Source organism: Piliocolobus tephrosceles, chromosome 3 (genome assembly GCF_002776525.5).
Source record: "Piliocolobus tephrosceles isolate RC106 chromosome 3, ASM277652v3, whole genome shotgun sequence".
NCBI lineage: Eukaryota > Metazoa > Chordata > Mammalia > Primates > Cercopithecidae > Piliocolobus > Piliocolobus tephrosceles.
This window is the reverse complement of record NC_045436.1, coordinates 48337208-48400312: the sequence shown is the minus strand read 5'-3', so window position 1 is coordinate 48400312 and position 63105 is coordinate 48337208. Positions and strand designations below refer to the sequence as shown.

Here is a 63105-nt window from a genome sequence, read left to right as displayed (position 1 = left end):
AACTTGATCCTGCCATTATGATATTAACTGGTTATTTTGCTCGTTAGTTGATGCAGTTTCTTCCTAGCCTCGATGGTCTTTACATTTTGGCATGTTTTTGCAATGGCTGGTACCTGTTGTTCCTTTCCATGTTTAGGGCTTCCTTCAGGGTCTCTTGTAGGGCAGGCCTGGTGGTGACAAAATCTCTAAGCATTTGCTTATCTGTAAAGAATTTTATTTCTCCTTCACTGATGAAACTTAGTTTGGCTGGACATGAAATTCTGGGTTTAAAATTCTTTTCTTTAAGAACGTTGAATATTGGCCCCCACTCTCTTCTGGCTTATAGAGTTTCTGCCGAGAGATCTGCTGTCAGTCTGATGGGCTTCCCTTTGTGGGTAACCCGACCTTTCTCTCTGGCTGCCCTTAAGATTTTTTCCTTCATTTCAGCTTCGGTGAATCTAGCAATTATGTGTCTTGGAGTTGCTCTTCTGGAGGAGTATCTTTGTGGAGGAGTATCTCTGTATTTCCTGAATTTGAATGTTGGCCTGCCCTGCTAGGTTGGGGAAGTTCTCCTGGATGATATCCTGTAGAGTGTTTTCCAATTTGGTTCCATTTTCCCCCTCACTTTCAGGCACCCCAATCAGACGTAGATTTGGTCTTTTTACATAATCCCATACTTCTTGCAGGCTTTGTTCATTTCTTTTTCTTCTTTTTTCTTTTGGTTTCGCTTCTCGCTTCATTTCATTCATTTGATCCTCCATCGCTGATCCTCTTTCTTCCAGTTGATCGAGTCGGTTACTGAAGCTTGTGCATTTGTCACGTATTTCTCGTGTCATGGTTTTCATCTCTGTCACTTCGTTTTTGACCTTCTCTCCATTAATTAGTCTAGCTGTCAATTCTTCCACTCTTTTTTCAAGATTTTTAGTTTCTTTGTGCTGGGTACGTAATTCCTCCTTTAGCTCTGAGAGGTTTGATGGACTGAAACCTTCTTCTCTCATCTCATCAAAATCATTCTCTGACCAGCTTTGATCCGTTGCTGGCGATGGGCTGTGCTCCTTTGCAGGAGGAGATGCCCTCTTATTTTTTGAATTTCCAGCTTTTCTGCCCTGCTTTTTCCCCATCTTTGTGGTTTTATCTGTCTCTGGTCTTTGATGATGGTGACATACTGATGGTGTTTTGGTATAGGTGACCTTCCTGTTTGATAGTTTTCCTTCTGACAGTCAGGACCCTCAGCTGTAGGTCTGTTGGAGATTGCTTGAGGTCCACTCCAGACCCTGTTTGCCTGGGTATCAGCAGCAGAGGTTGCAGAAGACAGAATATTGCTGAACAGCGAGTGCACCTGTCTGATTCTTGCTTTGGAAGCTTTCTCTCAGGGGTGTACTCCACCCTGTGAGGTGTGGGGTGTCAGACTGCCCCTAGTGGGGGATGTCTCCCAGTTAGGCTACTCAGGGGTCAGTGACCCACTTGAGCAGGCAGACTGCCCCTTCTCAGATCTCAACCTCCGTGTTGGGAGATCCACTGCTCTCTTCAAAGCTGTCAGAGTCGTTCGCGTTTGCACAGGCTTCTGCTCCTTTAGCTGAGCCCTGTCCCCAGAGGCGCAGTCTACAGAGACAGGCAGGTTTCCTTGAGCTGCTGTGAGCTCCACCCAGTTCGAGCTTCCCAGCGGCTTTATTTACCTACTTAAGCCTCAGCGATGGCGGGCGCCCCTCCCCCAGCCTCGCTGCTGCCTTGCGGTTAGATTGCCGCAGACTGCTGTGTTAGCAAGGAGGCAGGCTCCGTGGGCGTGGGACCCTCCTGGCCAGGTGTGGGATATATTCTCCGGTGTGCCGGTGTTATAGTGCAGTATTGGGGTGGGAGTTACCCGATTTTCCAGGTGTTGTGTGTCTCAGTTCCCCTGGCTAGGAAAAGGGACTCCCTTCCCCCTCGCGCTTCCTAGGTGAGGCGATGCCTCGCCCTGCTTCAGCTCTCGCTGGTCAGGCTGCAGCAGCTGACCCACACGGATTGTCCGGCACTCTCGAGTGAGATGACCCCAGTACCTCAGTTGAAAATGCAGAAATCACTGGTCTTCTGTGTCGCTCGCGCTGGGAGATGGAGACTGGAGCTGTTCCTATTTGGCCATCTTGCTCCGCCCCCGAAAGATTTATTTTCAATTTTGTTTTATGATATGTATTTTGACCATATGACCACTGAGTTAGGTCTCTTCTTGGAGATTATTTTATATATATATAAAATATATATACTTTTTACATATACATAAAATAATCAGACTGGGTAATTTGCATATAATATATAAAAATATATATATTTAAAAATATGTATATAAAATATATAAATATGCCATATATATATATGGCATATTTATGCAGGCAAAAATACACAATTATAACAAAAACTGTGGACTCTGATCATTCTGTGTTACGGGGGATTGGTCACCATTTCCTTCTCCTTCAGCTTTTAGATAGACAAGGATTACTTCAACTTAATGTACCAGATACCCCAAAGGCACCAGGTCTGGGGAACTTATTCTCACCCTTCCTATAATTTTCAGGGTCTTTCTCTTGTGTCTTTGCTTATTAGCTTAGGACAACCTTCAAGGAAGTTGTTTTGTTTCATCTTCATTTTTGCCAACAGTGCTGTTTGGATTCTGAGGAGGATAGAGAAAAGGCCCCCCAAGAAGGAAAGGCATAGGTTTGGGCACAAAAACAACAGCAGCAACAGCAGCAACAACAACTAATCATCTCATGTCTTCTTGGCTTTTGGTAAGTAGACTAACAGAAATATGCCCTCCCAAGCACAGTGAAGAAAAAAAATGTTCTTCTCTAGACCTTTCCAGAGGGATAACGTTTCTGTTAAGAATTTTGGAAGAATGGGTAGGACACAGCAGAAGGGCAGGTGAGAGCAGAGAGAAAAGACATCCAAGTCAAGGCAGCACTGTGTAAAATGCAGCCATTCAGGAACTGAGAGCAGTTCATTGTGGATAAAGCCTGCGGTGTCGGGCCAGGAAATTTCCTGGTTTGTTAAGGAATTTGGATTTCACAATGTAAATTACGGAGTCCATTTGAAATAGATAATTGATATGAATAGGCTGCAGTTTTGAAGAATCAGTCTTGGAGTTAGAGGATAGATACGGGCAGATGTGATCAGAAGCAGGGATGAGAGCCAACAATATTCCAAGTGAGAAAAGCAGGAGAGTTGAGCTTAAGCAGGAGCAGTGAGAACACAACAAAAATTGTCACAATCTACTGGAAGTGAGAATTGAGAGATAAGGAGGAGTTCTTCTTATTGTACCAAGAAAAAATTTTGCAAAAAGTAGTTATGATAATCCACTCACCTTGCTTAAAATGCCTTCATTGCCTTCATGTTCTTCTTAGACAAAAAGATAAAATCCCTTATCTATTTACTTTTGCATCTCTAGTATTTATTATACAATAGACACTAAAGAAGTACAAATATTCTGCATCCCATCTCCTCCCTCTCCTATGAGTATGTGCCATTTAAATTGATCTATTTTGCCCCCTGAGGGTGGAGAAGAATTTTGAAGAAGAAAAACTGAGGTTACTGTCAGGGGCAGAGCTGGAAGCAGCATTTGGTACTCACAGTGCCAACTTTGATGTACATCATCCAAATAAGATAGCTAAGATAAAATTCTCAATAAGCTATGCATTTTGATACAAATATAAAAACTATTGTTATGCTTTTTTGCACATTTTATACTTGCTAAGTTGGTTCTCAGTCTTTGGTCAAATGTTAATAAGTATTTTGAGGGTCAGATATACAAATCTTATCTCAGCATAACTGCAATCTAAGACTGTTTGTTATTTGAAAGGACCTTTTTCATATAAGTAAAACCCAGGAGTATTTCTGAGTGTAAAATTTTGTCAAGATCACCTGATATATTTCTATAAATGCATGCCTTGCAGTCTTTTTCTGAGCATAGTTAATCCATTTGGGATAAACAGTCTTAAAATAAAATGATCTTACATCAAACAAATATTGACATGCTTTTTAAGGTCATTTGAGACAAGGCTAGAATATTAACAGAATATTGATGCATGTGTTTTCACCAATAACTAGAGTTAAAATTCACTGCATTCATTTTATTATATAAATCTCAAGTATTAAGAAATCATATTAACTCATTTTGAGTTTTCATAGTCATTGTTATACCCTAAGCATCTAGTACAGGTACATAAGCTGTTCACACACAATGCTTGTAAGATGTTTTTCATATCCCATTTTAAAAAATAAACTTGAGGACCTAAGATGATAAAACAGAAGATTCTTTCAGGCTATTATTAATCTCTGCATGTTTCATTCTTTCTTTTCTATACTATGCTTCACAGGTAATAAAGGAAACAAAAAGAATGAGAATTGGGTTTGGAAAGGCAAAATTAGAGAGGAAAAATAGTTTTTATTATTGAGATAGATGATGGATTTACAGAGGCAGGACAAAAGATCCAGTCATTCTTCTAATGAATATTTTTGTTCCACATCAAAGCACAAATATGTTCCAGTGTTTGTGCATGAGTGGGTATTCATTATGATGAGAAATATTTCTTCTTGGGTGCCAAATAGCAGGGAATACACTTTATCCCAATTAAAGCTAAACCCATATTTTGTTTATTTAAAGAGAGCTGGCAATACCTTCAATACCTTCATATGCCACAGAATAACTTCTTAGTTTCTAGCTTCTCAGGGGCAATCCCAAATTTTCTGTCTATCTCGGAGGAGGCATGTCGCTAAAATTAATTTTAAGAAACTACTAATTTCACAGTTTTGGTCAGTACGTGTGTGTGTGTGTGTGTGTACCTGTGTTAGAAGAAAGGTTGTTCAATTTAAAAGAGTTAATATGTATGATTGCTTGATAAGGGGTGAAGTGGATCTAGCATCTTCATTTTATGAAATGAAATAAAGATGATTCCTCTATAAGGTGATCCACTCTTTTTCCAAATTCACTAATGATCACTCTCACAGTGCTTGCTTCTTAAAGTCACCTTGGGGTCTGCTTTGTTGTCGTTGCTCTCCGTGCACTGGCAGTTCCTTCCATCTTTTCTGTCTTTCTTTTATTTAAAAGAGTGTTCCCTGCCGGGCGTGGTGGGTCACACCTATAATCCCAGCACTTTGGGAGGCCGAGGCAGGTAGATCACTTGAGGTCAGGAGTTTGGACCAGTCTGACCAACATGGTGAAACCTCATCTCAACTAAAAATACAAAAATTAGCCAGGTATGATGGCAGGTGCCTGCAATCTCAGCTACTTGGAAGGCTGAGGCAGGAGAATTGCTGTAACCTGGGAGGCAGAGGTTACAATGAGCCAAGATCGCACCATTGCACTCTAGTCCGGGCGACAACAGTGAGACTCAATCTCGGGAAAAAAAAACAGAAAAAAAAGAGTGTTCCCAAACCAAAACACCAAGTTCAAAAAGATTGCCATAGTCAAGGACAGTTCATAAAGGTTTCAAATGAAGACGTCAGATGAAGAAAATGTAACAAATAAATTAGATACAAGTGGATTCAAAATTTTATAGATAAGAGGTAGTCAGAATGCCCCCGGAGTTGTGTGATTGCCCTAATCCTGGAAACCTGTGACTGTGTTATATGACCTGGCAAAGGGACTCTGAAGGTTATATTAGGTAGGGTTCTCTAGAGGGACAGAACCAATAGGATATAGGTATAAATGAAAGTGAGTTTATTTGGGAGAAATGGCTCACATGATTGCAAGGCAAAATCTTCTAATAGACTGTAAGCGGGGAAGAGAGAAGCCAGTAAGTGGTTCAGTTGGAGGCTGAAAGCCTCAAAACCAGGGAAGCCGGTAGTGCAGCCTTTAGTCTGTGATTGAAGGCCTGAGAACCCCCGAGAAGCTGCTGGTGCAAGTCCCAAAGGCAGAAGAACCTGGAGTCTGATGTCCAAGGGCAGGAGGAGTGGAAGCAACTGTCCAGCATGGTAAGAAGAAGGCAGCCAGCCAGTCTCACTTTCTTCTGTCTGCTTTGTTCTAGCCATGCTGGCAGCCTGTGGGATGGTGCTTACCCACAAGGAGGGTGGGTCTTCCTCTCCGCATCCATGACTCAAATGTCCTTCTCTGGCAACACCCTCACAGACACACCCGGAAACAATACTTTACCAGTTATCCAGGCATCCTTCAATCCAGTCAAGTTGACACCTAATATTAACCATCATACAGATTAATTAGAGATAAATTAAAATAGAGAGGTTATCCTGGATTATTTATGTGGGCCCAATCTAATTGCATGAGCCCTTAAAAGCAGAGTACTCTCTCTGGCTGGAATTAGAGAGAAGCAGCAGAAGGAAAAAAATCAGAGGGATGAGAAATGTAGGAGGGATGAGAAATGTGGGAGGGACTTGACCCCATCAGTCTGTTGCTGGAGGGGTTTAAATGGAAAGCAGGAGAAGAAATGTGGGCAGCCTCTGAGAGCAAAGATCAGCCCCTGGATGACGGTCAGCACAGAAACAGGAGCCTCAGCGCTCAACCACAAGGTAGTGAATTGAACAATCCACCTAAATGAACTTTGGAGAGGATTCTTCTCCACAGCATCCAATCAGGAACGCAGCCCTCCAGACATCTTAATGTGGGTTTTGTGGAATCCAAAGAAGGAAAGCCTACCCAGACTTCCAACCTACAGAAGCTGTGAGATAAAAAAATTTGGGGTTGTTTCAAGCCATTAAATTTGTGGTAATTTGTTTTGGCAGCATAGAAAAGTAACATATAGAGATATGGATTCTAATCAGCTAGTTTTTTTTTTTTTTTTGAGACGGAGTCTCGCTCTGTCGCCCAGACTGGAGTGTAGTGGCAGGATCTCAGCTCACTGCAAGCTCCGCCTCCCGGGTTTACGCCATTCTCCTGCCTCAGCCTCCTGAGTAGCTGGGACTACAGGTGCCCGCCAGCCACCTCGCCTGGCTAGGTTTTTTTTTGTATTTTTTAGTAGAGACGGGGTTTCACTGGATTAGCCAGGATGGTCTGGATCTCCTGACCTCGTGATCTGCCCGTCTCGGCCTCCCAAAGTGCTGGGATCACAGGCTAGAGCCACCGCGCCCGGCCCTAATCAGCTAGTTTTAACACTAAAGGTTAAAATCTACTTAGGATAGCCTTTTCTCAACTTTTACTTTCTTTTTTTTTTTTTTTTATTTTTATTATACTTTAAGTTCTAGGGTACATGTGCATAAGGTGCAGGTTTGTTACATATGTATACATGTGCCATGTTGGTGTGCTGCACCCATCAACTCGTCAGCACCCATTAATTCATCATTTATAGCAGGTATAACTCCCCAATGCAATCCCTCCCCCCTCCCCCCTCCCCATGATAGGCCCCATTGTGTGATGTTCCCCTTCCCGAGTCCAAGTGAGCTCATTGTTCAGTTCCCACCTATGAGTCGGAAGGGTTTAGTCAAGACAAAAGAAACCATTGCAGGTATTTCAAGCAGGAAGGATTTAACACAACATACTAGGCACTTTATAAACAGAAAACAAAAACAAGGGTTGAGGAAACAGGAAAACTGCCTAACAAAATATGGAAGTTGAAAGACTCACAGGGAATCACTACGGATGATCTCAGTTATCTGTGGCATCACAATGAGTGATCATCAGGAGAATGTCTGGAAGCCACTGGTAAAATTTCATTTCTGTGGTATTCCTGCCTTGCCCTGCAGGAAGAATAATAATGACTTCTTCCTCTGTTCTGCTTTCCAAATCTCATGTGACTGCCTCTCACTGGTGGAAGCTAACACAGATCCCAGCCTTCCAGCCCCTGTACTACAGAGAAGAGCACAGAAGGAGAAATATGGCCCCGAGTGGCTAGCATGTTCCTGTATCTCATTGTTTCCATTGCGTGGAAACCCATAGGCAGAAAATTAACTAAGGAAAAAAAAAGGCAAGACAAGAAAAGGAACACCAGCCACCAAATCACTTAGCAATTTCAGATTCAGACATTTACAAAGTGAAATTGCAAAAGAGTTTCAGTTTTTCTTTGCAAGCTCCGTTTTACCCGGATGAGTGTCATTACTCTAGGTGTCAGGATATTTGTTCTGTGTTTATACAGAATCATGGAATGCTAGCAGCTATGCCTTAATTCTTTCCTTTTCAATTTTGTTCTTTGTACAAAGGAATGGAAAGTCTATTGAGGTTACTGAATACTTCAAGTCAAGATAGTTAGTAACTAAACAGGGTTAAGGTCTTTTGAAGTCTTTCTCATTTCCCAACTTACTGTCAAGTTTTACAAAGAGTCCGATACTACTTGCAGACTAATAAGTCAGCCTGCTACTGTTTTGTGGATACTGGCAGAAGACACAAGACTCTTGGGTCAGAGACAAAGGACTTCAGTACTCATGGGACAACAGTGGCCAGAGCAGATACTATACACACTGTAGGTATGCATCACAGACAAGGAACAGTAAATTTGAATAATTAACTGTTTTTTCAGCAAGTGGAAGCAAGCTTGCTCTTTGTCTGGGGAGATACCTTACCTCAATCCTCAAAGTTGTTCACTGCAAATATAAATCTCAGCAGTGGCCCAGCTAAAGGGCCTTGCATTCTTGGCATATCAGCAAGAATATGCAACTGAAGGACAAAGGCAAACTGTGTCTCCCGACACCCACCAAGAAAGGGAAGACTAGAGGATATGCAGGAATTCACAGTCATAATTAAAAGTATTTCATATTTACTACAGGCAAAATAGTATGTTTAATATATATGTACATGCTATTCTATTTCTGAAATTTGTCTACAAGTCTGCATGTTGTTATAGTTCACTTTTCACTACCATATAGCATTGCATTAGGTGAATATGTAACAGTTTATTAATCCATTCTTCTGCCGACAGGTGAGCTGATTTGCAGTCTTTTTCCATTATGCTACTATAAATATTTTTGCATATACTTCCTGCTACCTATGTTTAGAAGTTTCCCTAGAGTATTTGATTAGGTGTGAAATTACTTGATTATCGATGCTAAAAATAACTATGTATTTATTCACAATTTGTGTTTTCTTGCCTGTGAATTCTCCATTCATATCCTTCCCCCATTTTTTGATTGGGTTGCTTGTCTTTTTAAATGTATTAAGAGTTCATAATTTCATCATGGATTCATAGTTAAAACCAAATCTCTTAGTAATAGAAAGTAACATTTTTAATTCCCCATCCGCCGAAATTGTGGGGGATATCTATAAAAAAACTCTAATTTCTTGAGGCCAGGAGTTTGAGGCCAGCCTGGGCAATATAGCAAGAATCCATCCCCAAGAGACAAAAAAGAGCCCTATAATTTCTAATATTATTTTAACGGCAATATAATAAAATCATTTTCTTTAAAGGGACCAAACAAGGACGCTCTGTATCATGGTTTCTATTAACTATTGTATTGGAAGTCTTACCCACACCAATAAGGCAAAAAATTGAAATAAGATATAAGGAGATAGAAAGTAGAAAGAAAATGGTCATTAGTCACAGATGATGTAATTGTCTAATTATAAAAGCCAAAATTATTTGTGGAAAAATTATTAGAAATGGAAAGATGAATCACATTTGTAGTTTTTTTGTTTTGTTTTGTTTTTCTATGAGGCCACTTCTGTGTGTATTTGATGATCTTTTATTTTGATCTCTCATGCTTGGCTGGTTTTAATCTGTGGACAATCTGGAGGCCTAAGTTGACAATTCTTTCCTCCAGTGAGTATTTATATTTGCTTCTCACTGCAGTCAGGGAACACCACAGATCTGGGACCACTTTAGTTACCTTCAGGGTTTCAGGTTAGAACCTGAATCACTGATTAAGCTCCTTGAAGTGGTTGCTGGCAGGGGCTTAATTTTTTTTTGCAATGCTGACATTGATTTCGCCTTCAGACAACACATTCCTTACATGTCAGCTTACATTTAACATGCTGGTTGCAGTTGCAGCTTTTTTTTTTTTTTTTTTTCCCAGGGAGAGGGAGTGGTGATAAGAGATTTTTCTTACTTCCTATTAGCTCAGCAACATGTTAAAAATTATGTTTTATACAGAATCTAATTGCTTTATATTGGAAGGGATTTTTTAAAAACATTGTTTTTCATTTGGCCCTATTGTTTTTCTTCAAGTCACCCTTACAGTTTGAAATTTCTTGTCTTGCGGAGTATCAAAAATCAAGGTGTGGCCAGCACTCTGGTTTCCCACTGTATGTCCATTTTTCCATTTCTTCCTAATAACAGAACCCCAATTTTATTCTGGGTTGCAGTGTCCATCTAAAATAAATCTCCATTTGCCAGTCTTTCTGGCAGCTAAGCATGCTCATGTAACTCAATTCTGGTCAATTATCTGAGGCCAGAGTCATTTGGTTGAAGATTCGGGAAAACTTCCTGGCAGAGGTTGACTTTGTTTTTGTGTGTCCTTTTGTCCTTTCTTCCCTTCCTCAATTTTCTTACTTAAAAGGTTAGTTAACTGTGATTATGATTGAGAGCATGGCAAAAGAATCCCAAAGACTTCAGTAGTAAAGTTCTTGCCTCACTATCCTTGTCTTGGACTTCTTGTACATGAAAGAAAAACCACCTTGTTGAATCCATCATTAATTAGATTTTCAGTTACATATAGTTGGATGCATTTTCTGCCTATTTGGTATCTGATTTTGATGTAATGTTTAATTAGTGTCTAAATATCTTCAAGTAGGTTTTAGAAAAAAATCACAGTAGCAAATCACATTTATTTTATATGTTTGGTAATTTAAAGTGTTTCACTTTATTGTGGCTAAATACAGAAGCAGATGGTATTAGATGCACCTATGCTTGCTATTTCAAAAAAACTTTATTGAAGCTATAATTTGATCTCATTCCAAGAGAAATGAAAATATAATTTAAGTCAATAATTATTATCTGACAGTATTTTTCGTGATGAACACATCTTACACTCCCAGTTAGAAAATGATCTGATTCAATTTATAATAATGCCCTATTATTTCTTCCAAGTACAACCATCAGTTTACTTTAATTCATATCATACTGAGTCTGTTTGAAAAGCTCTAAGGGTTATTTATACATTGTTTTTCCACTTGTTGCTAAGAAGGAAAGTAATAGAATTGACTATCCCTTAACTATTTCATTTATTTTAACTTACTTTGATTTGTTTTGGAGGTCTGGTAACTATTGTCATCCAGATGGCCATACTGGATAAAACTCACTTTCTATATTCAAAATTAACAGTAAATGACTTTTCAGGTTTGGAAGATAGGGCAGTTTGACTTTGCTGTATAATCTTTACTGTCAATATTTTAATCAACTGGAAAAACCTCATTCCATCTCAAGTTCTATCCTCAGGCAGAGTTGTAATAATCATTCCTAAAGTGAAAGAAAGAATTTAATAGAAGAATATAATTTAATTAAAAGAAATAAATAGAAGAGGAAACTAGAAAAAAGTGGATGCTTTCCCCAATTTGAGTTGAGGCTTCACGGGATAACCTTGAACTACTCAATCTGATTTAAATGTCTCACTTAAGTGCTTCCAGAGTTCCAGGTGCTACCAAGACAATATCTCACTGAATAATCTGGAAGACCCACTGGAGACCACTGGATGACTATAGGCTCAAGGAGCAGGCAGGCAGGACTAAAAGGTAAATAGGAGGCTAAACCATGAGCAGGGGGCTGTGGATCTCCAAGAGTCGGGCAGCAACAAAAGTAACTTAGCACTTAATGTTTCTCATGTGCCAGGCACATTGCTGAGTGTTTTATATGTATTTCATACTTAATCCTCTCAGTAAACCTAGGAAGAAGGGACTTAGTAACTGCAGACCGAAGACATCAAATTTTATGGATATTCTTGAGCCTCTTCAGCTTCCTCTTATCTGTTCTTATTCCACTGCAGAATACAGCAGTGAAGACCTTCAAATCAAACAAACTAAACATATGCTTGAAGGTGGGCTCGTGGGTAGGAATTTTCTTGCGGTGTTTTTTAATCTTTGCTTTTTCCCACCCTACTTAGATACAAAGGCAACACAGAAAACTATTCCTACCAGCTTCTTCTGTGTGGCAGCATTTTTTTCTAACCTTGTTTCTGCACTGAAGCTATTGTCCACTGTTCGTCCCAGCTTTATGCAAGAGTCTCCAACCCAGCTTCCTATCTTCTTGGCCACAGGACCTGTGTCTCCAGTTGTACTGGTCCATTCTAACACTGCTATAAAGAACTACTTGAAACTAGGTAATTTATAAAGAAAAGAGGTTGAATTGATTCACAGTTCCACAGGCTGTACAGGAGGTCTCAGGAAACACATAATCATGGCAGAGGGATGAAAGGGAAGCAGGCACAATCTTCACATGGTGGAGTGGGGGAGAGAGAGAGTGAAGGGGGGAAGTGCTACACACTTTTTTCTTTTTTTTTTTTTTTTTTGAGATGGAGTCTCACTCTGTCGCCCAGGTTGGAGTGTGGTGGGATGATCTCGGCTCATTGCAACCTCCACCTCCTGGGTTCAAGCGATTCTCCTGCATCAGCCTCCCAACTAGCTGGGATTACAGGCTTGCACCACCTTGCCCAGCTAATTTTTTGTATTTTTAGTAGAGATGGGGTTTTATCATGATGGCCAAGCTGGTCTTGAGCTCCTGACCTCAAGTGATCCGCCCACCTCGGCCTCCCAAAGTGCTAGGATTACAGGCGTGAGCCACTGCACCTGGCCAGCTACACACTTTAAAACAATCAGATCTCATGAGAACTCACTCACTATCATGAGAACAGCAAGGGGGAAATCCGCCCCCATGATCCAATCACTTCTCTCCTCCAACATTGGGAATTATAATTCAACGTGAGATTTGGGTGAGGACACAGAGCCAAGCCATATTACCAGTGTACAAATTTCTCAGTAGAATCCAAGTTCTAGTTCACTGGGGAGTTTCAGATGGTACCAGCCAAATGCCAGCTCCAGAGTTTGCTTACTGTGTGGATTCCTACTTTCTCAGTCTTTCTGGTCTCCTTGAACTTTTATCACTTTCCTGCCAGTTTAGTCATGCACTGGAAAATGTCTTTGATCTGTTTGCTTTTGTTTTGTTTTATCCAGTGTTATGTGTGCTCTATTGTTACAGAATTTCTCCAGATATCTTACCAGAAATAGAGAACTGGACTTTACTGAGGAAATGTACTTGACAGATAATTTGGAGGTCATATTATAGTGATTAGATTGATAGGTTAGAGAGATGAAAGTGTCTGGATTGACTCCCAGATTTCTGGCTTCAACAGATGAATTAGTGCCCTTTGTTCATTGAGCTAAGACACCAAGAAAGAGGCATCAGTTTTGGGGGAATGATGATGAATTCAGTTTTGAAAACCCAGTTTGATAACAGATAAAACTAATTTTCAGCTTTCTATTTGTAAAGTGAAGAAATATGTAATTTACAATAGAGTTTTTATTGATATTAAATGTAATAATGAATGTGAAAACCTTAGTAATATATAAAGGGCTATGCAGGTACTGGAAACTTAGAAATCCTTCTCCTTCCCTCAAAGCTAATTGGTAAAAAGAGGTATTCAGAGTCTTCCTTATGACACATAGGTCCAGTGGATAATAGGGTATGAGAACTAGGATAAAAAGGAAAACTAAGTTGCTAGACAGTTATGAGCAATATAAGGTTTTCCCAAAATATACAAACTATTTGTTAAAAGATCATTTATCAGTCTAAACATGTGATGCTTTAAAAGTACTGAGGTGAAATCTATTATGCAGTTATTTTATGAACCACAATTATTATTTGTGGAATGCTTAAAAGATGGACAACATAGGTGTCTGGATTTAGGAAGTACTTTTATGAGCTAGAAGTTTTTAAAAAATTTTATTGTGGCAAGAATGCTTAACAGAAGGGCTACCCTCTAAATAGATTTTTAAGTGCACAGCACAGTATTGTTATCTCTAGACACAGTGCTGTAGGTCTCTAGAACTTACTTATCTTGCGTAACTGAATTTTGTTTTGCCGATTAGCACTTCTCCATTTCCCCCCTACTCCCGGGCCCTGGCAACCACCATTCCACTCTCTGCTCCTATGAGTTTGACTATTTTAGATACCCACATATGAGTGGAATCTTGTAGTATTTGTCCTGTATCTGGCTTATTTCCCTTAGCATAATGTTCTTAAGTGTTCTTCAAGTTGTTGTATATGACAGGAATTCTTTATTTGATTTAATAAAAGGAAGAAATTCCTCCTTTTTAGAGGCTGATAAATATTGCATTATATATACATACACGTAAGTGTATACACACACACACACACACACCAGATAACATTAGAAAAGGAATTTTTATTTGCAGAAATAAATGAACTTTAATTCCTGAAAGAAAGCCAAACTGAGACACATTTAAATGGGCAAGTTAAAGAGCTCTATGTTCCAGAGCTCTCCAAAATGTCCTGGAACGTTTATGTGCTGCCAATAGGTCACAAGTGTGGCTGGACCCGAGTCAGGACCCAGAAATGAAAAAAATCCTCTTGCTTCTAAAAATAGTATATGAGAAGTGCCGGTTAAGTAAAGAATACTTTTCAGAAAGATAAATGAATAAAGATTTTACCTTTCCACAAAAAGAAAAAAATCAAAAGGGGAAGAAAATTACAGAGTCACCTTCGGTAATAAACAGACCTGTCCTGTTTTTCCCTGTGTGACCTGTAAGTATTATTTTCTACTTATGTCACAGCAAGTAAGTGTTTTGGAAGAACTGCTATAGATGGCTTATTTTAAGGCTTTCATCCATACTTTCCTGCCTCTATTTTAATATTTCTTTTAAAACCTTGTAGCAAAATGCAACATGCATAAATTACATAAATTATAACACAGATTGATGAAGGGTCAAAGATTGAATACAGTCATCATAAGTAGGATATTTTCATTACCTTTACTCTAGAAACCCTGCTTGTGAGCCTTTGAAGTCACTACCTTCACCCAAAGGTAACCTCTATCCTAACTTCTAATCTGATTAATTTTGACTACATTTAAACTTTATTTAATTAAATCATGGTGTTCTTTTTTTCTTTGTGAGATTTGTTTGCTTAACATTATTTTAGTGACATTCATCCATAGTTATGTGAGATTGTAGTTTGTAGATTCTTGTTAATATATAATGTTAATATTTTATTATATGAATATATCACAATTCATTCATTCATTCTCCTGTTAAGGGATAATTGGGTTGTTTATAGTTTTGGAGATGTTGCAAATAATGCTACCATAAACACTATTTTACATATATTTTATTTTATTTTATTTCATTTCATTTGAGATGGAGTTTTGCTCTTGTTGCCTAGGCTGGAGCACAATGGCAGGATCTCGGCTCACTGCAAACTCAGCCTCCCTGGTGGTTCAAGTAATTGTCCTTCCTCAGTCTCTTAAGTAGCTGGGATTACAGGCACCTGCCACCACACCCGGCTAATTTTTGTATTTTCGGTAGAGATGGGTTTCACCATGTTGGCCGGGCTAGTCTTGAACTCCTGACCTCAGGTGATCTGCCTGCCTCGACCTCCCAAAATGCTGGGATTACAGGCGTGAGCCACCATGCCTGGCCTATTTTACATATGTTGTAGTAAATACAGGTATGCATTTTGAATATATATCCTTTAACACATGTGGCTAAATAATTTTCAAAGTGGTAGTCCATTTACATCCCCCAAAACTGGATGAGAGTTCCAGTTACTCCACATTTTTACCAATAAACACTTGGTCACTGGTATTGCCAGTCTTTTAATCTTAGTCATTCTGGTGACTGTTGAGGATTATTTATATATATGTTTTAAAATTAGTATTGTTCTGAAAACTAAAAGTATGGCTAACAGTCCACATCATCAATCTTTTCTTCCCTCTCCAGAGGTAACCATAATCTGAAGTTAGTAACATTTCCGGGCATCTTTTGGTAGTTTTACAAGGTGTGTATATATATATATCCATAAATAATGTATACAACTGATTTTTGCTTTACAATTTTACATATGTGGCATTCCAATTTGATTTTTCACCATATATCTCCCGCAAATTTAGGAATTAGTCCATATTGATACTTATAAAGTCTACAAATTCAGTGCTTAATTCAGTACTGGGCCTATTCATCTGCTTTTTCTGAAAAGTATTCAGAATCGTATTGTTCTGGAAACTAAAAGTACGGCTAACACTCCACATCATCAATCTTTTCTTCCCTCTCCAGAGGTAACCATAATCTGAAGTTAGTAACATTTCCGGGCATCTTTTGGTAGTTTTACAAGCTGTGTATATATATATCCATAAATAATGTATACAACTGATTTTTGCTTTACAATTTTACATATGTGGCATTCCAATTTGATTTTTCACCACATATCTCCCCCAAATTTAGGAATTAGTCCATATTGATACTTATAAAGTCTATGAATTTTAATTGCTATATAGATAGCATGCAATTTGTCCCTTTTCCTAATAAAAGGTTGCTTAAAATATTGTGCAGTGGTATCATTGTATACTTGTATGCAAATTTCTTATGGTAGAGACCCAGAAGGATGATGCTTGAATCTTCAATTTTTCACATATTTACGTTTACTTAACATTGCCATGTGCTTCTCCTAAACAGGTTTAACATTTATACTCCCAGTAGAATTGCTTAAAATTTGTTTCTCCACCTTTCACCAATACTTTGATCTGCCAGGCTTTTACATTTTGGACAGTATTATGGGTGTCATTTATTCTGTATATAACTCTTTGGTCAGTTACATGGGTGTCAAAATTCATTCCTCTCATTTTCATTTACCTTTTTACTTTATAATGTCTTCAGTCATCCTGAAGTTTTTAAATGTTATTAAATTCATTGTTCATTAAATTTTTTGGGGTTTTTTGTGTCTTAAGAAATCATTCTACTTTAATATCATAAAGGCATTCTCCCATGTTTTCTTATAACAGTTTTATTTTTGCTTTGTATATTTAGGTCTTTCTACCTGGAACTTATTAAATACGTGCTGTTAATAGGGATCTAATTTTATCTTCCTCCATATGGATCGCCAATAGTTTTTGCCTCATTTATTGAATAATACCCATCTTCTTACTGATGCTAATGCAACCCGTACCATTTGCCAAATATCCAAATGTATGTGAGTTTGTATCTAGGCTTTCTATTCAGTTACATTTGTCTATTTGCTGACACCTGAAACTAAGCAATATTGTTTTAATTACTAGAGCTTTATAATAAATAAAAGTATACTTCTGCTTGTATAACTAAAATGGTCTGGGCTTTTCAATTCTTTAATTATTCCTATGAATTTTAGAGAGTAATTAACCAAATTCCATTAAAAAATCTGTATGAGGATTTGATTTGAATTGCCTTGCATTTATAGAATATTTCAGTTCCTTATAATTTTCATATCCCAAATTGCTTATTATAATTTTGTTGTTTTATATAGACAATGTTTTAGATTGACCCTATATATTAAATAAATTGATTATTATTACTTTTTTATCCCCTCCTGCCTTTTAAATTCCATTTTCATCTTGTGAAGACCGCCCTTTGAAATTCTTTCACTGAGTATCTGTGAATAGTAAAAGTTCTCTGTCTTTGTCAGAATATTTATTTTGCCATCACTCTTGGTAGTGAATACTGGCAGGCGCTACCCAGATCCGTCTTCCTCAATGAAATACTTATTTCCTGAGCTGCTGAGAGTACAGTAAGCCAACACAATCCAACTCTTGGCCCTCTTCAGGAGTCCTTTAACCCAAGGTCGCACTCTTCTCCTTTGGCAGCACTCATCCAATGACTAAATGTCATAGGTGTATAAAGGCCCAGCCCATTTCCCCTAACTCAAGACAACTCTGAAGGGATATCCCAGATTCAAAGATGAGGCCTTTACTGAGACTTCACTGCAGGTCAACTCTTCCCTCTGCTCAATCGTGCTTCCGTTTCTTCTGCAGATGTTGTTCCCCAAAGCATTCCCTAACATACTCATTATACTCTTCTCTGACTCAGAGTATGCTTCCTGGGGAAGCCAACCTAAAACAGTTGGTGTCAGGAGTGGTCCAAGATAGTAGGCTAAGATGGGAGTTATGATTTGAATCACAGGCCATGTGACTATCAATGAGGACCCCCTCGGGGTAGGTGTAGGACAGACAGACCTTGGCACAAGGTAACAGTGCAGTAGTTAAAACTTTCATCAGTAATGAACTGGGGTGGTATTCTAATGTAAGGTTTTATGAGAGTGGGTAAAATGTATCAGGCATTTGAGAACTATGACGGAAATAGTAATCTTAATGACAGTGGCATTGACTATTATTGCTAAGTAAAATTGATTCTTTGAAAATAGCAAAAAGCTGAGAGTGGTTAGCTGGCTATTAAAATCTAAGAGTAAATTCCAGAAGGCCTCTTTGGTAGCAAGTAAAGGGGCTTTTATCTCCTCCAGTGGGAGGGCACAAAAAGCAGAGGAATAGGCCCAGTACTAAATCATAAGTGCAGCAGAGCTCTAAAAGAGATTATGAAACCCAGCTTGGTCAGCTATTCAAAGGTCAAGGTGCTTGATCGGAAGGAGATTCTGATGCAGGGAGAGGATCATCAGGTTTCAGTTAAAAGCAGGCAGAGCACACATTAGAGGCAGAGAATGTGGGATGATTTGTTCACAAAGGAATGGAATCCAGAGGGCATAACAGAAATAAGAGACAGGGGAGGCTAGTGCTGAAGGTCATCAGGCAACTGAAGGCACAGCTTAGCGCAGTAACCAAGAAAAGGTGGGATGTGACACACGGCAGTTGAAAGGTTTCCAACAGAAGTAAGCATGAATTTGCTGTTTGAGTCAATTGATCCAGTACCAAATCTGTGAGTTCATTTCCCTCTTCCTTTTAGATTTCTCCTTTTTCTAAAAAAGTAAAACTGAGGGGGCCTTCCCCGGCTTTCCCTCCTTCTGCTTCCCTATTTTCCCTCGCATTCCCTGCCTTTTCCTATGATCCTCTGCTTAGGAATGGGGCATTGGCCCCCGCACGTGTGGGCGGGGAAGGGGCGGAGCGAACAGAAGTGGGCGGGCCCCTTCCTGTGACGTCAGCCGTAAGGACGCTGCTGTCGTAAAAGGACGTCCGGTCCGTCTCCTAGTGTCCGGAACCGGCTGTCAGCCTGCCTGGCTGTTAGTACCTTCTTTCCCGGAGTCCTGGTCCACGAGTTGGATTTACTGCTGTCGCGGGCGGGCCTCACGCCATTCCCTGTCCTTCGGCCCCCTGACTGTGTCCGGCCTCCCGGTGAAAGTGAGGTAGGTTTGCCCGGAGCGCGCACGAGGTAGGGTGTCCCTCGGGCGGGTGACAGTTGCGGGTCCCCAAGCCGCCTGGCGTCTCCGCCGCTTCTCCCCTGGATGCCCCTCCGCCCCACTGGGTTCTCCAGCTCCAGGCTGGACTCTTAAAGCCGCAGTGCCACGTGCCTATTTCCTCACTTGGTGACAGGCGCAGTGCCCTCAAGAAGTTGGAGTGTTACCGGAAAAGGGCTTGAACCCTTATAAGTCTGAGAAGAAGATTCACTCTTTTGATCGTCCAGAACAAACTGGAGGGGGAAAAAAAAAAGAGATTTAACTTTATCAGAGGATTCAAAGGATATCTCTGAGGACGCAGAAAGTTCATCCGCATGATCACCTCGTGATTATTTTCTGAGGTTCTTTGGCCAGGGCAGCACGCCCTCTAGATTTTGTCATTTTACATACTGGAATGGTGACTTAGTGGTCTGGGCGTTACGTTACCGAAGTAACCACCTATTAAATCTGGCTGTTTTTCAGTTGCTACCATACTGCTTACCACCTGTGTTTTTTTTTTTTTTTTTTTTTAATTGAGCATTTCAGTTCAGAAAACTTCAGTTTAGAAAAATCTTGTATTTCAACTAAATGATGAAAATTAAAGATACTCTTAAACATAAATTTGAACCCCGTTAAAATTACATGCTCACTGCATGTAGAGGGAAGAGCATTTGTTAAAGAGTCAAAGCAACTAATACCTTAAATGTCTTCGGAATGTTTTGACTTTGTAGTTAATAGTGTTATTTGTTGACAGATGTTTTGTTTACGTATTACATAGGAAAAATTAGACTTGTTTTACTTAAGATGTTGGCAGCGTCAGGTCATCTGAATATATAGCTCAAAAAGGTGATATAAACTGGGTAAATGATGCTCTTTTTAATTTTTTTTTTTTTTTTTTTTGCTGATGAGATACATGATTCATTTGTTTTAATGAGGTGCAGAATACTTTATTATTGGAGAAACTTTTTTCTTAGTGGGAAAAGAAAACCAGTTTGTCTTTTAGGGTAAATTTTTTTGACGTTTACATTTTTAGAATCGTAAGTGCTAATAAATGCCTTATTTCAAGGGTCACCCGCTTCATTTGGAATAATACGTGCTTAACATTTCATAAGGCTTAGACTGTGCTTAGTTATCAAAAGGATAGAGTTTAACATTTAACAAGAATAAGAATACTTTGTTATACTATTTCTTAGTTTATTAAAATAGTAAATGCAGTCAGTCAATTACATCTTTTCTGTTCTCTTGTGTCAAAATAGGGGAAAATGCCTAAAAAAAAGACTGGTGCAAGGAAGAAGGCTGAGAACCGCCGAGAACGTGAAAAACAACTAAGAGCATCAAGAAGCACTATAGATTTGGCCAAACATCCATGTAATGCTTCAATGGTATCAGCTTTTTTTCATATCAGTTGATAGTTGAAAAAACCATATACTATTTTATCTGAAGTACACCTGAATAAAGTTTTAGTGAAGACAGTGTTTTTGCATATATTTTGTTACTGAATTTAGTATCTCTGGCTCGTCCGTTGATTTCAGTGAGTAGCAGTGATTCTTACTGGATTTTATATTATTTATAAAACCTAGCATATTACGTCACATACTGTTGGTGATAAAGGTAGATATTGGACAAGAATAGATAATAGAAACTTTCATTTTCCAGTTTCTTTAATGCCTTAATTTGTCTTATTAGTTGAGTTTTCATCATATTTTCTTAGCAATTCTTTCCTTTCTCTTTTCTGAACTTCCTACTTAACGTCTGTTGGCTTCCTGTTCTATTACCTTATCTGCCTGTGCTAAGTGGGTTAGTCCTGATAATTTCTGGGCTGCTTTGAATGGTTGCTGCTTTTGAAATATGCTTTTTGAAATGCGTGAAAAAGCAAACAATTATATCATCATTTCCTCTTTGCTTTCATTGACTGTAGAGTTATTCCAGTTCTCCCTATTTCTACTCCTTTCTTTGTTTTTCTTTTCCCACTGTTTCTTTTTTTTCCCTCTTCCTTTTGTTTTGTCAAGCATATATGAATTGTTTAATGTAGCTTAATTTAGCGAACGTTTATTGTGCATCTACTCTGTGCCAGGTGTTATTTCAGACACTGTGGATGGTGATACATAGATGAATTACGTGGTCCCTATTTCCAGAAGTTTATAGCTCATTTATGTTGTATATTATGATTTGTTTGTTTATAAATGACAGAAATCTAACTTAAATTAACCTTAGGGAAAAATAGTTTATTGAATAGATAATGGAATAACTCATATTGCTGGGAAGGGGAAGGATATACCTGGTTCTCAGGGACAATCGGAACCTGGAACAACTTGTAGTTCTATCTTTTGCTTTTGTTTCTTCTTCCTTATTCCATTTTTTCATGTTGTTTTACTCCATTTGTTTGGTTTCATAGTTGCAGGTAGCTTGCATGTCTCACATCACATATTGTTCCTCAGAGAAGGAAAGAACTCTGAAAGGCTGGACTTGACTGTCCCAGTGCCTGTCCCAGGACTAACATTTATTGGGGTTGGTTGGGAGAGGCCAGATTACATAGCACAGATGTGACAGTGAGGCTCTCTTCTGTATGTAAGAGTCCTTTCCAGAGAAGAGTGTTGTTAGGCAGACAAAACAATAAATGACTGGCATGCCTAAATATATATAATGACAGCTAGATTTTGGAAGTGCTTCAATAAAGGTACAATGTACTTATTAGGACTCAGAGGTGATAAAGTTGACTATGTGTGGAAGGGGTACAGTTCACAGAGGAGGTGGGATTTTCACCAGAACTTTCAACAGGTAGTAGGCACTTTTCAGGGAAAAATATTAGAGTAAGTAAAGACATGGAGAAGACAGAATATAAGACATATTAGGGGAATGGCTGACCATTAGTGACTTGAGTCTAAAAAGAGTAGGCCAACAAGGTTTGGAAAGTGGTTAAGGGCCAGATTGTGGAGAGCTTTTAAAACCATGTTTAGGACTCTGGATTTTCTGTGAACTTTATTATTTTGTATTCTCTCCTGTTTCTTATGTTTATTCTGTGGTATTTTATTCCTTACAAACAACTGAAAAATAAACTACCAATGTATTTAGCCTCCTTCGTGATAATGCCACTTCTTCCTCTGGAATCTACCCAGACTCTGTCTCTCTTGCATACCTTTGTTATTTAAGCATGGGTAGATGCTTGTATACGTGGGTGGAGTTGGAGCTTTAGTGCAGTGTCACTTAAATTTTAACCTGAAAAGCAGGTTATTCTTTGTAATACAAGTAAATTTACAGTTTTCAGTCTCCAGAAAAATTAATGTGATATTTTTATGTTACAGGAATGTGACAAGTGTCAGAGGTAAATTTTATTTCTTTTTCTATCTACCTTTAATAAAATTGTTCCTCTGACCTTTTATTTGACATTGATCATATTTTAAAATTTTATTTTACATGACAAGGCGGCAGAAGAATAGAGCATTTTGCTACTTTTGTAATTCTGTACAGAAGTTACCAATTTGTGCACAGTGTGGTAAGTAAGTAATAACTAAGGACCTATGCTTTTTATCAACTGGTAGTTCATCAATTTGAACTTGGGTGGGTTTGTTGCTATTGGTTACAGTGCTTACAATTGGTTATAATGTTATGCCTTACCATTAACAAAATAACAAAATGTGTTATGTTGCCTACCAAAAAACTATCAAGTCTTGATTTTGTCTCTTTGATGTAATGCTGGAAAATAATTAAGGTACAATTTAGATATAGGTTACCAATAAGTTTTTTTAAACAATAAAAGATCAGATTTTAGACATAACATTTGGTGATCCTGAACTTTTAGTTGTACTACCTTAGTCTTGTCAGTATCTATTTGTTTACTTATCTACATTTTGATTCCTGCTGATATTACCTGCAGTGTGTTAGACCATTGGGAATAATTTTATTCCACATTTACCTGGTACTTATTTTGTGATCAGTAGTTTTTGAGTTTGATGCTTACCATATGATTCATGAGTTTACTCACATGTATTCCGAAGTTATTGAAATCAAGTTCCTAAGTCATGTGCCCAATTCTTAAGTATAGGTGGAGACTTGTACCCTGAAATGATTATTCAAAATAAAACTCAATGTTAGCAAGATGGGTATTTCCCAAATAGTCTTCCACAGACTACCTGAAATATTAATGGATATTTCTTGAAAAGTGTATATGGATATAAATATTGCATGCATCCTCCTCTCATTCTCATCTGGGAGATTTCTATTATATATTTATATGTTAGAAGTTCTGAAGACTTGTAATAAAGAAACCGTTAATTTTATTACTCTAGATTTACATCCCTCCCCAACTTTTGATGAACAAGTATCACTTTTATTTATGAGATGATAATTTCAGGTAGAACAATTTGGGATATGCCTCATTTAAATGTGTTTATATATAATAATATTCCAGAAAGTTAGTAATGTTTAGGGCTATATCCCTGAATATTTCTAGTGTAGTTCTAGATTTCAAAGAAGATACCTTTTCAATTCTACAATTAATGAAAAAGAGAAAACTGGCCTATATGGAACACTCATGGTAGTTTTTATAGCCTTGTTTCACAAAACGTAATGAATGTAGAGTGAGAAAATAGATTTTGTGGAAGATTAAGAGGTAAGTTCTTGCTAGGACTTACCCATATTTTCAGTGTCTTTGGGCTTAAATTTTGTAGTGCTGTTAGATGGATGCATTTCTCATTTCCTGACTCTTAGTGCTGGACCTGGAACAGTTGGGTAGCTGCTGCCTCTCATTTCCGGTTACCCTTCCCATTTCCTATTGTCTAACTTTGTTCCTTAGGAAATCAAGATAGTGGAAAATGGTTTCTTTTGTGTTCCATTTTGTGGAGTCTCAGATGGATGATTAATGTCATCATTAATTCTCACGTAATATCTGATAAGCAAATTTCCTGATAGTGTTTCGGGTTGGTAATTTAATTTGCTTCTAGATCAGAGGTTTAGTGGTTGTGTGGTGATTTGATTTGTAGCTGTATCACTGTATCGTTTATTGTGCTTATTTGGGCACTATTTCAAAATTTTGCTGGGAAAATGTTTAACTGGGGGCTTTCTTGTAAATTTTTATGTTTGGATAAAATTACATTAACTCGATAAGTTACATAATCATTTGGTTTGGTTTGAGGTGTTCTGTGGAAAGAAATGATAACTTCAAACCACAATTTTTATTGTGAATTATAAAATGTAAAATTTATTATAAAAAGCATTCCTTTAAAAATATTTTGAATAATCTGAAGATTCATATGTTTTTAAACTGTTAAAGTGATCATTAGATTACAAAGCATAACCTGTGATTTCTAATTTAGTAAAAACAAATTAGCACATATATTGTTGCATAGTTCATTTTACAGATTTATTAGTAAATTTGAAATCTGAAAAGTCTGATTCGAGTAATGAAGTCTCAGTTACATCCATTTTCTCTTTTTAGTTATGTAAGCAGTAAATACTGATTCAGTTTCATTAGTTTTTAAATTATTTCCTCAGGAACTTGGGCTGGATAAAAGAGGAGTTCGTGAGTACTTGTATGTATTCCTTTGCAAGACTAACAGGGCAAATGTTTTTCTTCATTAGGGAAAACAAAGTGCATGATGAAGTCTTCAGACTGTGTCATAAAGCATGCTGGTGTATACAGTACTGGCCTTGCAATGGTGGTAAGCTTCTTATTATCTCTTAGACTAGTACGTTTTCAAGGATAAGAAAAAGTCATTCTGATCAATGGTTATTTTTTTCTAAGTATCACTGCTTTGTCCCTTGTTTCAATCAATTTGTAGTTATCTGGATTATCAGTGGCATGCTTTTGGTATGATTTTCCCTTAGTACCCACTTGTTTCTAGCTGCTTCTTTCTTTCTTATTAGAAAACATACAAGGCATGGAAACTTTTCATGCTGATCTAAACAGAATTTCATTTATCAGTGGTACCTTTCTAATATCTCTTAACCAGACTTCACAAAACAGTATTTAGTGTACTGAAAGCCCTGCTTAACCACTGTTTAAGCCTTTGCTTAAATAAGCAACCTAGTTCTAAAGGAACTTAGGATAATAGTGTTCTTTAAAACTTTACATTTCAAAAAAGTGTATATATTTAACATAACTCTTCATTACATACAGGATTTTTTTTAAAGTAAATTCAGCTTTTTGAATAATAAAAACAATTAGATTATGTGATGTATTTTGCTCTTTTTACTAACACATATTTTCCTTTTAAATATGAGGTAACCAGTTTTACTGTATTGTTGTATAATTTTATGTTCAAATAAAATTTTGTTCAAATTGTAGTCCATGAAGAAAATGATACTATATTTATGTCAAATGGAATATTTATGGTAAATTTCCAAGAGCATGTAAACTTCTATTATGAGGCAGACCTATGATATATTTCATATGTGCATATATTATAGAAGCAAGGAGTGAGAATTATCTTGTGAATTGCTATTTATTTTAAATATAGGATTTTCAATGTTATCTTTATTCAAAAACCCTTTCAGTCTTCCTTGGTAACTTAAGTTCAGTCAAATTTGTTTTTTAAAATCACCGTGTGTTTTGAATGTGAGTAATTTCTTCTTAAAGAAAACATTTAAGTAGAGTCATACATGATTAGTTGTAAATTCTAGAAAAGTGATTTTCTGGATATCTTATCTTCGCCTCCTCAGATTCCCCCTGAGAACAGCAGGAGAATAAGATCTGGGTGTTTATTGCTTCATCTCACTCCCTACCAGGTTATCCTGGTTTGGTTTTGTCTTTTCTCTAAGGAACACAGTTCCTCTCTATATGGTCAGGTAGTCCTCTCCTGTTTGTCCTGTCCTAAGTCCTTCCCTATCCTCTGTAAATTATCTCTTTTTAAACTCTTCTGGATTACCTAGTTTGAGAGTACCATCTCTTTTTTGCAAGAACTCTGGCTGATCCAAGAGAGATAGTTGATGATTTGCTAGCTATACTGATAACCCATTTTTGCAAGTCAAAAAATATTCTTCCTATTTGTTGTTTACTACATGTGTTTCAGAGTCTTGAATAATAGAATACTGAATTGAGATTCTGAAATCCTGGTTTTAAGTCTCACCTCACCTGTGATCCAACTCTGGGACTTGGATTTATTCTTGGGCCCCATGCTTTTCCTTTATAAAGGAAAGATTGTCTGATCCTACTCTCTTAAGATTCTAGCTTTTAATATTCAGTAGGTGTCAATGTTTTATTGAAACACATATTGTTATTGTCTTTTCTTGATATAGAATTGGAGAATCTTACCCTGTATTTTAGTTCCATGTATTTTACTTTAAAGTTTTTCCACAAAGAAGTGTAATTATTATTAAAACATAAGTTTCCATAAGAGAAAAAAAAGCTGGCGGAAGTTTCATATTTCTCAGTAATTCTAGAAAAGCTATGCAATTATTTTATAAGTTATATAGATAAGAAGGTGTTTTAAAAATCAGAAATGGTAGTATTTAAAAATTCAATTTAGTTACAGGAATTATTATAGACAAGAAAGCTTAAACTGTTGTCTCCTCCAAAGTCCATTTGAATTAAATTCATTTTGAGGAAAACACTTCCAACTCTGACTTAATTAAATAATATTAGGGTAAGTGTACAGTTTACCTTTTTTTCTTTTGATACATAACTGAGTTTTGTATATTGTGGGTAGCTGTTAATAAGTTTTTCAGAGAACCCTTTTTAATTTTGGCTTAGAGTGAGTAGTAAAATTTTTAAATGAAGCTACCTACTATCATTGAGGGTTGATAAATCGCTAAATGTATACAGTTTTTATGGTTGCCATGGTTAAGCAATGGTTGCGGGTGTTCAGGTGATAATGATTATGTATTCTTGTTCCTTGGTTACAGGGTGCAATATGTGACTTCTGTGAAGCTTGGGTTTGCCATGGTAGGAAATGTCTCAGTACACATGCCTGTGCCTGCCCTCTTACCGATGCTGAGTGTGTTGAATGTGAACGAGGCGTATGGGACCATGGTGAGTCATTGGACACAAGTAATGAGCTTTGTTATAGGTAAAGGTTGACTTGGAAACAGTTTGCATGCCGTTTTTGAGATTTTTTTCAGGATACTGTCAATCCTAACTACTGGTACTGTTTAGATTATCAGCGTAGTTAGAGAAGGGATCTATACTATCAGTTATTGTCAATGCTAATATTGTTTACCCAAACGTGGAGGGGAGTTGGGGTGGAGCAGGTAGTCTCTTTTAGCATTGTGAGTGTTATATGAGTAGCTAGTGGATAGTAAGAGCCCCCTTTTTTCAGTTTCAGTTTAGTTTCAAGGACTTCCAACAGTTTTCATTTTAGCTTTTATCAGAATAAAAATGGCTGAACAATTTTGGTGTACCTCCAAAGTAACTTGCCATCTCTTCTAAGCAGTTTTGTAGATAGGAGTTTTTCTTAATTAAAGTTTATCTTATTTACATTTGTGTTTTTTTTTTTAATCCAATAGGAGGCAGAATATTCAGTTGTTCTTTTTGCCATAACTTTCTCTGTGAAGATGATCAATTTGAGCATCAAGCCAGCTGCCAGGTTTTAGAGGCAGAAACATTTAAATGTAAGTTTTTAAATATTAGATGTTCTTTATACCCAAGATTCTGAATAGTGTAAGTATTAATCTTAATGAAAAAGGAATCAAGTTTTTTTATACTGCTTCTTACAAACTGTAATTTAACTCAATCTTTATTTTCTGTTTCTAGAAAACACTCAGAACAGTCAGAATATAGTTGTAAATTTTTCAGCAGGGATGCCAGTGGTATATTGATTGGGCCAGTTCTTCATTTTGTAGGCTTGGTTTGATTAGGCATTGCAGGACTTACACCTTTCCTGGTTCAGACTACCACATGTCACTTTTACCTTCAAATTATTGTAAAAACCAAACCTCAACCTTCTTCCTTCCCATTTCCAAATGCCCAGGAAGAGATACCACCCTGTTTGTTTCTGCTAGTTGGTTCCAGTGATTCTTAGACAGGACTGTGTATCAAAAATGCCTGTGGAGGTTTTAAAAATAATGTGGATGCCCAGGTCTCATCCCTGGAGATTCTATCTTTTAAGTCTGTGGTGGGTGCCAGGCACCTGTATTTAACCTGTACACAAAATTCTCATGTATTTTCCAGTTGAGAGCCAGCATTACTGACTGGGATAATAGTATCAACTTTACAGATAGTTTCTTTCTTGGAAGGTTCGTTGAAATGAGACTCCATATAAAACAATAGTATGTAGTACTTGGCATTTAAAAAGCCCTTTTTAAATAGTAGTTACTTTCTAAGAAAAAGACTGAAATTCCCCAGGTATTCTCTTCCTTTAATTTGGTTCTTGCCGGGCGCGGTGGCTCAAGCCTGTAATCCCAGCACTTTGGGAGGCCGAGACGGGCGGATCACGAGGTCAGGAGTTCGAGACCATCCTGGCTAACACGGTGAAACCCCGTCTCTACTAAAAAATACAAAAAAGCTAGCCGGGCGAGGTGGCTGGCGCCTGTAGTCCCAGCTACTCGGGAGGCTGAGGCAGGAGAATGGCGTAAACCCGGGAGGGGGAGCTTGCAGTGTGCGGAGATCCGGCCACTGCACTCCAGCAGGAGGGACAGAGCGAGACGCCGTCTCAAAAAAAAAAACAAAAAAAAATTTGGTTCTTGTTCTGGTATGAAATCCTAATTCTTATACTTATTTATAAATTTAAAGTAGATAAGTCATCTCTGTGATATACATACAACATATATACTACACACACACAATATATGTGTATGCATGTGTATATAATTCTTGCAATATTTATATATAAAATTCTCAAAGATTAAGAGAGCATCTTGAAGTATATATCATTTTTGAGCCTTTTTTAGCCTTTTGCAGGATGTGTAATAATAAATTTAATTACTTTATTTGCAGCATAGGAGCTTTGTGTGTTTTATAACATTCGAACCCAAAAGACAGGCAGCTGTCTATAAGGCCGTATTTCCATTGCAAGCTTTTAGTGATTTGATAAAAGATGAAGGAAAATTCTAAGAACCAAATAACGGGATTTTAAGATTAATCTCTTTCCCACAGGTGTTTCATGCAATCGGCTTGGTCAGCACTCATGTCTCCGTTGTAAGGTATACCTATGCATTTTTTCTTTTTAGATTTTGTTTTTAATCTCTATACCCCTCCACCAGTCCTTGGATTATATGTAGCTATAATTAATTTATAAAAGACCTTAAAATTATATAGTTTAATTCTTTTATTTTTGAGATTATGGAATTGAAGTTGAGAAGGCTTACATGACTTTCCAGTGGTCATCTAGTCACCTTGTAGTAGAGTTGCGACTAGTGCACATTTCTCTGGAATCCTGGCTCTGTGTTTTTAATGGAGAACATTCTGACCGAGGTGATGAAAGTCTATTTTAATTAATGTCAAAATGTACCTGCTTAGAAGAGTTTGGGTAAAGATTTCCAAATTTTTCTGTGTCCTTAGGCCTAGTCTCTAGCATTTGTTCATCAAAGATTACTAAACAGATGTAGCCAATGCCCTTCCTCTCAGAAGCATTTCTCTAGTTCTTATATTTCTAACCCTATGTCTTATTTATCTGTTCTAGTTTTACCAAATGGCATTCAGGCGTTGTCTATGTTGTTTTCTTTGTCTGGAATACTTTTCCATCTTTGCTTACCCTATTGCCCTTCCATTCTTCATGTCGCGATTAAGACTTCATGTCTCTAAGATACCTTTCCCAAACCCCATGTCTGCTTTAGTGCTCTTCCCTCTGCACTTCCCCTTCAGTGCTTAGTGTCTTGTAATTGCTCTTTCACTGTCTCCATCCCCAGTTAGACCATACACTGTGTGAGAGTAAATAGCTATTCACCATTATTTGATTTCATCAGGGGCCTTATGGATACTGAAATATTTTTGAACGGCTAAATGTACTTACATGTCACACTCAATATAGTTAGTCTGCCTTTTGTTAGATCATCGTTTAGAAGAGCCCTGACAAAAATCATTTCTGTTAAAAAAATGAAATGAAAAGTGTGACTGATCCCAACAAAATTCTTAATCTCACTGTCTTAACAAAGCTATATCTTTAAAGCAATGAATACTGTCTTTTTTGTATATGTTTACATTTTTATTTATTTACTTATTTTGCTTCTCCTATGTAGGCTTGTTTCTGTGATGATCATACAAGGAGCAAAGTGTTTAAGCAAGAAAAAGGAAAACAGCCTCCTTGTCCTAAATGTGGGCATGAAACTCAGGAGACTAAGGACCTTAGCATGTCAAGTAAGGCCCTTAAGATACTAAGGAAGTGATTTTTGCTTTCATACTTAGACAAAGTTTATCTTTTTCTTTTGGTCTGTTTTTCTTATTGCCCCTTCTTATTTGAAAAGATGAATGTGTTCTTTTAAGCAAGTGAAATTTTACAGCTTAGGAAAATATGTCGGTAAAGTTTTTCAGTTTTACTTAAATATACCAATATTCATTTTGATATTTGGTATTTGCCTTAGTTAATGACAGCAAATACTGAAATTTAAGATAAAGAGTGATTTTTAAATTTTTGTTGAAGCTTCCTTGTTAAATAGTTGAGTAGCTATAATTCCTTAATATTAAAGTGGTGGTAATCTTAAGTCAAATTTAAGGAAGTCAAATTTACTTAGAAGTCAAATTTACTCTGAAGCTTTCTTAGGCATGTGGTATTTGAGCACCTATGTTTATTTATGTAATAGCACTGCTATAGGAAATTATTTTATGGTTTTTATGTAACTTTTTTTGTGAAGTAATAACACTACTATAAGCATGCTTATAGTAATGTAGCTCCCAATTTTGTTAAAGAGAAATTTGACTCTTAACCAGACATATCAGAATGGAAGCATAATTCTAAGTGACTGCCTTGTTTAATCATAGATGTAGTTGCACAGTGAGGTGAGACTGATGATTTTGCTGATCTTCCGCACTAAACTTTGTGTCACTACTAAGGCAGAAGAAATGACAGGCTTTGTTTTTCAGGGCATCTACATTGTAAAATAGCTGTTTTAAGAAAAATGTACTGATATGAAATCAACTGTATTCTGTATTCTGTGATTTATGTGATTTGAAAATAAACTGTCAGTGACCAAACAGAAGGTGTTTTAGTTTTAAACATGCCTCATTACCTTTGGAGTGGTCTGTTGGTCTAATTTGTTTTCTAGATTTAATGAAATGACACTGTAATTTTTATTTTTTATTTTTTATTTTTTTGAGACAGAGTCTCGCCCTGTCGCCCAGGCTGGAGTGCAGTGGCGTGATCTCGGCTCACTACAAGCTCCGCCTCCCGGGTTTACGCCATTCTCCTGCCTCAGCCTCCCGAGTAGCTGGGACTACAGGCGCCCGCCATCTCGCCCGGCTAGTTTTTTGTATTTTTAGTAGAGACGAGGTTTCACCATGTAGACCAGGATGGTCTCGATCTCCTGACCTCGTGATCCACCCATCTCGGCCTCCCAAAGTGCTGGGATTACAGGCTTGAGCCACCGCGCCGGCCTGTGGCTGGTGTGTATATAGACTTTTTATGGTGTGTATATAGACTCAGGTGAAAAAATTAGGAAAATATGACCTATTTTTTCATTTGGGATTAAAGCAGCCAATGAAATTCATGAAATTTTATAGAGGAAGATGAGAATGTAGAGAACTGGAACTAACCAAATGCCTTGTACATGTCTGTCTTCTATAGCACGCTCCCTGAAATTTGGCAGGCAGACTGGAGCTGAAGAGGGAGATGGAGCTTCTGGGTATGATGCCTACTGGAAGAACCTTTCATCTGATAAGTATGGTGATACCAGCTACCACGATGAGGAGGAGGATGAGTATGAAGCAGAGGATGATGAAGAGGAAGAAGAGGAAGGCAGAAAGGATTCAGACACTGAGTCATCAGATTTGTTTACTAATTTGAATTTAGGAAGGACCTATGCTAGTGGCTATGCTCACTATGAGGAACAAGAGAACTAGGGGAGCTGCTTGTCCTCTAGTGGCCGTGTGTGAGAGGAGCAGGAGTGGGTGAATGTGCTTGATGAATTGTGGGTGGATGTTCAAAAGTACCTTAGCCACTTAGCCTTGTGCAGAAGGCTAGTTACACTTAATGGGCCAAGCGATAGGATGTAGCGTTTTTATAGAACTGATAATCAGGCTTACGGCATAAGAAAAATGAATTTCAAATGTAAGATGTTTATTGATCGAACCAATTGAAGTTTCATGGATTGGATTGTTACTGATTTAAGTAAAGTAGTATGTTTTGCCAATTAGATACATATATACAGGATAAAGGAATAGGATGGTAATATATTTGTTTGAAATTAAATTACTGTTTTTATTAAAAAATACTGCTTCATTCATTTGTCTGATTTTGTAAAATGTAATGAGTAAAATGAATTACTGTATTTTTCCTTTTATGTCCACAGAATGAAAGTCATATGTTGTTACATTCTAAATTTTCATTAAATATTCAGGTCACCTTGAGTTGTCATGATACGTGTGTTTTAGTATTTGACCTATTCTCTTTCTTCACAATGTATATCCTCAGTGGTACCTATTATTAATGCCTTAAATGTAGTGATAAGGTGACTAGTTAGCCATTTTTCAGAGATGCAGTATCAGAAATAGTATTATTACAGAAGCTTTACCCAGGACATTTTATTTCTCTTTGAATAAACCTGTTATTTCACTTAAGTACTTTTGATATTATATTTAATTTTTTGTTCTGTATTTTCAGTTTGTTTTGGAAAGCATTGCAATGTTTTTACAAACTGCTTCAGGTTTTACACATACGGAAATAGGTAGTAGAGACTGTGTGGTATACACTTACGATAAGCAGCCCAGACCCCATCACTGATGATAGGTGGAGGACAGTCCTGTCACAAGTCCCAGTTGTTACAACTTACACTGGCAGTTAATAGGGATTGGGTAGTTGGAAAGACAATATCTGATTGCCTGACATTTTAGATGTATGGAGAAAATTGTAGCTATGAGGATAATGGTTGGATGGCCATTGTCAAGCCATTTTTGTTCTATAGGGGCATACTTAACAGCCAAGGACAATAACAGGTGATGGAAAGCCAGGTGTCAAAGTTAGAGGGCTTCTGGTGGCATATGAAAAAGTGTTTCATCTTTTGCAGTAGGACAGCTTGAAAAAACTGAGGACCAAGCCCAAGACTTAATAGTTTCAAAGGATAAACTTCAAAGACAGTTGCCAGCCAAGGTAAGTCTATTATGCCAACATTGGCAAACTGCTTGGGAAAACCTGTGACCCTGACAAATTAGATGAAGACATCTGAATCGATGGTGCTGGAGATTTTTACTCCCCAGACTCCTGAATTTCTGAGCTTTCAGTCATAGCACACCCCTCCATGTTAAGGGCAAGCACTCCCCGCTTCATTCTCAGGCTGGATGACAATGCAGAGACTTCTTTCCTCAGGAAACATGCTCCCTTCAAGACTTGTCCTGTCTCCAGGCCATTATAGTTAGTATCTCCAGGCCTAAAATTAGGGTTAAGTGATGATAAAGTTAAGCAAAACTCAGTTGAAGTGCTGAAAATGAAGTGAGGGGAAACAGACTATACCCCAAAGGAACTGCAAGAATTAGGAAGAGTTGGAGGGATATGCTTGAGGTTGGAATCCGTGCTTAAGAGGATCAAAACATAAAATTAGGGAGGAGTTTGATGGCAGCCCCTACACTGGATCTTTGGATTGCTAAGAGTTACCTTAAATTAGAGGGTTTTAATACCCTGGCTAGGATCCTGTGAGATGGTGTGAACTCATTACCAGGATGGCTTCTTGAAGTTTGGAAAAAGTAATGGTCCTTTCTGAGCAAAGTCGAAACACTAGGATTACTGTGACATGGTGGAAGAATGGATTTAAAAGGTTAAGGGAATTGGGGATGTTGGAATGGATTGGAAGATGAGATGATTGTGTTCCATGGGAAGGCTCAGTGGACACACCATTGAATAGGGCCGTAGAAACCTGCACTGATGATGGGGTATAAGCATCTCTAAAAATATGTGGTAGCTCTCAGTGGGCCATATCAGATAGTAGGAAAAGAAAACAGCTTGCTGATGGCAATGTATGACAAGATTCTGAAAAATAGTGGCTAAAGTAGCAGTGCCCAACTGCCAAAAGTCAGGGGGTTACAGTTAATGAGAAAGTTTGAGAGTGGTAGTCAAGGGGTCCTAACTTGCAAAGAGTTATGGAGAAGGCTAATGTAACATAGCACTTTAGGGACAAAACAAATGGGTAGCCAACACGAATACTACTCAGTTTGTCCCACTAGATAAAATTAAGGATAGATTACATGGAAGCTAAGGGTAGTCACCCCAATAAAAAGCTAGCATCCCTTGCTCAATTTCTGGGCCTGAGTCACTTCAGACCTGGAGCCCAGACTGAAGAGGTGGCTGGGTCCCAGGAGGAAAGACATGACACCATGGCATCTGTACAAGGTAATGATTCCCTTTGGTGTTTCCTCAAAGGGACCCAGAGCCATTTGCTCTGGTAATTCTAAGCTTAGGAAAGGGGAAATATAAGGGATTTCAAGGATTGTTGAACACAGAATCTGAATTGACATTGATACTCAGATAGTGTCCCTGTTGCTGCTTTGTAGGGGATGAGGGAGGAGTTGGGTTATACAAGGAGTCCTGGGCAAGTTTAAGCTTACAGTGGTTTCACAGCATGTGTGGAGGGCCACGTGAAGCCTCTGACACTGCCTACCCTTGTGTCTTCTTACTTCAACCAGATAGTAATATACAATAGTGTCACTTGCAGGATGCAGCACCACCCTTAGGGATCTAAAAGATGCAGAGATGATCATCTCATCACATCTGTCAATTCACCATTTTGGCCCCTGCAGAAATTTTATGGATCCTAGAAGATGGCGATAGACAAGCTCAACAAAGTAATATCCTTGATTGCAACTGCTATGCTAGATGTGGTATCTTTGTTAGAGCAGATGCATGTGGCCCAAGTATATGGAATATCATCTTGGTTCGTGCAAATGCATTCTTCTCTCTCAATAAGAGAAGGGAATCAGAAACAATTCGCATTCACACAGAATGGGCAACAGTATATATTTATAGTTTTGTAAACTACACCACTTTATCCTAAAGAACATAGATCTGCTACATAATGACTATGCTGAGGCTGGATGAACAAGTGGCTAGACCATTGAGAACTTGGTAGGAGATGTGTTCCAGAGGGAGGAGATAAAGCTTATGAACTTTCAGTGGATAAACCTTATAAACTTTTTGCCATACTCACAAATTTTTCAGGGTTCCAGTGATGAGGGGCAGTTTGATGCATCTGATCTAAAGTATAAAGCAAATGACAACATGTATTCTCTTACTCTGAGGGAGGAAGCACAATGCCTGGTGAGCCATCCTGAGTTCTGGAGGCAGCATATGTCACACCTGAGGATAGTGTCCTGGCCAGTGTAACAGTTGATGCAAAAGGCTGCCTGTTTTAAGTGGAGCCCCCAGCAGGTACGAGTTCTGCAGCTGGTCTAGGTTGCAGTGGAAGTAGCCCTGCTTTCTGGGCCATAGAGTGATGCTACTGTATTGGAGATATTAATGATGGGATAAGTTGTGCTGTAGCAAGCCACAGCAGGAGAGTCACCGTGCTCATCTCTGGGTTATAGAGGAAGCTTATGCCATCTGCGTTTAGAGACTCATATACTCCCAGAAGCAGACAGAATGGTTTCCAACTTACCAAGGCCTATCTAGTTACCACCACTGCCAAATGTCACCTGTCAGCAGCAGGGGCAACAGTTGCACCCTTGATGGGGTATCATCACTTGGGGAGACAAATCAGAGCAGCCACCCCAGAAAGGCTAGTGGTTCATTATCAGTGGAATAGATCCACGTTCTTGGAACAGGCTTACCTTTCCTTCCTTCAGGGCCTCATCCAGCATTGGTACCTGGGGGCTTATGGAATATTTGATTCACTGGCATGAAATCCTACATAATATATGTCAGGCCATGGAATCATCTTTAAAGCAAAGAAGGCTTCAGTAATAGGCCTGTGACCATGGGATTCACTGTATCATATAGTGCACCACCCGGAAACTTCCTGCCTGATGATGTGGTGCAGTGGTGTGCTGAAAACACACTGAAGCAGCAATTCAGAGGCAATACTCTAACAATTTCATACCATCCTTCAAGTTCCAGATATGCATTGACCCACAGGTATTCCTATTCCAATGTGTTTCCAATAGATAAGGTGCATGTGTGGTAGGTTGAATAGTGTCACTTTAAGGTCATGTTCTTCTGGAATGTCAGAATGTGACCTTATTTGGAAGTAGAGTCTCTGCAGATGTAACTCGCTAAGATATTAGCTAGTTAGGCTAACATCTTAGGGGTTGGGCTTATATCCAAAGGTTAGGTGGGCTCATATCCAAAGATGATGAGAGGACACACAGATGCACAAGAAAGAAAGCCATGAGAAGATGGAGTCAGAGATTGGCATGATTCATCTACAAGCCAAGGAATGCTAAGCATTGCCTGCAACCACCAGAAGTGAGAAGAGAAGCATGGAACAGATTATTCCTCAGACCCTCTAAAAGTAATAAACCCTGCCAACACCTTGATATTGAACTTCTGGCCTCCTGAATGGTGAGAGAATACATTTTCTGTTGTTTTAAGTCATCCAGTTTGTGATAATTTGTTATAGCAACCCTAGGAAGCTAATATGCCATGGGAATTAGGGGTGGAAGCAGGAGTTGCCACCACTCCCAGGGATTCACTGGGGAACATTATGCTTCCCATCTCAACACTCCTGGGTTCTGAATGACTAGAATTCTATGTCCTCAAGGGGATACCTTTCTTCATGGCACCCAGTAAGTACCACCATTGGATAATAAGCTGTGCCTGACACCTTGGTATTTGTGACTTTTTATGTCTAGGGACTGTCACTGTCTTGGCAGAGATAAGTGCCTTTCTTCATCAGAAGGAGGTAGGGCTGCTCTTACCTGACGAGGATAGGGAGGATTATAAGTGGAATCCAGCAACTCACTTGAGTTTTCTAGGTGCTCCTTTGCCCACTTGTGACTATACATGAACATATATGGACATAGCCAACAGCCACAGGCTATGAAGGGCATAGTGACTAGACTCTTCGGAATGAGGGTTTGGGTCATGCCACCAGATAATTACCAAGACTAATAGAGGTGGTAGTTGTCAGGTAACTTTAGGACCTGCCCCAGCTTCAGAAAGCTGCCTTGGCTGAAATCAGATCCTTCCCAAAGCAGACCATGCATGTGGTGACTAAGTGACTGGTCTGGCTAATTTAGCCCAACACGGCCCATCATGACAAATAACTATGAAGTTACTATCCCTATACAGAATCTAATAGTTGACACTTATATGGGGATAAATATGCTTCTTTCTCTGCGTTTTGGTCATGGTTTGGCAAACTCCTTGCTAGAATACTGTAATGATGTATGTAAGGTTGACCTTTATAAGTCACCTACCAGCTTCTGCTCATGCAAAATGTACGAGTCCATTTCCGAAAGTGAATAGACCATATAGCATGCTCACCTGTGCTTTAGAGAATGGCTGGTTACTTATTTGCCTAATGGGAATAAGTCAAAGAATGAAGCTTAATATATTAATCCCTAATAATATTTTGTGGAACCAGACATAGTACAATGCTAAATCAGGCATATGGAAGCATTTTAAATAAGAAATACAATGTAGATAGAGGCAAGAGCTTTCTTTTTCTTTTCTTTTCTTTTTTTTTTTTTTTTGAGATGGAGTCGCAGTCTGTCACCCAAGCTGGAGTGTAGTGGCCTGAACTCCGCTCACTGAAACCTCTGCCTCCGGGGGTCAAGTGATTCTCCTGCCTCAGCCTCCCAAGTAGCTGGGATTACAGGCGTGCACCATCGTGCCTGGCTAACTTTTATATTTTTAGTCGAGACAAGGTTTTGCCATTTTGGCCAGGCTGGTCTGGAACTCCTGACCTGAGGTGATTTGCCTGCTTTGACCCCCCAAAGTGCTGTGATTACAGGCGTGAGCCACCACACCTGGCCTGGGCATTTTTGACAAAGAGCTTTGGTGGGAAAGCAAAATAATATGCTAACTGCAATTTGCTGATTTGTATAACTCAATTTTGCCACTAAACAGCAGCACTTTTACATTAAATCCAGGTAAAAATTCAGTTAGCATTTGCTACATGCCCATCGTCAAAATACTAGAATACTAGGACAGATGAAAGATTTAAAGGTAAATACAGTATTATGTAAGCTGTTAAAGCTTAAATTTTATTAGAGAAAATAAGACACAATACAAGGTTAATAGTAGCTAACATTTGCTATGTGTTCTCTGTATGGCCCAAGCTGCTTTACCTGCATAGGCGCTTTGAATTCTCACAGCAGAGGTAGGGTACAGTATTTAGCTCCCTGAGCAAGCCAGGCTAGTCTCCTCACCCTGCTCTGTCTAGAGCTGTTCTAGTAGCAAACTGCCTGTGCTGCTAATGTGATTGTGGAACCAGAGCACTGTTGCTGCTGCTTCTGTCACTACAAACTAAAGGATCTGCTGCAGCAGTGGAGACCACTGCCTCTTGTCACTTGTGGGTATAACTGATGGCATCTCTGGTCACATGTCCGGGGACCTTTTTATTGCCACCGAGGTATGACATGCAGTCGGATTTGCTTTCAGTCCACTTTTGTGTAATGGAGAAGTGCAGGCATAGTAAAGCCTCATAGGAGTGACCTCTAACAAATGGGAAACAGAAATTAGTGGATAAACTTATTCCCTCTTCTCCGCTTTCATAGTAACTTCAAATGTTCTCGCTGAAGACATCCTGTGAAATCAAGAAATCGGCTTGTCACAGACTCTGGCCATACAGAGCTCTACCCTGTGAGGTTTCTCTCCCCTCTTCACCACTTGGTTTCTCCTTCACTCACTCCTGCTTCTGTGGGACTGCACATTTCATATTTTCTGAGGAAACTGGGCTAACGCAGGTAGAAGTTACCAATACCAGGCTGACTGAATGTGTGCTTAAGAAAAGTACAAAGGAAATGTAGAATGCGAAAAGGTAGGAATAAAAACTGGAGTCACTGTGGAAGGATTTAAGGATATTCTAGGCTGGACACCGATGGCTCATGCCTGTAATCCCGGCACTTTGGGAAGCCGAGGCAGTGCATCACCCGAGGTCAGGAATTCGAGACCCACCTGGCCAGCGTGGCAAAACCCCATCTCTACTAAAAATATAAAAATTAGCCAGGCATGGTGGTGGGTTCTTGTAATCCCAGCTACTCTGGAGGCTGAGGCAGGAGAATCACTTGAATCCAGGAGTCGGAGGTTTCGGTGAGCCAAGATCGCCTCACTGCACTGCAATCTGGGTGACAGAAAGACAAGAAAAAACAAAAAAAGAAAAAAAAAGAAAAAGGATATTCTACATGGGGAGGGACTTCCTAAACAAAGAAAACATTTTTCAAATAAACAAACCTAGAATGTGTTCTTTAAATCAATAAATAATCGTGAAGGTGATTTATATTTTTTGATGAAATTTGTGTTATTCAACATTTTCTTTAGAAGGTATTTGACTTTTTTAGGCGTATGGTAATTTCAGTTCAAAATTGATTTTACTTTGTTAGCTCAGCATCACTGGCTCCAAATGATTCCTAGCTTTCCTACTTAAATGTAGGAATGTTTGAAAAATCAGTATTTATTACATTTGAAGATACCTGTGTATAATTCTAAAAGAATATTTTTCAAAAGTACTCGCAGTACCTTTAGAATAAATTAATCATTTTCCTAACTGATTTCAAAGGAGCAGCAGATATTTTCAATACAAAATTACTGAAATGTTTGCATATATTTTACTGATTCATTTTCAATTTTGGGATCAAATACAGCTTCAAGTTCTGGGTTTATCATTTCTTAAATATTGAGATCTTTTCCTAAGCTTCCTCATCTATAAGGAGAGGGTAATATCTCAGAAGGCTATTTTGACGATTAAATTAGATAAATGCATCTGAATTCTTTTGTACTATTTTAGGCATAATACATCGTAGCTCGTAGTTAAATCTCTGATAGGGCAGAAACCTAGAACTTAGGTGTCACTTCCTTTCAAGCTTGGCGTTTGTTTGGTGGGGTCCCATGTGGGTTCAGCATGCATATCGAAAAGTGTTATTTCTGTTCGGGGCCCATCTACCCTGGACACGGCATGATTGCAAGGTGTTCGGATTTTGCAAATCTAAATGTCATAAAAACTTCAAAAAGAAGTGCAATCCTCGCAAAGTTAGGCGAACCAAAGCATTCTGGAAAGCAGCTGGTAAAGAGCTTACAGTGGATAATTCATTTGAATTTGAAAAATGTAGAAATGAACCTATCAAATGCCAGCGAGAGCTATGGAATAAAACTATTGATGCAATGAAGAGAGTTGAAGAGATCAAACAGAAACGCCAAGCTAAATTTATAATGAACAGATTGAAGAAAAATAGCTACAGAAAGTTCAGGATATCAAAGAAGTCAAGCAAAACATCTATCTTATCTAAGTCCCTCTTGCAGGCAAAGGGAAGCAATTGGAAGAGAAAATGGTACAGCAGTTACAAGAGGATGTGGACATGGAAGATGCTCCTTAAAAATCTCTGTAACCATTTCTTTGGTGTACATTTGAAAATGCCCTTTGGATACTTGGAACTACTAAATTATTTTTTACATAAGGTCACTTAAATGAAAAGCAATTAAAATACATCTTTCCTACATTGCCATCTACATAACATCAGATATTACAGATGTTAGATTGCATCTCAATGTTAAATCTTCACTGATAGATGTACTTAAGTAAATCACGAAAATTCTGCTTATAACTATAGAAGTGAATTGTGGATGTAAAATGGTTATGCCATGTGGATAATGGCACTAGGCAGCATTTGTATAGTAACTAATGGCAAAAATTCATGGCTAGTGACGTATAAAATAAAATATTCTTTGCAGTAAAATATTCCCTTTGTTAATGTTACGGTGGGGGGATACAAAAAGGAACTAAAAATTTGTATGGCAGTGTCAGATATTATTTTTATTTTAGTATTTCCTGTTTTGGTTTATTTGCATCTTAGAAGAGCATAATGACATTGATTGATGAAACCTAATTATGCTGGACTGTTTTGACCTGGTTTAACCCTTCTCATATGTAGTTGTGGATGTTGGGGATGAGAACTGAATAATCTTTGCCTGGAGTGACACTACACTCTAGAATTTCCACTTTGGAGAATATTCAGTTCTAACTTGTGATTCCTGGTAGAACAAACATTTTTCTAGCTCAGCAATGATCTAGAAGCAGAGTAATCCCAGCACCTTTTAAAAGTTATTATGTGGTTTTCTTTTAAAAAGCTCCTGTTTTTGGAAAGTAGAATTTATGGGTACAACATATGTTCATTATTTTGTACATAAAATAAAACCATTTAAAAAGTAAAAAAAAAAAAAGAAAGAAAGAAACCTAGAACTTAACCAACAAGTCAGTGAAAATCATGCTATGCTATGGGTGTCCGTGTGTGAGAGTAATGATCTTAGCCTAAGATGGTACTGCTATTGTAATACATGTGGAAATTTGGCCAGTGTGTTTGTGGTGGTGGTTTTATAAGAGAGGAATGGTTTGAATTTTCTCTCTGTATATATGCTGTGGTTGCCAGACAGCTCAATTATTATAGCTTCCTGCAGTCTGTGCTGTCTACTGAAATTATTATCCCTGGCCCTCACTCTTTTTTTCTTAAAGCTATATTGAGGTATAATTGATGTACAATAAACTACACATATTTCAAAAGTACAGTTTGACACATTTTGACATATGTATATATCCATGAAATCATCACCACAATAAACATATTCATCACTCCAAAATTTTCTTTTGCAATCCCTCTCTCCAGTCTCTTCTCTCAACTCCCATCTACTCTGGACCCAGGCAACAACTAATCTGTTTCTTGTCACTACAAATTAGTTTGTATTTCTGGAATTTTATATTAATAGAATCATGCAGTATGTACTCATTTTTGTTTTGGATTTTTTTTTTTTTTTTTTTTTTACTGAGTTTAATTATTTTGAGATTTACCCATGTAGTTCATTCCCTTTTTTGCTGAGTGGCATTCCATTGTATAGCTATATCACAAGTTGTTTATCCTTTTGCTTGTTTCTTGACATTTGGGCTGTTTCCAGTTTTTGGCTATTACAAATAAAACTGCTATTTATATTCACATGCAAGTTTTGGTATTAATATATGGTTTCATTTCTTTAGGTTGAATGTGTAGGTGTGGAAAGGCTAGAACATATTTAAAAAAACTGCCAAACTGTTTTTTAAAATGACTGTATCTTGTTACATTTCTAGACAACTTATCTTTTTTCTTGCCAGCATATGGTATGCAATCTTTTTAATTTTAGCTCTAATGGGTGTGCTATTAGGCAATAAACATTTAGGATTGTTATGTTATGATCGAGCCTTTTATCATTATGAAATAACTCCTTCACCCTGATCCCCAATAATATTCTTGGTTCTGAAATTTATTTTATCTGATATTTTTATAGCTGCTCCAGCTATCTTTTGATTAGTTTAAATGTGGTTAATATTTTTCTAGCCGTTTACTTTTAATCATTCGTGCTTATATGCTCAAAGTAAGTTTCTTATAGGCAGCATATAGTTGGGCCTTGCATTTTTATCCAGTCTGACAATCTGTCTTCTAATTGGGGTGTTTAGAACATTTGCATTTAATATGATTATCATTTAGTTCAGTTTATATTTATCACCCTGCTATTGCTTTCTGTTTGTCCCACATTGTCTATGTTTTCTATATTCTCTTTTAAAAAAAATTTGTTCAGATTAACCACATTTTTTTGTGATTTCATTTTATATCCTTTGTTGGCCTATAAGCTATAGTTTGCTGTTTTATTGTTTTAGTGGTTGCTTTAGAGTTTATAGTACACAAATCTTTAACTTATCACAGCCTTTCTTCAAGTGATATTTTAACATCTCATGTACTGTACAAGAGCCTTATACATTCTTAATTCTTGTAAATTTATACATTTTTTTCTCCTGTTTCTCATCTCTGGATATTCATGCTTTGTCATGTGCTTTACATTTTACATAAATTATAAACTCCACACTACATTAATAAGCCGAGCTGCAAGTCCACTCAGACTCAGTTCTTTCTATTCAGGGAGTCCACTGGGCTCTACTTGGGTTTCGCCACCCTACACCGTGGCCTGCAAAATCTCTTAAGGTAGAAGTTTGGGTAATTGCAAGACTCACTCTATTCGTTTTTCATCTTTTAGGAATTATTGTCTCTTGAATTACTTGATACCTAGTATCTTAAAAAATGTTATTTCATATATTTTGTGTGTTTTTAAATTTCTTTCGAGTGGGAGAGTAAATCTGATCCATGCTGCTTTATTCTGGCTGAGGTGAAAGCTGTGATCCAGATATATTTTTATGCATAGAAACTAGTCCATTAGACATGACTTTCCTTTGGAATATTATTTTTCATCCATGTTTATAAAGATTCTTTTAGTGTTTTTAATCCACCAAAGAAAAAAATGCATGGCAATAAACTACTTGCAGTACTGTGTGTATCTATTCCTAACAAAATAAACTTAGTAATATTAGTAAACTTGCCTTAAAAAATCTTGTCAGTGGTTTTTCATCAGTAAACTAAAAATAATTCTTACTACCACCTTTACATTTAGTAGATATTTATAAGTTTTTAAATATATTGTTATTGACAGTTTAATGTAACTATAGATTTTGCTCGTCAGGAGAAACCAGGGCAATCAGTGATCCTTCTTTTTTCTTAATTTTTAAAAGATATAGTTCTATATTCAGAGATGTTCAAGGCTAACTTGTAAGAATCTTATAGTTTTTGATGAGAAAACATTTTCTTCCTACTAATATCTGTACCCTAATAAAAGTTAAGTCTCTATTGCTTCATGGTGGCTGAGAAGGTATAAATACAAAGAACAGATCTCTGCAGGTCCTTAGGAGATTTGCAAAGTTTGAAAATGCTGAGTATCATCTGGTTTAGTTATTTACCTAATTCAGGGGTCTTCTGTATATTGCTGACTCAGCTTATCCAAACTGTTTATAGTTTGGATATAAACTTATAGTGCTTGTTTTTCTACAACTGCATATAGTTGTATCTTTACAGGAAATGAGGATTATTGTACTGAATAAACTCTATAAACTAGATCATACGTACCTAGGGTTTAAATTGATAGGCTTACGAGATCCTGGCTCATGGACAGAGATTTTTGGCAGTATTAAATATCTATCTTGATTTAATCATTTCACAAGTATACATACATTAAAATCTCACATTGAACACCAAGTAGATACAGTTTTTATTTGTTAATTATAACAGAATAAAGCTGAGGGAAATTTTTATCTTAGTATAGTAGGCAGAATAATGGCTTCCTGAGGGTGTTCATGTCCTAATTCGAGGAAACTGCAAATGTATTATGTTATATCACAAAGGGGAATTAAAGTAGCCAATGGAATTAAATTTGCTAAGTACCTGATACAGTTTGACTGTGTCCCCACCCAAATCTCAACTTGAATTGTTTCTCTCAGAATTTCCACGTGTTGTGGGAGGGACCCAGGGGGAGGTAATTGAATCATGGGGGCCAGTCTTTCCTTGCTATTCTCATAGTAGTCAATATGTCTCATGAGATCTGATGGGCTTATCAGGGGTTTCTGCTTTTGCTTCTTCCTCATTTTCTCTTGCAGCGCCCATGTAAAAAGTGCCTTTCAACTCCCGCCATGATTCTGAGACCTCCCCAGCCATGTGGAACTGTAAGTCCAATTAAACTTCTTTTTCTACCCAGCCTTGGGTGTCTTTATCAGCAGCTTGAAAATGGACTAATGTAGGCCCTGACCTTAAATCAAAAAGGTTTTTAAAGGTGGAAGACAGGCAGAAGAGAAGATTGAAGTGATGAGATATGAGGAACTGGGTCTTTACCTTCCCAATATGACTAGGATTTCTTTGAACATGAAGTAAGGGGATGTTGAGCCAAGGAATATGGCGGCCTCATATTCCAGAAGGTGGAAAAGGCAAGGAAATAATTCTCCGCTAGAGGCTTCAGAAAGGCATACAAGCCTGCCAACACCTTGATTTTAGTCCAGTGAAGCCTGTGTCAGACCACTAACCTACAAAACTGTAGATAGTAAATGTGCATTTTTTTTTTCTGAGATAGAGTCTTGCTCTGTTGCCCAGGCTGGAGTGCAGTGGTGTGATCTCGGCTCACTGCAAGCTCCACTTCCTGGGTTCATGCCATTCTCCTGCCTCAGCTTCCCGAATAGCTGGGACTACAGGCGCCTGCAGCACGCCTGGCTAATTTTTTGTATTTTTTGGTAGAGACGGGGTTTCACCATGTTAGCCAGGATGGTCTCAATCTCCTGATCTCGTGATCCACCTGCCTTGGCCTCCCAAAGTGCTGGGATTACAGGCATGAGCCACCATGCCCGGCCATGTGCATTGTTTTAAGCCACTAAATTTGTGATAATTTGTTATGATAGCAATAGGAAATGAATACACTTAGTATCTCCCAAACCTTAAATGAAAGTGTAAACACTTTGGCATGTTTCATATGACTATAGGATCAAATGCTTTTATGTAAAACAGTTATTTCAATACAAAATTGAAATGCTTCCAGAATTTATGGTGAAGTATTAGCTAAGCCATAAGTGAGGTATAGAAGATTATCACATTATAACTCCTCAAAGAGAAAAAGCAGAAGGTGAACTAACACAGTCTCACAACATTAGTACTTAGCACATTGTCTGATAGTGTTTATATTAATGAAGAAATTTAAACTGACTCATGAAATGTGAAACTCTATAGTCTTTGGGATATTGTCATTAGGCTATAATTAAAACAAAAGATGCCAAATAATTGTTACTGGAAGTCATCATAAATGCTGTATTTGGTCTCTTGGTTTCTTTATTCAACATTGTCTACAAGCTTTTTACATCAGTGAGGACCAAGTCATTAATGGAACCACAGAACAAACTTATTCTAAACATCGAAACAGTAAAATCTCTTTACAGTGCAACTTCCCTGGGCTAGATGAAGGATTCTACATCTGAGTTAACATAAGAAACCATAAAGAGAGAGAAGAAATGCTCTGTAACTGTGTTTCAAATTTGAAAGCTTGCACAGTCCTGAGAAAACAACTGTGGATTCCTAGGATTCCACAGGATGTACTGGTTAAGAGGGCATAGCTCTTTTTGAGAAAAACCTATGAGTTCAACAGAGGTATAAAAGTCAGAGTGAAAATAGCAACAGACTCTTTAAATAGCTCACGCAACTCTGAAGCCAAAATAATTTTTATATAGTTAATGCAAGGAAATGACTACTGTAGAGTAGAATCACAATTATAAACATGAAGGGCAGACACACACATATTGTTATTTTACATTTTGAGATTTACATGTATTCTGTGTAACATTTCTGTAAGAAATATATATGTAACATATATGCTATATATATATTCCTTATTATACAAATTTAGTATAAAGAGTCCTCTTTTTACATGATACAAGTTTTTCTTAGCCTCTGAGAGAAGAAAACACAACGAAAGCAAGGTTTGTAGCATCTATATGGCTTTGACCTGTAGGCATCTGGTGCCAAGTGCTTTGTCAGCCCATTACTATATAACACACCTGATGAGGTCATCAAATCATCTACTTTGCTGATAGTATTTCTCTGTTTCAAAAAAGAAATGTACTTAATGCTATCAGACAATCATCATCATAAAAAAAGACTAGTGTTATTGAAGTTTTGTTTGCCTGGAAACTCTTGTTGTTGAATAAAAGGAAAGTTAAAAAAATATTTTTTTTTCCTCCAAATTTCGGTCTAGAATGCCACCCAGGCCTCTCAATCTAGCTTTGAACTTGAGTCTAAAGAAAATATTTGATCTTCTTTATCTTTCAACTTGACAAAATGTTCTTCCTTTTTGAAATCCCGCTTTTTGTTTTAAGTGTGCTTGTCAATGTGTTTTATGAAGGTAAAGCTCTTAGAGGTATGATACGAGTCTGTTTTTGTTTAACCTTTGAACATCCTCTTAAGTATCTACCCCACCAAGTTGGCATCCAAAAAATATTTCTCATTAAAATAGTACTTGTCCTATAGTGGTTTGGAAGTAATAGAAGAAAGTGTTGGATTTACCTTTTTCACTTAGAGGTTTAAATACTTAAAGGTAACATTTCATTTCATTGAACAAATACACATTGAGGCCCTTATGCATGGCGATGGTTAATACTCATTAAAAGATTAACTGACACAGCCAGCATGACTAAGTTATGTGTTTGATACTTAAAAAACTTAAAAATCATCCATGGATTACAAAATATGCTTGTAATGGAACAAAAAGCTGTACTTGTTTTCAAATAATGTTATTTGGTCAAACGACCAAAGAATACCAGATTCTAGCTCTATAACTACTCCTTATTGCATGAAATAAATATACAGAAAAAGGGCAAAATTATACTTTATTAATAGGTGATGACTTTGCTTTAATCCAATGCAGGACCCTAGTGACCTAGGCTGAAACTTGAGAAAAACTCTTTCCTAAGTGCTTCCAACCTGAAATGCCCACTGAGCGTTTTTTTTTCCATGAGAGTAGGATGTATAGATGGGGGTAAGAGGAGACATCATAGAGAACACAAATTGTCTCTAGTCACAATGGAGAATAATGAAGAAATATAGCTTATTAAAATATGTAAGTCTACATAACATGACAAGGATAATTCAATCTTTGTAAGTGACATTGCTGACTCTGGGATTAACTTTAAATAGCAGGCCTCTGACATTGCCTTAATTTTTGTTAAAATAGAAGTGAGAATATTCTGGCCTGCCATGGTGACTCACATTTGTAATCCCAGTGCTTTGGGAGGCCAAGGCAGGCAGATGGCGAGAGTTCGGGAGTTCGAGATCAGCTTGTGCAACATGGTGGTGAGCACTTGTAGTCCCAGCTACTTGGAAGGCTGAGGTGGGAGGACGGCTTGAGCCTGAGAGGTGGAAGTTGCAGTGAGCCAAGATTGCGCCACTACACTCCAGCCTGGGCGACAGAGCCAGACCCCGTTTCACACACACACAAAAAGAAGTGAGAATATTCGGATTTTAAATCAAACAACTTAATCTATGAGCTTCTGCTTTATGCTAACTGAAAAGTCATTATTAGGAAGGATGTATTAGCTACTAAGATAGCCATTAATAAGTAATAATGTAATTGTGTGTAGTTCAAATAAATGCATTTGCATATCACTTTAGACTACATCTTGAATAATGCAGCATGAATAATAAAAACTCTTTTTTATCTGGAATTTGTCATTCACTCAGTTTCCATTTAAAAAAGGCACTTAATTTGGCTGCCTTTCAGAGAATTCCTGATTCCTTAGTATGCTGATGTCTTCTAATATCAGAATGCTAGAGTGCAGTGACTTTCATTTATAGTTCAACTATGAGCTAAGTCTGAAAATAGACCTCATAGCACCCATTGAGCACACTACTTTATGTGCAAACTATATAAGGACACTATTTTTTAAGGAAAAGTAAAGAGATCTTGGTCTTAACAGGTATGGGAGAATAAAGAAAACCAACATGGCTGTGGCAGAGAGTGAGAAGTGTCTGCCACCCACGAGAAGAGGAAGAGAAGGATTCCTGCAGGGCTCCTTGCACCACTAGGATGGCTGCAAGATGAAGCTTGAATCCTATGCAGAAATGGTTGGTAGAGCTGCAGCCACACATGCAGCTTTTGGGAACAGTAGCAAAAACTTGAAAGAGGACTTAAAGTCTGCACAGTCACATTTCCATCTATTCTTCTGGCTTCTATCTAACCAGGCCACTCACTCAAATACTGCTTTCATCAAGATTACCAGTGGTCTCCACGCTGCCACATCCAAGGATCAGCCTCCCAGTATCATACCCTCTCTTCAATATTTTACACAGGTTGCTACTATCTTTTCCCTCAAACATATTTCCTTTGCTTTCCACCAAATCATACTCTTCCAGCTTTCCTCTTACCCCACTGACCATTCCTTCTTAGAGAACTTTGCTGGCTTCACTTCCTTTCTCTACTTTAAATGCTGAATCTAAATGGTGCAACCAAATGTGTGATTGTGCACTTTCTGCCTACATGATCTTGCTACTGGTGCCCTGGGTTCTTTTAACCAAATCGTTTTAGTAGAATTAGCACCAATTCTTATTTAAAGGTCTGGTAGAATTTGGGATGTGAATCCGTCAGGTCCTTGGCTTATTTTTGTTGTTAGCAATTTTAAAATTACAGATTCAATATCACTGCTTGCTATTAGTCTGTTCAGCACTTCTACTTCTTCCTGATTCAATCTAGGAGGGTTGTATGTTCCCAGGAATTTATTCATTTCTTCAAAATTTTTAGTTTGTGTGCATAGAGATTCTCATGGTAGTCTTAAATGATCTTTTGCATTACTGTGGTGTTGGTTGTAATGTCTGCATTTTCATTTCTCAAACTCCTGGCTGCAAGCAATCCTTCTGCCTTGGCCATCCAAAGTGCTGGGATTAGAGTTGTGAGCCACAATGCCCAGCCCTCCATTTTTCTTTCTAATTGAGCTTATTTGAATCTTCTTTCTTCTTTCCTTGGTTAATCCTTAGTTAATGTTCTATACATTTTGTTTATCTTTCCAAATAACCACCTTTTTGTTTCATTAATCTTTTATATAGTTTTTCATTTTAATTTCATTTAGTTCTACTCTAATCTTTGTTACTTCTTTTCATCTGCTAGCTTTGGGTTTAGTTCGTTCTTGTTTCTTTAGCTTCTTGAGGTGTGGCTTTACATTATCAATTTGTGATCTTTCAGACTTTAATGTAGGCATTGAGTGCTATAAACTTTCTTCTTATAGGGAAGTTCTCTTATAGAACTTCCCAGAAGTTCTGATAATTTGTGGGTAACTATTATCATTCATTTTGAATAAATTTAAATTTCCATCCTGATTTCACTGTTAACCCAAAAATCATTCAGGAGCAGATTGTTTAATTTCCATGTATTCGCAGACTTTTGAAGCTTTCTTTAGGAGTTGATTTCAGGTTTTGTCACTGTGGTCTGAGAATATATATGATATGATTTCTATTTTTAAAAATTTATTGATACTCGTTTTGTGGCCTATCATATATGCTGTCTTGGAGAGTGTTCTATATTCTAAGACGAATGTATATTCTGCAGGTCTTAAGTAGAATGTCCTGAAAATATCTATTAGGTCCATTTGATTTAGAGTGTAGTTTAAGTAAAGTGTTTCTTTGTTAACTTTCTACCTTAATGATCTATCTAGTGCTGTCAGTGTAGTGTTGAAGTGTTGAAGTCTTTTGCTATTATTGTGTTGCTGTCTATCTCTTTTCTTAGGTCTAATAGTAATTGTCCTATGAATCTGGAAACTACAGAGTTAGGTGCACATATATTTAGAATTGCAATATCTTCTTGTTAGGTTGATCGTATTATCATATATAATGACTTTTTTTTGTCTTGTTTTTAACTTTTAAAGACAGTTTTATCTGATATAAGAATAGCTACTCCTGCTTGCTTTTGTTTTCCATTTGTGTGGAATATCTTTTTCCACCCCTTTGCCTTGAGTCTGTAAGAATCCTTACATGTTAGGTCTCCTGAAGACAGCAGATGTTTGATTTGTGATTTTTTAAAAAATCCATTCTGCCAAACGGTATCTTTTAAGTGGAGCATTTAGACCATTTACATTCAGTGTTAATATTGAGATGTGAGATACTGTTCCAGGCATCATGTTGATTTTTACCTAGATACTTGGTTTTCTTCATTTTTTGTTTGTTTGTTTTTTGAAACAGGGTCTTACTCTGTTGCCCAGGCTAGAGTGCAATGGTATAATCTTGGCTCACTGCAACTCTCACCTCCTGGGTTCAAGTGATTCTCCTGCCTCAGCCTCCTGAGTAGTTGGGATTACAGGTGCCCACCACCATGCCCAACCAATTTTTGTATTTTTAGTAGAGATAGGGTTTCACCATGTTGGTCAGGTTGGTCTCAAACTTCTGACCTCAGGTGATCCACCTGCCTCGGCCTCCCAAAGTGCTGGGATTACAGGCGTGAGCCACTGTGCCTGGCCATATTATTGTTTTTATAAACTGTGAGTTTTATGCTTTCAAGAGGTTCTATTTCATTGCATATTGATCCTTTGTTTCAAGACTTAGAACTCTTTTTAGTATTTTTTGTAGGACTGCTCCAGCAGTGACAAATTCACTCAGCATTTGCTTGTCTGGAAAATACTTTATTTCTTCTTCATTTATGAAACTTAGTTTCGCTGGATACAAAATTCTTGGCTAAAAGTTATACTGTTTAAGCAGGGTAAATATAAGACCTCAATCCCTTTTGGCTTATAAGGTTTCTGCTGTGAAGTCTACTGTTACTCTGATAGGTTTTCCTTTATAGGTTACCTGATGCTTTTATCTCACTGCTCTGAGAAGTCTTTCCTTTATGTTGACTTTAGATAGCCTCATGATTGTATTCCTTGATGATGTCCTTTTTGCAGTGAATCTACCAGGAGTTCTTTCTTTGGGCTTCTTGTATTTGTGAATCTAATTCTCTAGCAACACCTGGGAAGTTTTCCTCAATTATTTCCTCAAAGAAGTTTTCCAAATTTTTTCTTTCTCTTTTCCCTCAGGAACACCAGTGAATCTTAGGTCTGGACATTTTACATAATCCCGTATTTCTTGAAGACGTTCATTTCTTTTGATTCATTTTTCTTTATTTTCATCTGTTTGGGTTAGCTCAAAAACCTTATCTTTGAGCTTTGAAATTATTTCTTCTACTTATTCCAGTCTATTGTTAAAACTTTACACTGCATTGCTGAGTGCGTTGGCTCATGCCTATAATCCAGCACTTTGGGAGGCCGAGGCAGGCCAATCACTTGTGGTCAGGAGTTCGAGAACAGCCTGGCCAACACAGGAAACCCCATCTCTACTAAAAATACAAAAATTAGCCAGGCGTGGTGGCAGGTGCCTATAATCCCAGCTACTCCGGAGGCTGAGGCAGGAGAATCACTTGAACCTGGGAGGTGAAGGTTGCAGTGAGCCAAGATTGCACCACTACACTTTAGCCCAGGCAACAGAGTGAGACTCTGTCTCAAAACAAACAAAAAAACCAAAAACCACAAAACAAAAAAAACCATAAAACTTTACTCTGCATTTTGTAATGCCCTAAATATATTTTACATTTCCAAAAGTTATTATTGATTTTTCTTCAAAATATGTCTTTAGAAAATTTTTGACTCATATCCTGAATTTTTTTTTTACATTTCTTTATGTTAGTTTTCACCTTTCTTTTATATTTCCCTGAGTAGCATAATATAAACTCTTTGAATTCTTTGCCTGATATTTCAAAGATTTCATCTTGCTTTGGATCCATTGCTGGAGATTTACTGTGATCTTTTGGGGGATGTTATAGAACCCTATTTTGTCATATTGTCAGAATTATTTCTCTGGTTTTTTCTCATTGGGGTAGACATTTTTCCTAGTTATTCTTGAATTTATTTTTGATTCACCTGTGTTTTTTAAAATTTCTTTTTCTTTCCCCCTTAAGGATGTGACTTCAATGTTTACAGTTCTTTGTAACCGAATTTGGGTTTGGTGTTTTCAGGGGTGAAGGCTCCGTATGAGTCCCTTGGTTATAAGTCTTTGTATAATAGCTTTCTTAGAAGCTGGCTATAGTAGCAATGTGCTCAGTGTATGAGCAAGTTCACTGACTCCTATGAGGTTGGAATGGCAGAGGTCTCTGAAAACTTATCTCATTCCTCTGTGGTATGCATTTATTTATTTATTTATTTATTTATTTATTTATTTATTTATTTATTTATGCCCTAGTATTTTATTTTCTGGGTTGAATAGTTCAGGCTTCAGATGAATAGGGAAGGAGTCCTTGGGTTTAAACTGGCTGTGGCTAAAGCAGGTGGGTTGATGCAATACCTAATGGGGCACTGACTTGGAATCAACCCAAATGTCCATCAGTGACAGACTGGATTAAGAAAATGTGGCACATATACACCATGGAATATTGTGCTGCCATAAAAAAGGGTGAGTTTGTGTCCTTTGTAGGGACATGGATGCAGCTGGAAACCATCATTCTCAGCAAACTATCGCAAGAACAGAAAACCAAATATCGCATGTTCTCACTCATAGGTGGGAATTGAACCATGAGATCACTTGGACTCTGGAAGGGGAACATCACACACTGGGGCCTATCATGGGGAGGGGGGAGGGGGGAGGGATTGCATTGGGAGTTATATCTGATGTAAATGATGAATTGATGGGTGCTGACGAGTTGATGGGTGCAGCACACCAACATGGCACAAGTATACATATGTAACAAACCTGCACGTTGTGCACATGTACCCTAGAACTTAAAGTATAATAATAATTAAAAAAGAACGAATACCAATCCTACTCAAACTATTCCAGAAAATAGGAAATGAAGAAATACTTCTAAACTCATTCTACAAGACCAGCATTACTTTGACATTGAAATGACAAAGACACATCTAAAAAAGAAAACTACAGGCCCATATCCCTGATGAACACTGATGCAAAGTCTTCAACAAAACTCTAGCAAACCAAATCCAACAACACATTAAAAAGGTCATTCATCATGACCAAGTGCGATTTATCCTAGGGATGCAAGTATGGTTCAACATATGCAAATCAATGTGATACATCGTATCAACAGAATGAAGGACAAACACCAGAAGATCATTTCAATTGATGGTGAAAAAGCATTTGATAAAATTCAACATCCCTTCATGATTTAAAAAAAAAAAAAACCCTTAAAAAACTGGGAATAGAAGAAATACACCTCAGTACAATAAAAGCCATTTATGCGGGAGGCAAAGGTTGCAGTGAGCCGAGATCGTGCCACTGCACTCCAGCCTGGATGATACAGTGAGACTCCATCTCAAAAAAAGAAAAAAAGCCATATATAGCAGACCCACAGCTAGTATCATACTGGACAAGGAAAAGCTGAAAGCCTTTCTTCTAAGATCTGGCAAAGGACAAGGATGCCCACTTTCACCAGTATTATTCAACATAGTACTGGAAGGCCCAGCTAGAGTAGTCAGATAAATAAATAAAGAGCATCCATATTGAGAAGGAAGAAGCCAAATAATCCTTGTTTACAGATTATACAGTCATATATTTGGAAAAACCTAAAGACTCAGCATAAAAACTATTAGAAACGATAAGCAAATTCAGTAATATTACAGTATATGACATCAACACACAAAAATTAGGATTCCTATATGCCAATAGTGAACAATCTGAAAAGGAAATCAATAAAATAATCCTGTTTATAATAGCTATAAATAAAAAAACCCTAGGAATAAACTTAATCAAAGAAGTGAAAGATCTCTGCAATGAAGACTATGAAACATTGATGCAAGAAATTGAAGAAGACACACAAAAAGTGGAAAGATTTCATGTTCATGGATTGGAAGAATCAATATTAGTAAAATACCCACACTACTCAACGTAATCTACAGATTCAATGCAATCTCTATCAAAATATCAATGACATTCTTCACAGAAATAGAAAAAACAATTCTAAAATTTATATGGAACCAAAAAAGACCCCAAACAGCCAAAGCTATCCTGATAAAAAAATAACAGAACTGGAGGAATCACACTACCTGACTTCATATTATACTACAGACCTATAGTAACCAAAACAGCATGATACTAGCATAAAAACAAACACACAGATCAGTGGAACAGAATAGAGAACCCAAAAACAAATACATAAATCTATAGTAAACTCATTTTTAACAAAGTTGCTGAGAACATACAATGAGAAAGATGATGGGAAAACTGGGTATCCATAAGCAGAATGAGACGAGACCCCATCTCTTGCCATACAGGAAATCAAAGTGAATCAAAGACCTAAATGCAAGACCTAAAACTATAAAAATAGTAAAAGAAAACAGGACACTGAATGGGGCAAAGATTTCTTGAGTAAACCAAAGTAAAAGTGGACATATGGGATGATATCATGTTAAAAAGCTTCTGCAAGCAAAGGAAATAATCAACAAAGTGATGACTTAACCCACAGAAAGGGAGAGAATATTTGCAAACTACCCATTTGCCAGGGATTAAAAACCAAGAATGTAAGGAGCTCAAACAACTTAACAAGAAAAAAAAAATCTAATAATCTGATTAAAAAATGGGCAAAAGATCGGAATAGACATTGCTTAAAAGAAGACATACAAATGGCAAACAGGTATATAAAAAGGTGTTCAACACCATTGATCAACAGAGAAATGCAAATCAAAACTACAATGAGACATCATCTCACCCGATTAAAATGGCTTATATCCAAAAGACAGGCAATAACAAATGCTGGTGAGGATGTGGAGAAAAGGCAACATTTATACTCTGTTGTTGGGAATGTAAACTAGTGCAACTACTATGGAGAACAGTTTGGAGGCTCCTTAAAAACCTAAACATTCAACTATCATTTGTTCCAGCAATCCCACTGCTAGATATTTACCCAAAAGGAAGGAAATCAGTATATCAACAAGATATCTGCACTCCCATGTTTATTGAACTACTGTTCACAATAGGCAAGATTTGGAAGCAACCTAAATGTTTATCAACAGATTAATGGATAAAGAAAATGTGACATATATACACAATGGAGGACTAGTCAAGCCTAACAAAGAATGATATCCTGTCTTTTGCAGCAGCATGGATAAAACTTAAGAACATTTTGTTAAGTGACATAAGCCAGGCACAGAAAAACAAACTTCACATGTTCTCACTTATTTGTGGGAGCTAAAAATTAAAATAATTGAACTTGTGGAGATAGAGAGTAGAATGATGGTTACTAGAGGCTGTGAGGGGTAGCTCGGGGGATGGAGTGTGGATGACTAATAGGTAGTTTGGAGGAGAAAGGGGATTGCTAATGGATGCAAAAGCATAGTTAGATACAATGAATAAGATCTACTATTTGATAGCACAACAGTGTGTCTACAGTCAACAGTCATTTATTGTACATTGAAAAATAACTGTAAGAGTATAATTGGATTCTTTGTAACACAAACAAAGGATAAATACTTAAGGTGATGGATATTGCATTTACCCTGATGTGATTATTAAGCATTGTATGATTGTATTAAAACATATCATGGGCTGGGTGTGGTGGCTCATGCCTGTAATCTCAGCACTTTGGGAGGCCGAGGTGGGCAGATCACCTGAGGTCAGGAGTTTGAGACCAGTCTGGCTAACATGGCAAAGCCCCATCTCTATTAAAAATACAAAAATTAGCCAGGCGAAGTGGTGGGTACCTGCAATCCCAGCTACTGGGGAGAATGAGACAGGAGAATTGCTTAAACCCAGGAGGCAGAGGTTGCAGTGAGACGAGATTGTGCCACTGCACTCCAGTCTGGGCAACAGAAGGAGACTGTTTTAAAGAAACAAAAAAGCGTATCATGTACGCACACACACACATATGTATACATATATATGAATATATACACACACATATATATGAATATATATGTATACACACATACTATGTACCCACAAAAGTTTTTTTAATATTATAGATTTTATTTACTTAATAATTTTGATACTTAATTTAACCCTTCCTGGGGTTGAGAATATAATTATGTCATCTCATACAGTTTTGAGCTTATCACCCCAAGTGATTTGTGTGGTGAACTTCTCAGCTGACAGAGGTTGAATATCATAAAGCAGTTTGCCTGAATGTGATGTCTTATATTGTAAGTCTTATATGCAAGGTGATTTTTTTGTTGTTATGCTACTACCTGTTAGTTCAAACTTTCGAGTCTTGATGTTAACACTCTCCACATGGGGTCATCTTGAAGTCCCTTTTCCTGAATTACCCAGTTCTCATATCTGATGAATTGGCTAATCCCTCACAATATTTTCAGCCAATTTTATTTTCTGCATGAAGCAGAGTTCTTTCTCTTTTTGCCTTCTGAGATATTTAATTGTCATCTGATTCGTCCTGAATATATTTTAAATATTTTTCTCACTCTGTTTTTACAGTTTTAAGATTAACGGTGTTAATGACACCGTTTCAAGGCAGATATCTGAAAATAAATCTGCCTTTTTAATCAACCTTCCCCGTATTAAAATTGTCACCTTTCTTGATTTGTTAAAGAAAAAATTAAGGTAGACTTTATTCTGGTGGCTACTAAAGTGTGGTTTTGTAGTAGGAGAGAGAGATGGGGCTCAACTTCTTTTTTTTTTTTTTTTATTATACTTTAAGTTCTAGGGTACATGTGCATAACGTGCAGGTTTGTTACATATGTATACTTGTGCCATGTTGGTGTGCTGCACCCATCAACTCGTCAGCACCCATCAATTCATCATTTATATCAGGTATAACTCCCCAATGCAATCCCTCCCCCTTCCCCCCTCCCCATGATAGGCCCCAGTGTGTGATGTTCCCCTTCCCAAGTCAACTTCTAATACAACAAGGAGAAGTGGGAAATTGTAGCAAATCATAGCCCAAGAAGCAGTGTGGGAGTCAGTGGATGGGAAGTTACTTAGAGAAACACTAGGGGCTGAACTTCATAGGGAAGGACACAGTAGCCTAAAGTTAAACTAGCATTCTTTTCAACTAGGCCCCTAGTTGGGCCTAGTTACATTTAAAAATAACTCAGAAAAAAAGAAGGCTGAGAAGAACCTGAACAAAGTTTGGCAAAGGAGATAATCAGTTATTTTTCTCACTCTGTTTTATCATTTCAGGATCATGTTCATGACATCACTTCAAGGCAGAAACCTGAAAATAAATCTGCCTTTTAAATCAATTTTTCCTATATCAAAAGTTACCTCTCTTGAATCTATCATTGATCTCAAATTCATTCTATCCTTTGCATCGTCACCGCCATTGCCTTAGTTCAGTTTAGGATTTTTTTTTTCTTACTTGGACTTTTGCTCTTCTCTACAACCTTCCAATTCCACCCTGCATTCCACACATCTGCCAAAGTGGCATTTCTTAAAATGCAAATCTCCTCATATCCTTCTGCTTAAAATCTTTCCATAGCTGCAGAAAACTGTCAGGATGACGTTCGAACTTCCTAGCAAGGCCTTCTCACCTACCCGTTCATAATCCATTCTTTCTTCCAGCCATCCTGCATCCATCTAACAAATATCCCCTGCTACCTACTGGACATTTCATCTATTGCTTTTTTTTTTTCTATCTATAAAACCTTATTCACCCTTAAGTTTTTCTACTCCCTCAGTTTTCCCACCGCCCTCTCTTCAAATGGCCTTCAGGTAAATTGCACTAGGTACAGTTCCTCAACTATGCTATGATTTCTCATATATTTTTGAGTTTGCTCCAGAGATTTCCTCTGTCTGGAATTTCTGTCCCTCCTCAGCTACTGGACTACCTTGTGCTCAGTTTTAAAAGTGAAACTCAAGTGTCACTCTCTCTAAGATGGCTTCCATGACCTGTTTTCTTATTTGAATAAGGTGAAACTTTTCTGTGTTTCCTTAGACTCATGTGTGTGTGAGTGTGTGTGTGCATTAAATATGGTTGTCTGTATGTTCAAATTGTTGAGTTTTAATCTTTCCATCTCTAGTGCATAGAATATATAGGGAATTCTAACAATTTCTAAAATGGGTGAATGAATGAAAAATAAGCCAATAAAAGATGCTCATCTTTCAGAATGAATGCATTTGGCCACCAATCCATTCTTACAGATTTTCTTTGACTGTAGTTTGACAGTCCAAGAAGTTTATCTTCACCTGAGGGGTAAGTTTGAGTCTCAGTCTCTTATTTGAATACATAGTATGTAGTCTGCAAAGTTCTGATGAAGAATGTGTATTTCTTGAGAGTATCTAACTCAGGGACCCAGGGTGAGAGACTATTTCCTTCTTTATCATTTATATCTATTATTGTTTTCTCTCTTTAGGAAGAACCTAACTTCACTATTTTAAAATAAAACATATATTGATACATAAGCAGAATAAGTATGGAAAAAGATTAAAAATCTAAAATAACATTGATAAAAACCACAAAAGTAAAATATACAGAATAGTGTATTATTATCAACCAAAATTCTGCTAGAAAAACAGAATTTTCCTAGCACCCCCGAAGTCCTCTCCCATGTATCACATTCTAATTGCAACTTCCTCCCATCCTTCCAAATTACCATTATCATGACTTTTAGAGCAATCACTAGTGTTTTTAAGAGTAATTTTATTATCTCAATATGCATGCCCATATAATATATTTTAGCTTGACCCCTTTTTAAAAACTTTGATATGTCTTTTAATTGTCTTTTAATCTCTAGGATCCCTCACCGCTAATTTTATTTGTTGATCCCTTATCTTATTGAAGAACTCATACAATGTGACATGTAGAGTTTCACAGAGCCTAGATTTTTCGATCTTATACTTGCGTTTCATACTCACTGTTTTCTTATGTCCTTGATAAATCCTGAAATTGGGAGCTGGATCCAAAGTCTTGATCAGACTAGTATTTACTACCTGTTGCAAAACTGTGGGTGATTTTGTGTTCTCTCGTCAAGAAACATACAAGATCCAGTTGTTTCTCTTTCAGTGATGTTAGCAGCCACACACATGGCCTAGGTCTATTAATTCATTGGAAGTTGCAATTCTTTTTAAAATTTACTGGAATAGTTTCATCAAGTGACACTTCTGTCTTCTAGTATAGGCTATCTAATGGTAAAGTTCATATAAGAAATACATGATAAATGCTTGATTCTTTCATATTATTTTCTAATTTTCAAAATCAATAGTTAATTCCCTGTTATCCTTTAAAGATAATCAGTTAGTTTATTTCTTTTTAAAAACATCTCTGTGAACTTTTGGATTTAAACATGTTATAGGTTTAAATTCATTGCATTTCTTATTCTTTTTGAAGTTCAGGTAGTCCCATCTTTGGTCAATGGAGACTTCTTTAATTTGGTTCCTGAATCCTTTGGATACAACCCTAATTTTCTTTGATCACTTCCTTGCTATGTGCAATAATAATATGTTCCAGGCTTTTCTAATACATTTCCTGCCTTGGACCTAGAATACCCAGTTCCCCAAGAAACCTTCTAGTGAGAAGGAATATTTTGAAACCACCATCTGGGAGCTAGTGATGCTTGCTGCTACTGACATGATCACCGTCTCTAGCTAAAAAGGAGTCTAGTTTTAAAAAAACCGAGTCCCAAGGATGCTCAGTTTATTAGCACAAGTGGGTAGGGTTAGAAGAATTGGGATGGACTGTTTTTCTGTACCCCAAATTACTTCAGTTAACTGAGAGTTGGTCATAAATGTACATACTTCATTTTGTCTACTTTTAAAACATGAATGCATTTAACAACACTGTGCCCCAAGAGATCTATCTTTATGGTGATTACCAATCTGCACAGGTCATAGGCTATCAGGATCAGAGTGAATTTAATGAACAACACAGCCCAGGGTTATCTCAGAGGCTGTCTTAAAACTTGCAGAGCTGTGGTCCTGAGCATTTTTTTTTTACTAGAAGCCTTAGGGTAGTGCTTCTTCAACAATAACTCTAGGCCGGGCGCGGTGGCTCAAGCCTGTAATCCCAGCACTTTGGGAGGCCGAGACGGGCGGATCATGAGGTCAGGAGATTGAGACCATCCTGGCTAACACGGTGAAACCCCGTCTCTACGAAAAAATACAAAAAACTAGCTGGGCGAGGTGGCGGGCGCCTGTAGTCCCAGCGACTCCGGAGGCTGAGGCAGGAGAATGGAGTAAAACCGGGGAGGCGGAGCTTGCAGTGAGCTGAGATCCGGCCACTGCACTCCAGCCCAGGAGACACAGCAAGACTCTGTCTCAAAAAAAAAAATAAAAAATAAAAAATAAAAAAAACCAATAACTCTAATATAAATTTGAATCAAACAAACATATACAGTGCAAAAGAGAGCAAGTGTGTGGTTTATCACCATGAGAATACAAACCAAAATGACAGAACTAGCAATTCTTCCCACAGTTTTTTCATTATTTATATGGTGTTTACAAAATACATTTAAGTTTTAAAGAAATAATTCCTCTTTAACTTCTAAGTTTTTACATAATTATTATGCCCTTGAGGCAAATATAATGAAATACCCAGATGAGAATCTTTTCCTTAATACTGGATTGCACATTGACTTGAGTCCTATTGATTCTCATTCAGATGCTTGTTGAATGAGTACTAATAGCTATGATTTATTAAGTCCCTACTAGCTGTTGCGTACCATATGCATTTTTCGCCATATCCCACGGTAACCCTGAAGTGTATATAGTGTTTTTTTCTATTTTACAGATTAGGAAACAGAGGATAAGATATTTGAAGAAACACACAGATAGTAATTTTGTATCTGAGATTCTAACCCAGAGCTCCTTGTTTTCAGAGTCCCTGTTTTCATCTGCTTTACTATACAGCTGAACTGGCTTTGACTACACAACCAAAAAAGAAATGGCCTCTCTTTTCATAAGTAGAACATGAATGGTTTTTGTAGCCAATTTGTTATTGATGCCTCTTCTACCTCTTTGGGACTATTGATGGGAATAAAACATAGTCATAACATTTCAATGAAATATGGAAGGAATGGATTTTTAGTATTTTGAGTATCTAATAGCTTAAAGACAGCTAATGAACATTTTCAAGTAGACAGTTGTGAACCTACTAAATACTGGGAGTCATGGAAGACACAAAATGAAAAAGGGGTGATACCTGTTCTGTTCTGTACCTGAGTGACGGCATCAGTTGTACTCCAAACCTCAGCATCAGGAAGTCTACTCAGGTAACAAATCTGCATATGTACCCCCTGAATCTAAAATAAAAGTTAAAAAAAATAATTTTATACCCTAACAAAGAGATAGATATGTACATAAATAATATAGAAGTGTTTCCTTGTTGTCAGAAACTTCAGGCAAACATTGTTGGCTGAGGGTATGTGAAGGCTGCCTGTCCTGGATTTAAAGGGTGTGCACACTGACGTTTGTGGGAGGGGAAGGGGTTTGTAGCCTATGAAGGATTTTGACATGGGAGATTTCGATAATTTGAGGCTGGGATAGGGGTATGAATGAAGGAGAAAGTTTTCTTCTATTGGGAAAAATGAACAATTCAGATTTCATTCAGGTGAACTCAGATACCCTGGTTTTAGAATTGTGCCAGGGAGAAAAATTGTCATAACTATAGTTGCAGGAAACTCCCCTTCCTTGTCTTCAGTCCTTAAAATTTGTACACTTTTCTCTATCTCACTTGCAACATATAAACTTGCTCTTATTTTATAGAGAAAAATAAGTCTCATATTTTAACATGAAACATATGAACCTACCCATATATGTACCTGTCTGTCCCTCTTTCTCCCATGGAAATGAAAATTTGTGTCATCTATGTAAGATTAATTCCTGCTCCCCATCCCTTCAAGCCTTACAGGAATCCCATTACTCTCTTTTCCTTTCAACCCCTGTCTCTCAGCTGGTTCTTCACATTGGCTTTAACCAGCCCAATTCTTTCCTGTTTAGATATATAAGAGAACACTGAAGGCATCACTAGATTCTTAATCCCCAATCAGTTCCACTCTATTTCCCTTCCACTCTCCATAACCAAATTACCAGAAATAGTTGTCCAGAATTCTGTCTTAATTTCTTCATTCTCTGGCTTCCTAATTCATCTCTCCACTGAAATAATTCTCCCTAAGATCACCAGTGACTTTTTTTTTTAATCTTTTTTATTTATTTATTTATTATTATTATTTTTTATTATACTTTAAGTTCTAGGGTACATGTGCATAATGTGCAGGTTTGTTACATATGTATACATGTGCCATGTTGGTGTGCTGCACCCATCAACTCGTCAGCACCCATCAATTCATCATTTATATCAGGTATAACTCCCCAATGCAATCCCTCCCCCCTCCCCCCTCCCCATGATAGGCCCCAGTGTGTGATGTTCCCCTTCCCGAGTCCAAGTGAGCTCATTGTTCAGTTCCCACCTATGAG

At 37.6% G+C, this 63105-nt stretch overlaps 1 protein-coding gene and 1 pseudogene across 2 annotated transcripts; both read left to right on the top strand.

Moving 5' to 3' along the window:
• Window positions 1-18953: 18953 nt before the first annotated feature.
• ZNF330 (zinc finger protein 330) lies at window positions 18954-32823 on the top strand. 2 transcript variants are annotated; one of them, XM_023225997.2, is made up of 10 exons: window positions 18954-19177; window positions 20438-20563; window positions 22484-22503; window positions 22604-22674; window positions 24759-24838; window positions 27021-27147; window positions 27621-27725; window positions 29209-29255; window positions 30291-30408; window positions 31832-32823. In XM_023225997.2, the coding sequence occupies exons 2-10, from the start codon at window positions 20444-20446 to the stop codon at window positions 32104-32106; spliced, it is 963 nt and encodes a 320-aa protein (XP_023081765.1). In that variant the 5' UTR covers window positions 18954-19177; window positions 20438-20443; the 3' UTR covers window positions 32107-32823. The 2 variants fall into 2 exon arrangements, with proteins under 2 accessions (XP_023081765.1, XP_023081766.1); XM_023225998.1 differs by having other exon boundaries at window positions 18979-19151; window positions 31832-32820.
• Window positions 32824-40250: 7427 nt separating this feature from the next.
• LOC111551924 lies at window positions 40251-40722 on the top strand (annotated as a pseudogene).
• The last annotated feature ends 22383 nt before the right edge of the window (window positions 40723-63105 follow it).

Bases quoted from the DNA above. Each gene is read 5' to 3' on its own strand.
- ZNF330 (XM_023225997.2), top strand. From the start codon at position 20,444: ATGCCTAAAAAAAAGACTGGTGCAAGGAAGAAGGCTGAGAACCGCCGA. The intron at 27,148-27,620 runs GTGAGTCATTGG...TTAATCCAATAG, and splicing joins ACGAGGCGTATGGGACCATG to GAGGCAGAATATTCAGTTGT. The intron at 29,256-30,290 runs GTATACCTATGC...TCTCCTATGTAG, and splicing joins ACTCATGTCTCCGTTGTAAG to GCTTGTTTCTGTGATGATCA.